The 72089-nt window shown below is 35.6% G+C and overlaps 2 protein-coding genes across 4 annotated transcripts; one reads left to right on the top strand and one right to left on the bottom strand.

Moving 5' to 3' along the window:
* Positions 1 to 25102: 25102 nt before the first annotated feature.
* THNSL1 (threonine synthase like 1) lies at positions 25103 to 36001 on the bottom strand. 3 transcript variants are annotated; one of them, XM_081297450.1, is made up of 4 exons: positions 35868 to 36001; positions 31931 to 32078; positions 31525 to 31646; positions 25103 to 30693 (listed from the first exon to the last, which is right to left on the bottom strand). In XM_081297450.1, exon 4 carries the CDS (start codon positions 30645 to 30647, stop codon positions 28401 to 28403), a length of 2247 nt encoding a protein of 748 aa, XP_081153576.1. In that variant the 5' UTR covers positions 30648 to 30693; positions 31525 to 31646; positions 31931 to 32078; positions 35868 to 36001; the 3' UTR covers positions 25103 to 28400. The 3 variants fall into 3 exon arrangements, with proteins under 3 accessions (XP_081153576.1, XP_081153577.1, XP_081153575.1); XM_081297451.1 differs by having other exon boundaries at positions 31525 to 31642; XM_081297449.1 differs by lacking the exon at positions 31525 to 31646.
* A 311-nt stretch (positions 36002 to 36312) lies between these two features.
* On the top strand, positions 36313 to 59060 carry ENKUR (enkurin, TRPC channel interacting protein). Its single transcript, XM_081300323.1, has 5 exons — positions 36313 to 36765; positions 46910 to 47055; positions 50840 to 51063; positions 55230 to 55376; positions 58295 to 59060. Exons 1-5 carry the CDS (start codon positions 36686 to 36688, stop codon positions 58466 to 58468), a joined length of 771 nt encoding a protein of 256 aa, XP_081156449.1. The 5' UTR covers positions 36313 to 36685; the 3' UTR covers positions 58469 to 59060.
* Positions 59061 to 72089: the final 13029 nt, after the last annotated feature.

Genomic DNA, 72089 nt, shown 5'->3' with positions numbered 1-72089 from the left:
CAAAAGAAAGGGATATTTGGGCTCACAGTTTAGGAGGTTTCAGTGTGTGACCAGCTGACCTCATTGTTTTGGGCCTGTGACAAGAGTGTGTGGTGGAACAAAACTGCTCAATTCATGGTCACAAAGCAAAGTAGAGGAAGAGGCAGGGGCAGGCCCACAATCCCTATCAAGGACACACCACCAATGACCTAAAGACCTTCCAGTAGGCTCCACTTCTGGAAGGTTCCACCTCCTCCCAGTAGTACCACCTTCAAACCAAGTCTTTTTTGTTGTTGTTGTTGTTCAAAAGTAATTTTTTAAAATTCTGATTTGTTATATATGACAACAGAATGCATTACAATTCATATTATATAGAGAGAGCATAATTTTTCATCTCTGGTTGTATACAAAGTATATTCATACCATTCGTGTCTTCATACATGTACTTTGGATAATAATGTCCATCTCCTTTCACCATCATTTCTAACCCCATACCCCCTCACTTCCCCTCCCACCCCTTTGCCTTATCTAGAGTTTGTCTATTCCTCCCATGTTCCCCCTCTCTCCCTCACTCTGAAACAGCTTGATGCTGTTTGTTTTAATGAATCATAATAATAGCCATTATTTATCAGGTGGTTAGTATGTGCCCAATACTACTGAAAACACTTCATGAACTAGATCTCTTTTTAAAGTCATGTTTGTTGAAATATAATTTATATATGGTACAATTTACCACATTTAGTTTTATAGTTATATGAATTTTGATAACACAAATATAAAAAATGACTATATATATATATATATATATATATATATGTACATATAGTACTACCATCAAGATACAGAATGTTACCTTGTTCTCCTTTACTTCTTTTTTTTAAAACAAATAGATAAATTAATTCTAATATATTTTCATTTAACCCAATGGATTGTCAACATAATTTGCAAAGAAAATAATTGTTAGTAATATATTTCATGTTCATTTTCTTTGTCCTAGTAATTCTTTGGAATTGAATGTCTATTTAACACATAGCACACCTCAATTCAGACTAGACACATTTCAAATACTCTATAGCCTCATGTAACCAATGGCTGCCATATTGGCTCCTTTCTTCATCTTTCACCTTTTGGTGAGACATATGCTGTAGGCTGCTGATAAGTCCCCTTGTTATGTGGTTTCTTGTTGAGTTCCATCAGAAAGGGACACCAAAGAGATGAACTTAGAATATACAAGAGTAGAGCAAGGTGTTTTATTCCTCCCTATAAGACTCTATTAGACTGTGAGCTGGATTCTAAATACCTTATTAAACAATTTTTACTCTATTGAACTTTTTCACCCTTGAATCTTGAATAATGGATTTTAAATTATAAGAGAATAAAGTATACCTCATCTCATATCACAGGCAATGTATATACACATACCAGATTAATTATATATTAAAATATAACATAAAATGATAAAACTTCTAAAGGACATATTTGTATAACTTTGTGAAGAGAAATGGAAAACAAAAAATATAAAATAAACAAAAACCTGAAAAATTAGATGATAATGTAGTTAAATTTTTTATGTGTAAAAATTTATCAAAAAGAGTTAAAGAGACATGATTGTATTATAGGTCATTTTTGTTTATTTTTGATATTTAGCTTGTCTTGGTTTCTCCTTGGTTGGCTTTTCCTTTATTGTAGTTCTTCCATTTGCAGATTTTCATTGTTGTTTTTTGTTTCTTCCTCATGAAATATTTTGCCAAGAATGTTCTGTATTGCAGGCTTTCTTGCTGTAAATTCTTTTAGCTTTTGTTTATCATGGAAGGTTTTTATTTCATCATCAAACTTGAAGTTTAATTTTCCTGGATATAAGATTCTTGGTTGGCATCCATTATCGTTTAGAGCTTGATATATGTTGTTCCAGGATCTCTTGGCTTTGAGAGTCTGGGTTGAAAAATCTGCTGAGATCTGAATTGGTCTTCCCTTATTGGTAATCTGATTTTTCTCTCTTGCAGCCTTTAAAATTCTATCCTTATTCTGTATGCTAGGCATTTTCATTATAATGTATCTTGGTGTAGATCTGTTGTAATTTTATACATTTGGTGTCCTATAGGCCTCTTGTATTTGATTTTCTAGTTCAGTCTTCATGCTTGGGAAATTTTCTGCTATTACTGCATTGAAGAGATTGTGTATTCTTTTTGTTTGAATCTCTGAACCTTCCTCTATCCTAATAAATCTTTAAATTTGGTCTTTTAATGGTCTCCCATAATTCTTGGATATTCTGCTCATGGTTTCTTACTATCTTCACTGTGGGGTCAACTTTATTTTCAAGATTGTATATTTTGTCTTCATTGTTGGAGGTCCTGACTTCCAAGTGATCTAGTCTATTGGTGATGCTATCTATTGAGTTTTTAACTGGCTTATTGTTTCTTTCATTTTGAGGATTTCTATTTGTTTGTTTGTTTGTTTGTTTTCAGTATCTCTATCTCTTTCTTGAAGTAATCTCTTGCAACTTGTATTTGCTCTCTTATCTCTTTGTTGGAGTGATCGATTTTGCCTGTATTTGCTCACTTAGGTCATTCTTTAATTCCCAAATCATTTTAGTTATGTATATTCTGAACTCCTTCTCTGACATTTCACCTACTTTGATATCTATGGGTTCTATTGTTGTAGTATCTTGGTTTGTTTGGGGCACTTTCCTCCCTTGTTTTTTCACGATGCCTATGAGTCTTTCTCTCTTGCAGTGTAGATCTGAGGTATGACAGCTTCTGCTGTCCCTATAGGTTATCAATACCTCACTTTTAAGGGAAAGATCAATATCACAGCACTCAATGTACTCAATGTGCAGCCATATATTGGTTATTTTCTATTTTTACATTTACATTTTTGTCACTATAATCAGAAATGATGAGTTTGGTTATCTTCTACCTTATAGTCAATAGGTTCGTGTAATGGTTTACAGTTACTAATGGTAGAAGGGGGGATTGGGGAGTTGGCTGAGATGTTTATGAGGTACATGGGAGAATACTGAGGTATTAGATTATATGACTAGTGAGAGGGTAATCATAAAAAGTTGGCTGTTAATAGGAGAAACAAGAGATAGGCAATCCCATGCAAGACTCCCTGTTGTCTCAGCAACAGGATAACTGTTAGCACCCCTAGTAAAAATACCTTTGGTGCACCCAGGCCTACAGGGACCTTGATGATATCTTACCAGGTCCTTATTGTTGTCCCTTGATACAAGCAGTGATATCTCAGTTTTGTGGCAGTGGTAGCCTCAAGCCTATATGTACTCTGATGTTGGGCTGTGGAACCACGCTTTGGTGAATAAGGAACCCCAGTGCAGGGTGGCTTACCGCATATCTCTGGGCCTGGACAGGCCTCTCCTCTGGATCTCGGGGCCATGGTGTCTCAAACTGAGTCTTAATGTCTTGACCTTTGTGGGAGATTCATAAACCAAACTATATCATAGAGATTACCAGATGAAAGGAAAAAGTTAAATTATGGAATTAGAGCTTCCCATACACATGAGAAAATGGAGGCAATAGTTCTAATGACTGACATATTCTCTCATCAAAAACTGAAAGGTATTATTAGTCATGAATTCTTTTTTTTTTTAAATCCATGAGTATAATTGTGATTTTGATAGAATGCAAACTTTTAATAGATGACTGTGGCTTTGCAAATACATGGTTTCTAATATAATTCTGATTATTCTACCAAAATAGATCTCTTTTTAATCTATGAAGAAGATAAAATAGCCAAACTGAATCATATTAATTAATAAGTCTCCCATAGCATTCACTAAGCAGTGCTCTACATCCTCTTGCAGTACTTTTTCTTTTAATTATTTTACAGTTGACAGAAAGAATAATGAGAAAACTTTTAACTTTAATCAATGCTAAATCAAACCAAAACTGATTCTTAAAATTTGTGGAAATAATGTTTGACTTATATAATAATGTTACCTGATTAGCATTCTATCAGTTATGTAGCCTTTATCGTAATATACTGTATTCCATAAAAATTTGCAGCTATGTATTTTTTGGAGAGTTTTTTTAAGGAAAAACTCATATTATTTTCCTCACTACTGCAACTTATATTTTTAAATTATTATGTTGATATAATATCTTAATTTCCCATAAAATGTCAAGAAATAGAAATCTTACCCTTTAAATAAAATCTCAGATCAGGGTAGGTTATATAGTAATATTAAAACATTCATAACTAATGTTATTTTAAAGTTATTTGACTAAATTTTATTATTATTTATTTCAATAGCTTTGAGAAATTCCATAGTTTTAAAAAATTTTTTATTGTTGGCAAAAATTAAAAATATCACTTTGGGGAAGGGTACTATGGATTGAACTCAGGGGCACTCAACCACTGACCCACAATACCAGCCCTATTTTGTATTTTATTTAGAAATATGGTCTCACTGAGTTGCTTAGGTGTTCACCATTGCTGAGGCTGGTTTTGAATCAATCCTCCTGTCTGAGCTTCCCAAGCCACTGGGATTACAGGTGTGTGCCACTATGCCCAGATAATCACTTTCTTTTTTTACATAAAAAAGTAAATATACAGAAAGAAAAAAAATGGTAATGGCAATTGCATTAAAGTGGTGGAATTATAAGTGATTATTCTTCTCCAATTTTTAAATTTTAATTTGGTGCCTTTTTACCCCTTAATATTACCAAAGAAACAATGTTACTCTCAGATAAAGCAGTACCATAACTTTCAATTGTTGTGGTACCACAAATTCAGGAAACTAACATTGATATGCTACTATTGTCTAATCTAAACACTCTTGTCAAATTTTGTTTATTGTCCCAATATTGTCCTTAATAGGTTCAGAATTAAGAGCGCACAATCTCTCTCTCTCTCTCTCTCTCTCTCTCTCTCTCTCTCTCTCTCTCTCTTTCTCTCTCTCTGTATTTCGCGCTTTGTTTCTCAGTGTAAAATAATATTTCCTGAAATATTTCAGAGTAAGTTGCAGATGATGCAACTTACTTTTTTTCCTATAATATAAATAGAGCTGGGGTTGTGGCTCAGTGGTAGAGCACTTGCTTAGCACAAATGAGGCACTGAGTTTGATCCTCAGAGCAACATATAAACAAAGATATTAAAAATTATATATATATATATATATATATATATATATATATATATATATATATAAACACTTCATATGAGTTTCCTAATAGCCAGGGCTTTCTCGTACAAGACCACATCACAGTTATAAAATTCAGAAAATTAACCTTGATATAATATTCTTATTTAACCTACAGTAACTCAATTTTTTTCAAACAACCTACAAAAAGAAAAATAATTTCTGATTCAAGATCACAGGTGGTTTTTTTAATTGTCATGTTTCTTTTGTCCCTTTTAATCTTGAATAGTTCCATAATTTGTGTTTCTTATGACTTTGGCTTTTTAATTTAATTTGTGTTTGTGTGTGTGTGTGTGTGTTGCTGGGGATTTAACTCAAGGCCTTGCACATGTTAGTCAAGTGCTTTACCCTTGAGCTATGTGTCCCCAGCCATGACCTTGGCATTTTTGAATAGTATAGACTAGTACCTTGTAGAATGTCCCTCAAAATAGAGGAAATCTCTGCAGAGGAAAAAAAAAAAAAGAAAGCAAGGAAAAAAAAACAAGTGGAAGGTTTAGGACTGAAAAATACATACGAAAATCGCTGGGTAGGCTCTTAAGAAGGATGGGGATAACAGGAAGAAGTCCATAAACTTTATAGTCATCAATCAAAATTATCGAGTGTGAAGAACGGAAAAAGAAGACTGAAAAGAAAAAAAAACAGCATCAACCACACACACACACACACACACACACAAAAAAAAAAAATCATCAAAACTTCAGGACCTATGTAATAACACAAAAATGTCTAATATATATATAACCGAACTTCTAAAAAGAGAAAGAAATTGGGACAGGAAAAAATATTGATCTATTAGCCAAAAGATTATCAAAATTTGGTAAAAGGCATAAATTTACATATTCAAAAAGCACAATAAACTTCAAACAGAGTAAATTCACAAAAAAAACATGGATGGACCCATAATTCAACTGCTGAAAATAAAAGATACATAAATAAACCCTGAAAACAGCTGGGGTAGGGGGGAAGACACACAAGGAAACAATTATGTGAATGACTGAAGTCTCTCTTCAAACCACGGAAACCACAAGACGGGAACAGCTGCTTTTCTGGATAGCATCAAAAATATCAAATGTGTATCTCTCTGATATGCGGACACTGACTCACAATAGGTACGGGTTAGGTGGGAAGGAGTGGAGGTCCACCAGATTGGACAGGGAGGAATGGGAGGGAGAGAGAGGGGAGGGGAATGGGAAAGACAGTAGAATGAATGGGACATAACTTTTCTAAGTCCACATATGAATACACAACCAGTGTAATTCCTCATCATGTACAACCACAAGAATGGGAAGTTACGCTCCATGTATATAAAATATGTCAAAATACACTCTACTGTCATGTATAACTAAAAAGGACAAATAATTTTTTTTTAAATTTCAAATATTTATACTACTTAGAATTCAACTTCTAAGAGTAATTCTACATACAAAAGGATGCTCATTATAGTGTTATTTTGAAATAGCAAAAACTATAAATAAATAAATATTATCAGAAGGAATTAAATATATTATTGAACATCCATATAAATTTCTATTAAGCCATTTAAAATCATTTTCATATTTTTGACATAGTAAGATATCTACAATCTTGTTAAAATTTGAAAGTTTTTACGAAAAGACATGGGATTATCTATTTTCTGAGCTTAAGCACATCAAGTTCTTACTATGGTAAGAAAGACAGTATCCCACCTTTGTCTAAGGAAGAAAGATCAAATGGTCAAACTACCGTTAGGTTAATAAATATTTTCAACATTATTTCATTTTAGTGTTAAAATTCTCAAATCATGACCAAGAAGCCATGTCTTCATGATGTAAGGGAATTCCTCTTGAAAAAATCATTCCAGGCTGGGGAGTGCTTGCCTCACATACACAAGGCCCTGGGTTCAATCCCCAGCACTACAAAAAAAAAATCATCATCATCATCATCATCATCATCATTATCATCGTCATCATCACCATCATTCCATGGTAGATGTGTTTAAATTGTTCCAATGAACCATGCCTCCCTGAGGCCACACTCCTTTGTCAGACTTTGTTTACCTGCCTTGACTGTTGAATGTACTGCAAATGATGTTCTGCAATTTTCTATACTTAAGCAGTGAAGTAACTTCTGCCTCTGCAGATTTTATCACCAAGATACTAATATAAGAAAAAACTTGAAACTTTATGATTCTAGCACTTAAAATTATAATGTAACTTGAAATTCATTTCTCAAAGATATTTTTGAAAATCTATAGTAACAGAGTAAATGATTTAAAGCAGTATTCTGCTAAAATGACTATCATAACTCATGGCAATAAAAATTTTGAGCTCATTGCAGAGAAATCTGTTTTGCAAACAAATTATCAAAGTGATCTCAGCAATTCTCGATATACACATTCTAGTTAAATAACTCATACTACCTTTGAAAACTATTGAATCTTTCCCATTCCTAGTCCTAAAAAGCAATTCCAGGTCATTCCTCATAGTTGATATTATAAGAAATAGGTACCATTCAGTAGCTACAAAAAATAATTTGAAATAAAAATGTACAGTAAAAATAATATTTACCAATTCTCTTGGTGTTCATTTCAGAAATCCTCCTTATTCGGTGTTGAAGGGATTGTTCTTGGTGACATTAAAATCATCCCCAGAAAAGGAAGCTATTAGTGCAAAAAAAATCACTACTCCCCTAAGGTAAGTTCTCAGAAAATTTAAGACAATAATAGTATCCATAATATTTCAAAAATCTTCTCATATGCATTATTTTATTATATTACTATAACAGGTATATATCAAGTTTATAAACTAAGAAACAGACGTTTGTACAGATGAGAAAAGTATTCAATGTCACTGTAATGAGTGTTTTTATACTCTTGATGACCCTTAGCGTTTAACAAAATGTCTAATGTCTAATTCATGTAATGTTAAAAATGCATATCACATATGTAGGCACAGCCAGCTCTAGAAGACCAATAGGAAAGCTAGAACTTAGCACAGTTCCATGTTACTTGAGCATAAACTGTACAAGAATTTTCTCGACAATTTTCAAACTTCTCTTATTTTTTCTAACCATCAAAAAGGTAAACAGGATTCGGTGGAACCCCGCCGGCCAAGCCCGCACTGACCCCCGGGCTGAGTACGGGATTTCAGATGGGGAAGGAAGCGATACAGTCCCGTCCCCCACAACAGAAACCCCTCCAAGGCAATCAGCGGCCACCATCTTGGAGAGCTGAAGTATCCACCGCCACTCTCCGACAGACTGCAACAATAAAACAGGTCTGTGTCTCCTAGGCTCTCCTAGGCTTTCCAGGGGAGGGAGTGTCAGAGTGAGCCCGCATAAAGACTAGGGGAAAACTAGAGACACCTGACCTTCAAATCCCCCTCCCATCAGCAGCCAAAATGAAACCTGTCTAGCCAGTGCTGGGGGAGGGGCAAGCAGAAAAAATCAAAACGATAGAGTGCCAGGGATCCCAAAAGCCAATTGTGCGACCCTGGGGATCCGGACTGACTGATTCGCCCGGCCTTCCCCACGGCTACAAAAGGCGGGGCGCCGCAGAGAAGTAATTAATTAGCAAGCAGGGAGAAAAGTGGCTGCAATTCTGTGGAATCCTGCTGGATGAGCCCGCACTGACCCCCGGGCTGAGTATGGGATTTCAGAGGGGGAAGGAAGCGGTACAGTTCTATCCCCCACAACAGGAACAAAACAATAGAGTGCCGGGGTCCCCAATAGACACCCTCCACACCCAACAAACGGCAGGTCCAGAGTACAGTTTGAACTGCCGAGAGCCATCACTCAGGGGAAATCTGGTCTAGCAGGAGAAACCAAGACTAGCAGGAGAAACTAGGGGACTAGAGGCCAGGCCCTCGCGACTGGGCGGCTGGAAACCGCAGGCCCGCCGGCGACAGTTCACCCACTGTCCGTGTAACTGGGCGGTAGGAGAACGCCCGCCCGCCGGCTACCGACCGCAGGACGGGGTGCCTAGAGATCACCCGCCCACCGGCGACAGCCGGCCCGCTGCCCACGCGACTGGGCGACTGGGCAGCTGAAGTCCACTCCCCCGCCGGTGACCGTTCACCCGCCCGCTGCCTGAGATACTGGGCGGCTGGAGACTGCCCGCCTGCCTCAACGGGGAGCTGAAACCAAACAGAGACAGTCCAGTCACACAGCCCCATTAGGACACCCCAGCAAGGAGCCTGGGGCCCATCATAGCAGAGTAGTGACGTCACTGGAGCTCGGCTGTCGGAATTCCTTCCCAGCAGAATCCACGTTAGCAGGCACAGTTTAACAACACAAAGAAGAAACAACAGAGTAATACAGAACCAAAACAAACCTATAGAAGAGAGCAGAAACACGGCAATCAAATAGAGCTGGAAAGTAACGTGGACAACATGAGAAAACAAGGGAAAAAAGGAGTACAAACAATACAGGACAACTTAATTCTATAGGAGGACATAGAAACATCAGAAGCAGGGATAGGGAATGAACTCAAGGCCTACCTAACTCGAATGGAAAGGAATATTAGGGAAGACATGAGACAGCAAGTCCAAGCAATAAAAGTATATTTTGAAAACGAATTAAACAAACAAATTCAAATGGCAAAGAACGAGCTCTACCAGGAGATAGAGATCTTAAAAAAAAATCAAACAATAATCCTAGAATTGCAGGAAAATATAAACCAAATTAAAAACTCAAACGAGAATATTACAAACAGACGTGATCAAGTAGAAGTCAGAACATCAGATAATGAAGACAAGGTTTATCAACTTGAAAAGAATATAGTCAACACAGAAAAGATGCTTAAATCCCATGAGCAATCTATTCAAGAGATATGGGATGTCATAAAAAAACCAAATTTGAGGGTCATCGGGATAGAAGAAGGCACAGAGACTCAAACCAAAGGAATGGACAGCATATTAAATGAAATAATTCTAGAAAACTTCCCAGAGGTGAAAGAAGAAATGGATTGCCAAATCCTGGAAGCCTACAGGACCCCAAATATTCAAAAACATAATAGACCAACTCCAAGACATATAATTATGAAGATAGCCAACGTACAGAACAAGGAGAGAATATTAAAAGCTACAAGAGAAAAGAGGCAGATTACATTCAGGGGTAAACCAATTAGGTTAACGACTGACTTCTCATCACAGACTTTGAAAGCGAGAAGATCCTGGAACAATGTATTTCAAACACTGAAAAATAATGGATTCCAACCAAGAATACTGTATACAGCAAAATTAAGCTTCAGATTTGACAATGAAATTAAAATCTTTCACGATAAACAAAAGCTAAAAGAATTCGCAGCAAGAAAACCAGCACTGCAAAGCATTTTGAGCAAAATACTACAAGAAGAGGAATTGAAAAATAGTGCCCAAAACTAACAGCAGGAGGTGTCTCAATAAAGGGGGAGGAAAATAACCAAAAAGTAAAACCAGCCAAACTAAAATAAATAAATAAAGAAGCATGACTGGAAGTACAAATCATATCTCAATTGTAACCTTAAATGTTAATGGCCTAAACTCATCAATCAAGAGACATAGGCTAGTAACCTGGATCAAAAAAACAAATCCAACAATATGCTGCCTTCAAGAGACTCATATGATAGGAAAAGATATACACAGGCTGAAGGTAAAAGGTTGGGAAAAATCATACCACTCACATGGCCCTCGGAAGCAAGCAGGAGTGGCCATACTCATATCGAATAAAATCAACTTTAAACCTAAGTTAATCAAGAAGGATAAAGGAGGACACTATATCCTGTTAAAAGGAACCATCCACCAACATGACATAACAATTATCAATTTCTATGCACCAAACAATGGAGCTGCAACGTTCATAAAACAAACTCTCCTCAAGTTCAAGAGTCAAATAGACCACAACACAATAATTATGGGTGACTTCAACACACCGCTCTCGCCATTAGACAGATCCTCTAGACAAAAACTGAATAAAGAAACTATAGAACTCAACAGCACAATCAATAACCTAGACTTAACCGACATATATAGAATATATCAACCATCATCAAGTGGATACACGTTCTTCTCAGCAGCACATGGATCCTACCCAAAGATAGACCATATATTATGCCATAAGGCAACGCTTAGTAAATATAAAGGCATGGAGATAATACCATGCACCATATCTGATCACAATGGAATGAAATTGGAAATCAATGATAAAAGAAGGAAGGGAAAATCCTACATCACATGGAAAATGAACAATATGTTACTGAATGATCAATGGGTTACAGAAGACATAAAGGAGGAGATGAAAAAATTCTTAGAGTCAAATGATAATACAGACACAACATACCGGAATCTATAGGACACAATGAAAGCAGTTTTAAGAGGAAAATTCATTTCTTGGAGTTCTTTCCTCAAAAAAAGAAATAACCAACAAATAAATGAACTCACACTACACCTCAAAAACCTAGAAAAGGAAGAGCAAAACAACAGCAAATGTAGTAGAAGACAAGAAATAATTAAAATTAGAGCAGAAATCAACGAAATTGAAACAAAAAAAAACCATTGAAAAAATTGATAAAACTAAAAGTTGGTTCTTTGAAAAAATAAATAAGATAGACAGGCCCTTAGCCATGCTAACGAAGAGAAGAAAAGAGAGAACTCAAATTACCAACATACGGGATGAAAAAGGCAATATCACAACAGACACTACAGAAATACAGAAGATAATTAGAAAGTATTTTGAAACCCTATATTCCAATAAAATAGAAGATAGTGAAGATATCGATAAATTTCTTAAGGCATATGATCTGCCCAGATTGAGACAGGAAGACACACACAATTTAAACAGACCAATAACGAAGGAAGAAATAGAAGAAGCCATCAAAAGACTACCAACCAAGAAAAGCCCTGGACCGGATGGGTATACAGCGGAGTTCTACAAAACCTTCAAAGAAGAATTAATACCAATACTTTTCAAGCTATTTCAAGAAATAGAAAAAGAAGGAGCTCTTCCAAATTCATTCTATGAGGCCAACATCACTCTGATCCCAAAACCAGACAAAGACACTTCAAAGAAAGAAAACTACAGACCAATATCTCTAATGAACTTGGATGCAAAAATTCTCAATAAAATTCTGGCGAATCGAATACAAAAACATATCAAAAAACTTGTGTACCATGATCAAGTAGGATTCATCCCTGGGATGCAAGTCTGGTTCAATATACGGAAATCAATAAATGCTATTCACCACATCAACAGACTTAAAGACAAGAACCATATGATCATCTCGATAGATGCAGAAAAAGCATTTGACAAAGTACAGCATCCCTTTATGTTCAAAACACTAGAAAAACTATGGATAACAGGAACTTACCTCAACATTTTAAAAGCTATATATGCTAAACCTCAGACTAGCATCATCCTAAATGGAGAAAAACTGAAGGCATTCCCTCTAAAATCTGGAACAAGACAGGGATGCCCTCTATCACCACTTCTATTCAATTTAGTTCTCGAAGTACTAGCCAGAGCAATTAGACAGACAAAAGAAATTAAAGGCATAAAAATAGGAAAAGAAGAAATTAAATTATCGCTATTTGCGGATGACATGATAATATACCTAACAGACCCAAAAGGGTCTACAAAGAAGCTGCTAGAGTTAATAAAGGAATTCAGCAAAGTAGCAGGTTATAAAATCAACACGCATAAATCAAAGGCATTCCTGTATATCAGCAACAAAACCTCTGAAATGGAAATAAGGAAAACCACTCCATTCACAATATCCTCAAAGAAAATAAGATACTTGGGAATCAACCTAACAAAAGAGGTGAAAGATCTATACAATGAAAACTACAGAACCCTAAAGAGAGAGATAGAAGAAAATCTCAGAAGATGGAAAAATGTACCCTGTTCATGGATAGGCAGAACTAACATCATCAAAATGGCAATATTACCCAAAGTTCTCTACAGGTTTAATGCGATGCCAATCAAAATCCCAACGGCATTTCTTGTTGAAATAGATAAAGCAATCATGAAATTCATATGGAAAGACAAAAGACCCAGAATAGCAAAAGCAATTCTAAGCAGGAAGAGTGAATCTGGAGGTATAGCGATACCAGAGTTCAAACTGTACTACAAAGCAATAGTAACAAAAACAGCATGGTACTGGTACCAAAACAGGCAGGTGGACCAATGGTACAGAATAGAGGACACAGAGACTAATCCACAAAGTTACAACTATCTTATATTTGATAAAGGAGCTAAAAACATGCAATGGAGGAAGGATAGCATCTTCAACAAATGGTGCAGGGAAAATTGGAAATCCATATGCAACAAAATGAAATTGAATCCCTTTCTCTCGCCATGCACAAAAGTTAACTCAAAATGGATCAAGGAGCTAGATATCAAATCAGAGACGCTGCGTCTGATAGAAGAAAAAGTTGGCTCCGATCTACATATAGTGGGGTCAGGCTCCAAATTCCTTAATAGGACGTCCATAGCCCAAGAGTTAATAACAAGAATAAACAAATGGGACTTACTTAAACTAAAAAGTTTTTTCTCAGCAAGAGAAACAATAAAAGAGGTAAATAGAGAGCCTACATCATGGGAACAAATTTTTACCCCTCACACCTCAGATAGAGCCCTAATATCCAGAATGTACAAAGAACTCAAAAAATTAAACAATAAGATAACAAACAACCCAATCAACAAATGGGCCAAGGACCTGAACAGACACTTCTCAGAGGAGGACATACAATCAATCAACAAGTACATGAAAAAATGCTCACCATCTCTAGCAGTCAGAGAAATGCAAATCAAAACCACCCTAAGATACCATCTCACTCCAGTAAGATTGGCAGTCATTATGAAGTCAAACAACAATAAGTGTTGGCAGGGATGTGGGGAAAAGGGTACACTTGTACACTGCTGGTGGGACTGCAAAATGGTGAGGCCAATTTGGAAAGCAGTATGGAGATTCCTGGGTAAGCTGGGAATGGATCCACCATTCGACCCAGCTATCGCCCTTCTCGGACTATTCCCTGAGGACCTTAAAAGAGCGCACTATAGGGATACGGCCACATCAATGATTATAGCGGCACAATTCACAATAGCTAGACTGTGGAACCAACCTAGATGCCCTTCAATAGATGAATGGATAAAAAAATGTGGCATCTATACACAATGGAGTATTATGCAGCACTAAGAAATGACAAAATCATAGAATTTTCAGGGAAATGGATGGCATTAGAGCATATTATGCTAAGTGAAGCTAGCCAAGCCCTAAAAAACAAATGCCAAATGTCTTCTTTCATATAAAGAGAGCAACTAAGAACAGAACAGGAAGGAAGAGCATGAGGAAAAGACTAATAGTAAACAAAGACGAATGGGGGGAGAGAAAGGGAGAGAGAAGGGAAAGCATATGGAAATGGTAGGAGACCTTCAATGATACACAAAATTATAAGAGGTTATGAGAGGCAAGGGGGAGGGGGGGGGAAGGGGAGAGAATTGAACAACAGCAGAGGAGGTAGAGAGGGAAGATGGGAGGTGAGGGGAGGGCAGGGGGGATAGTAGGGGATAGGAAAGGTAGCAGAATACAACAGTCACTAATATGCCATTATGTAATAATGTGAGTATGTAACAGTTGTGATTCTGCAATCTGTATCTGGGGGTAAAAATGGGAGTTCAAAACCCAGTTGAGTCTAATGTATGAAAGATGATATATCATGAGCTCTGTAATGTTTTGAACAATCAATAAAAAAAAATCAAAAAAAGGTAAACAGCATCTTTTAAAACAAAACTATCATTTTATATGATATCGTAGCCTATCAAAAACAACACACACATTTTTTTTTTACAAATTGGGAATATATACTAGAGAAAAATGGTACCCAGAGACAATTTGAAATATTCTATTCTTTTATGAACTTTAGAAAATGCCCAGAAGTTAAAAGTTTTATAAATTCTACCCATCAAGCTTGGAATTCAATGATCTACTGTGGGATCTATTTTACTGCCATTTAACAGTATGAAATATACCAAAAATCAAGTAACTTGGAATTACCTTTAGGCATTACTATACAGACACTGTTGCAGGCACCAAGAAATTTGAACTTCTAAAATAAATTTATAATTAAATTGTGAAAATAACTATTTTTAAGATAGAAACCCAGGCTTTGAGTAAGTTAACCATAGAAGGGTTAGAAATCACACATAAATGCTAAGGCTGAAATGAACAGTTATGTTGTTCCTCAGGGAACAATAATGTGAAGTAAATTCTGAATTATAAATGTGAAAATACTGGGATTTAGGAAGTCACTTTTAGTAAAACGTGATAAGGAAAGGCAAAAGGAAAGAAGAGCAAACAGGTTTAGAAGTTAGAGGAAGAAATAGAAATTCTTCGGAGGTAAAAATTCTCCAAATTCCCTGATGTTTTCATTAGTAATTGAGTCATTTTTCTTTCTCTTCCTTAAAGAGGCTTTGAAAACCATCTATTTTAAGATCTGATGGAAAAAATACAAATTGAATGTTCAATTAGTTAGACATACAAAATAATCAAAATCTCCTCCCCACTCCATTCCTCACCAAATCTGCATCTCCTCCTATATTTTCCATCTTTGTGAATGGTGAGACCCTCCATTCACAGGTACTTTTCGGGATGGCATCTCTCTTGATGCCCTTTTCATCTGTCACTAAATCTGTCACTAAATCTTATAACACTGCTTCCTAAATATTTCTTGAAACTGTCTACTCCTTTTGGCCTCCTAATTGCTCTCAGGCTCAAAAATCAAATTCCTCTACCTCTACCCAGTTGCCAACATGATCTTTCTAATATAAAGTGGATTGTCAGGTGTGGTGGCTGATGCCTATAATCCCAGCAGTTTAGGAAGCTGAGAGAGGAGGATCATGAGTTCAAAGCCAGCCTTAACAATTTATCAAGATTCTAAGCAACTCAGTGAGAACCTGTCTCTAAATAAAATACAAAATAGGGCTCAGAAGTGGCTCAGTGATCGAGTGCCCCTGAGTTCAATCCCTACTACCCATGAATAAATGAATAAAATAAAGAGGATTGTGATGTTTTATAGAAAATTCTTCAGTGACACTTTATGGCTTTTAGAAAGATGACAACTCTTGGATCCTGCCTGATTTCTTAGGTACATTTTCACAACTCTTTAGAATTCTGTTTCAGGCAAACTGAACAATGGGTACCATACTCTAAGCCATATTTTACCCTCTGGCCAGTAATTTGCATATGACAGTATCACCTGAACTTTAAACTTTGACTCCCATGTATGTGATCATTTCCTCCAGAATGCGTTCTTTAATCCCTGGACCTGATTTTTGTGTCTCTCTTCTTGGCTCCCATCCCACAGCTTCCGTGTAAAAGATCCTCATAGCCAAAAGTGGATTAGGGAAGAGTCAGCCAGCAAGTATCCAGGGCACCAGTCTTCAAGCCGACTTGAACACCATTAGGAACATCATAGCTACAGAAAACTTCTTTATCAACACTGTACGTGGTTGGGAGGGCTACACTATCAAACTTCAAGGAATGAGAAGGCTAAGATGACCTGGGAATACTCTTGAATAGCAATATATAAACTCTAAACTTCCTTTCAAAAGAGGTGAGTTTGGGCCTGGGATTGTGGTTCAACGGTAAGGCGCTCACTTAGTACATGCGAGGCCCTGGGTTTGATCCTCAGCACCACATATAAATAAATAAAATAAAGGTATTGTGTCCATCCACAGATAAAAAATAGATATTTAAAAAAAAGAGGTGAGTCTGATTACTTTCCATACTTTTGTTTTGCTGGTTGGCCTATACAAGTTTGCTTAGAGTGCTCCACCAGCAGACATCTTGCCCATCCTTCTCTTCACTGTGTGTGTGAGGCAGAGGTCTGTGGTCTCACCCAAAGAAAAGTCAAACAAATATTTAAATAACATCACTTTGGAAGGAACCAAATCTGTAATTAGCTTTCTTTGGGCAGCCATGCTTCTGTCTGGTTCCGATTATAGTATGCAATGCGCTGGATTGTAATAAAAATTACTTGTCTGACTTCCCCATAAGCTTCCCAAAGACCAAAGCTATGATTTCTGTTTGTTTGCTTGTTTTGTAACATATCAGAAAAATTTCAACCAAAGTATGTGTGATCTGAAGTATAATGAACCGACACCGAAACATGATTTAGCAGTGTGTAACTGGCACTGTCCAAAGAAGAATGACCTTGAGTCAAACAAGTAAGAATATTTTGTTCACTAAAGAGGTGTTCTTTATTATGGGATAGGTACAGACGATTGTGAATGACATATCTTCTAGATCAATCCTTCTCTGTTTGGTGTGACTTCGCATTTATCAGAAAACAACTGACTTTGTTCTATTTCTTAGACATTTTTATATAAAGGACAAAAAGTCCTAGGTGAAGAAGGTGAAATCTATAGTCACTTGGCAAAAAATATCAACCACTATAAGTAAGTAAGCTTATATTCTTGTTTGTACAATATTCTCTCATGACTAAAAGGAGATAGGATCTCTAAATCTGATCGACTCTGTGTACAAGGACAAAATGTAATTTCTCACTTGGAACTACTGCCCTTTCTAAGGTCTTGGGAAAATTATGTAAACTATGTTAAAATTTTCAAAATCATAAAGATTCTATGGAATTTTTCCCTCTTTGATAAGAATGACATGCACATTTCAAAGATAATTTGAACTTTGTTTTCTTCCTAAAATAAAATTTCATCTTGGTACAGCTTTTGGCCAGTAGAAGGAATTTCATGCTCTTGACCTGATTTAAACTAATATTTTCCTTCTCTCTATTGCCAGTAAAATATTGTTACAGTCAACTTTTCTCAAGAGAAAAGTTTGTGTTTCTTCATAGCAGGCTATAATATTTAAGAAAAAAAAGGGATTATCTCTTAAACTAATGAAGTTTTTTTCTGGAACATGCACAAAAAACAATGAAAAAAAATAAGCTATTAGGATCTTTCAGGATTAAACCTCATTACTAGAGAAGTGCTCTACCCATACGTGGATTTTGCAAGAAATGGTGAATTTTCTGATAATGACCTATGTTGATTTTGGAAGTTGCTTAAATATATGTCTCAATTATATTTAAAATATCAAGCACATTGCAAAGATAGTTCCAGAGAAAAGGTAATACCAAGGGCAAATAAAATCATTTCCTGAAAACTTCTGTAACTTGACTTGAATCTTATAAAATTCAGAATATTAATTTCTTAAATTTTGCCAAATTGAAAAGTTCAATTATTTTTATAAGGCCATTCTACCCAGTAGAAATGTTATTTTATTCCACATTTTTTTCTACCACATTATGCCAAAATGAACAGGCTTACAATCCCTTACCTAAATCTATAGGGTAAATGCATTTTGGAATTCAAAAATCTCCAGATTTTAGAAAGAAAATAGTATGTTCTTGACATATATTTAGTACAGTGGAAGTTGGTGGCTCTTTTGAAAAAAAGACTGTATGTGGGTATACATAGTTTATTATCAGTTTTACTGATACTAATAAAGTGTGACATGAGGGGCTGGGGTTGTGGCTTAGCGATAGAGCACTCATCTAGCATGTGCGAGGCCCTGGGTTCGATCCTCAGCACCACATATAAATACACAAATTAAATAAAGATATTGTATCCAACTACATCTAAAATATAAGTATTTTTTAAAAATAAAGTGTGACATGAACTACAAATAATAAAATAAATATAGTCTTTGCTATAAATTCTATATATTTGACTGATTGTCACAAAAGGCTTTCTTTGATTTGTGCCTAACTTTTTATATCCACAGCCCATCTGCAATTGTGATTGATGAAGAAATGCACTTCAATTGTGTTACCTGGTATTTTGCTTTATTCTTAAATCTTTATGTGGATTTACTTATTTTTTTTCTAGCATATTTACATGAAGACTTGTTCATTTACTTTATATGTATAAATGCCTATGTATAGATATTGATATACATTTATATCAGATAAGTAGATAGGTAGACAGATACACAAGTATGAATATTAAATAAATGAATTCAGACCATACATTTTAAGTTCTACTGTACATAGAAGTTTTATATGGTATAGTCTGCCTTAAATAGGATAGAAAGCTACAAGAAGGAAATCTTCAATGAAAAAATAATATTGTTTAGATTTTCTAATTAAATTAGAATTATTAACATTGTGCAAAAAGTTTGAGACAAATTTGCTAAACAAATGGAATAAATAGCATAACTATTAACTCCAAAATGAAATAATATTCTATATAATTCAAATGAAGGTAATATTCATAATTTCTAATGATGCAAACACTAATTTTAATCTAATCCAAATTATATCTATTATTAGGAAGATTGTATATAAGAAAATGAGAGAGTAGTGATACAGGACAGTAGAGCAGAACTAAATGTTAATCTTTCAATAGAATATCAATAGCTTATATCTAAAGCTAAAATTTAAAATAGCAGTATAGCATATTATCCAGAAATATGGAGGAAAAATGCCAGAGGCACCAGCTGATTTAGAAGTCATTACATCTGTGGAGTGGATATGGGAAGGAGTACCTACTTTTTAGATGTATGTATAACTTTGTATTTTAAGACACAACTTAAAAATAATACAAATTTGCACTACTGGGAATATACATGATATAGCTGCTGTGTAAATGACAGTGTGACCGTTATTCAATAGAAAAATGATATGATCCAGCAATTCCACTTCAGGATATATATATCCAAAAAAAAAACATTGAAAGCACGATCTTGAAAGCATCAGTGTATTTGTATATATGTGCCTATGTTCATTGCAGTATTATTCACAATAAGCCAAAGTGAGGAGGCAATCCACATGTCCAGAGACAGATAGATAGATGAACAAAATTTTGTGCAACATACATGAACTTGAAGGATATTATGCTAAGTTAAAGTCAGTCACAAAAAGGCAAACACTGTGATTCACAGGTACAGAAAGTAGAATGTGGCTGTCTGGGGCTGAGAATGACAGGAAATAGGGAGCTGTTTAATGGGTATAGTTTCAGGTTTGCAAGATGAAGAGCAAAATGGAACTTGGTTGCTCAGCAACAGGAATAAAATTAACACTACTGGACTATATTCTTAAAAATGGCTAAAATGGTAAATATCATGTTATGAAACCTGAGTATTTGTCCATAATTAATAATAATTTTTTAAAAATGCAAGTTTCCAGGCCCCATTTCTGACTTAATAAGCCAGAACTTCTTATGATTAGCCTGGGGAATCAGTATTTCTAATAAGCACCCAAATTGATTCTGACGTACTATATGTTCTGAAATCTACTTCCCCAGGATAAACCATCTGCCTTCTGAAAGAATTAGGCCAATGAGTCAGTTTTGCATCGCTGTGACCAAAATACCTCACAAAAACAACTTAAAGGAGGAAAAGTCTGTTTTCACTCATGGTTTCAGAGTTTTAGTCTGTGGTGGCCCAATTCCATTGCTTTGGACCCTAGGTAAGGCAGGACATTATGGTGGAAATGCATGGTGTAGAAGTACTGTTCCATTTTGATGGTCAGGAAACAGAGAGAGAAAGGAGAAGGGGCCAGAAAGAAAATGAACCCGTCTAGGGATGCCCCCAGTGACCTACCTCCTCCAGCCATACTCAGCTGCCTAAAGTTATCACCCAGTTAGTCCATTCAAACTAAAACAGACTGATTTCCAATCATTTTTCTTCTGAATATTCCTGCATTAATACAGAAGTTTTGGGGAGACACCTCATATCTGGTCCCCCAAAAGCTCAGATCCATCTCACAGTGAAAAAATGTACTTAGTCCATCTCCAAGAGTCCCATAGTCTTAACAGTTCAGCATGGCCCAAATGTCCAAGTCTAAAGTCTTATTTGAAACTCAAGGCAATCTCTTAGCTATGAACCCTGTAAAAATTTAAAAAATTAAAAAAGCAAGTTACATATAACCAATATACAATGGCACAGAGTAAACATTCCCATTCCAAAAGGGAAGACTAGGGGCATAGGAAAAAAAAGGGGATGGAGCCAAAGAAAGACCAAAAATCCAGCCATTTCCACAATTTCCACAGCTCCATCTCTGGTATCTGGGGCACATGATGGTGAGATGTTCTCTCCAAAGATGTTGAGCTGAATATTCCTGCACTAACACAGGAGCTTTTGGGGGAAACCTCACATCTAAACCATAACAAACACCATTTGCATCAAGCCGGTGCAGTATAACATTTCTGATCAAGGGCATATATTACCAACTGAGGAATGAATTCCCAATTCACTATAAAATAGTTCAGTTTACAAGGCAATAATTTACATAGCAACATTACTTCCAAGAGGGTTTATATATTTATTGATCTCAGTGTAAGAGTGGTCCACTTTATGCTTTGAATATAGCCCTTGTTGCTCTGCCACTGCAACTTATTTTTAAAATAGACATTTTTTTTCCTCTCTCCCTACTCCTCCATGATCTCTCCCCCTCCCCAATCTCAGGGGAAACAGGATTATCTTTCTTCCCCATCTTAGTCAGATTTATCTTTCCTTGAGTACACGCCCATCATAGGAAGGAAATAATCCAGACTTTGGAGATGGTACCAGAAGATTTCAGAAATAACTTTCTCCCAAATTAACAAGTGAATTATAGCTTCAACAGAGAACATGTGGAATGTAGCCTTTGAATCATCTCTTTAAAAGACCCTGTTCCTGTTGATAGGCAGAATCACAGCCTCTGGAACAGGAGTTCCCTATGTTTCTCCTTTGCTAACAAACAATAAACCTTTTTCCTTTTCCTCAAAACCGTGTCCTCATTATTAGATTGGCATTGGGGACAAGAACCAAGGTTTTGGCAACATCAATAGTCGTTGTTCTCCACAGAATGGGGCAAATGATAAATATCACTCATCTAGTATACACAGAAAAGCTGAGGTACAGGAGATTAATTATCTAGAAAAGACCAAATTAATGTCTGGAATATAATCTTTTGATAAATATTTAGCAATCACTACACTATTTCCTGCAGTAAAAATTCAAAAATAAATTTTTCTTTCTCAAAAACTCTCATTTCGTTCTGATACCAACGTAGCTTATAGAGATCAAAGACCCCCTTGCCAGCTCATCTCACCCCACACCCACCTCTACTACTTAGCCCAAGACGAGCTTATTTGCCCCTTTCTTTCTATAATTCCTAATTCTGTGAATACTGCTTTTTAATATTATTAAATTTATCAATGTTGGGAAAATATTTGACAATTATAATCAGTGTTATTTTCACAGATGTTGGCTGGCACTAACTAAAATTAGATCAGAGAAATAAAAGACATCCAATTTTGAGATCAATGAAGCAGAAAAGATGTCCTTGACAAATAATCTTTGTTTTTTCTGAACCAAAATAAAAATAAAACCTTAATTTTAGGTCCTACTGTAACTGTGGTTGACTTTATGCTCGAATGTAGGTCTTGCTGCTCTGCCACTGTGACTTATTTTTAAAAGGGACTTTTCTTTCTCTTCCCCTTTCCCCTCACTAGTCTCCAGGGAAACAGAATTACTCTTCTTCTCCATCCTAGGCAGAATTATCTGTCCTTGAGCACACACCCATCACAGGAACAAAGTAATTGGGGATCACACCAGAAGATCTCAGAAATGATTATCTCCTAAATTAACCAGTGAATCACAATTCCAGACAGAGAACAAGGATTACAGCCTACCAATCACCTCTTTAAAAGCCTCCTATTCCCCCTGATGGGCAGAATCACAGCCTCTGGAACAGGAGTTTCTTGTTTCTCCTCTGCTAGCAAAGCAATAAAACTTCCTTTTCCTTTTTCTCAAAATCATGTCCTTGTTATTGGATTGGCATCAGGATTAAGGACTGAATTTTTAGTAACACAACTAGATGATTCCCCATTTTATTTAACCAAAAAGCAGGTACTATCTTAGGTACTAACTGAAAATATTCAAATTCTTTCCTCAAAGAATGGTAAATCTTACACAAAAAGTTTTTCTTTCCTCAAAGGTACTTTCCATCCAATGAGAATACGAGATAATGAGTGCTACAAACAAAACATTTAAAATTTTTTCTTTAGTTTTAAAGAAACTGATATGCATGGATTGCAACCTTGAGACATGTGCTGCCAAGCAAGCTGTGAAGTTATTCTTATACTGTTATGCTGAAGTTCGGGACTCCCAAAAGACCACCAGAGACCAAGATCAATGTAAGCAGCAAAGAGGTGTTTATTGCGAGCTAGCTTGGCCCTCCACGCACACAGCAACTGGTGACGCTGAGAAGCCCGAGCCCAGGGTTTGCAGCAGTTTTACACACTTTTGGGGGAAGGCAGGGACCCCACATACATCATAGCATCTCTTAGCAAATCATCACACACCGCGGGAAAATCATAAAACAACTCTAAAACATGATTAGCACATTCACTAGCGGGAACAAGTTGGTTAAAGGTGATTGGTTAGTACAAGAGGGGGATTCGTTTGAACTGATTGGCTTAAGCCACAAGGGGTGTACGTGCTAAACTACATGGTCTCCCAACATGTTATCAACCACCATAAACTACTGGGTCATCAGGTATCCCAGGCATTTTCCTTGTCTCATGCTGATTGGTGGTTGCTAGGAGGTTGCTATGGGTCCTCACCTAGCCTGACCGAGTCAGGGACACCTGGCGCCTCAGACCTCTCCTGTTATTTGTAGATAAACAACTCAGCAGGGTGAGTATGTGCCTAGGAGTGCTCTGTGGGTTTTTCCAAGGACAAGGGTCATGCCCCCTTCCTTGGACAGGCTTTGCTCTGAGGTAGAGGCTGGTTTCTCAGAAATGGAGTCACATCAGTTTCTCAATACATGGCTTCAAAAAATCTCTATGGGTGGGCATATAGTAATAAACTAAATTTTAATAACATCATGAATATAAGTAGGCCTCTATTAGTGTGAAATTACATTAGTCATTTAAAATTAGCACATATCTTAGAGATTACTAAGAAGACAGTTTGTTTTTCAAGATATTTTTACTTCTTGTCATTGTTCAATATGGTTTCTAGAGACTGTATTCTAATTTTGGCAACTCTCATGAGCTCGGAGTATCTACTTTAAAGTGCCCACTTTGAAATATGGTAATAAAGCATTTGCTTAAAAAAATCTCACAGGATACCATTAAGTTTAGTATTAGATGGTATTGAATCATTACTATTAGATGGTATTTATTACTCATTTTTAGGATCATCCTCCAAATTCAATTTGTTCATTAAAAATAATACATTCTGAAGCTGGGCAACAGGGCACATGCCTGTGATCCCAGTGGCTGAGGCAGGACGATTGCCAATTCAAAGCCAGCCTCAGCAAAATCAAGGTGCTAAGCAACTTAGTGAGACCCTGTCACTAAATAAAATACAAAATAGGGCTGGGGATGTGGCTCAGTGGTTGAGTGGCCCTGGATTCAGCCCCCGATTACCACCCCCCCCCAAATAATAATACATTGTGAGCCAGGCGCAGTGGTGCACACCTGTAATACCAGCTACTCAGGAGGCTGAGGCAGGAGTGTCACAAGTTCAAGGCCAATCTGGGAACTTGGTGAGGCCCTGTCTCAAAATTTTAAAAAAGGCTGGGGATGTAGCTCAGTGGTATTGCATACCTAGGTTCAATTCTCAATACAATAAAAAGTTTGAAAAAAGGAAAAAAAATGATACATTGTGGGTTATTTAAAATATTTGTAAATTAAATTTACCTGCCGCTCACAGCTCTGAATTTAAAAGGAAAAACAGTTAACTTAAATAAAGCATTCTTCTATAGGAAGCAATCCCAACTTTTGATGTAAGAACTTGGATCAAAATATTGCTTGGTTTGACTTCGACCATGACATTGGCAACTTTCTTGGCTTTGCTTCCTTGAGTTGAAAAAGTCTGTTTTTGAAGGAATCTATTTGTTTTTCAAGTTTTAAAGAGACAAAATTAATGATTTTAGTGGTTGGAGTGCACAGAAGGGGACCACACAAATAACTATTTCATATGTAGATTTTATTTATTTTCCTGGATGGAGACAAAAACAATATAATATTTTCATGTTCACATGAAAAGTTACTTTTTTAAAACTTACATTAAGTAGTCTGAATTATAAAATGTTTATAAATGATTTAATGGATTGAGAGAATCAATGTCATCCATGATTATTTCTGAAAATGAATTGCAATTAAACTCCGAAATCTTGTACAATTTATTGTCTTAACTCTATTTTGATTGAAATATTTTGATTTCGAAAATACGTAATTAAAATTTTCATGTTTCTCAAAAATCTTACAAATTCACTGCATTTGATACTGTAAAATAATTTCAAAGATAGTAAAAGTTACAATTATAACCACAGACTGAAAATTGATGACTCATTTCATAAATAACCCATATTTTTAATAATGTCAAGATCTGAAAACTAGTTTTACCTGTTATTAAAAGAATTGCAAATGATTGAAAGTCCATACTCACTAACCTTCAACACAAATTTTACGAAAGTTCATCTTTAAAAGATACAAATTAGACAAAATGCCCACTAACTGGGAAATAGGTAGTGACATTCACACAACAGATTATTATTTAAAAACAAAAATCAATGAACCATGGCATGATTCATCTTATCGAATGAAAATTTCTGAGTAAAAATAAAGGTCCCAAAATCATGCATACAGTATGATTCCATTTAGATAAAATTCAGAGAGTCAAAACTAAAACAAAATAAAACTACTTTTTAAAAAATGAATGATTCAATTTAGATAGTGGTTAACTCTGGAGGAGGAAAGTGAATGTAATCAAAGAGAAACCACAGCAGGAACCAAATGTCTGAGTGATGTTCTATTCTTCATTGCTCAGGAGGTGGTGAGTACTTAGGTATTTATTATTCATCTTTAAACTGTTCACATTTTATGCACTGTGGAAGAAATAAGAAGAAAATGGAAACCCTGTATGTAGACAACTCTTTGAAGAGCTTAATTTTGGTTGGGGCATAAAGAAAAATAGATGGAAGAAATGTGGGTGTTGAGAAGTTTTGCTCTTAATGTAGAGAGCATCTAAAAGCCACAGGAAGGTTCCACTTGATGGGAGACGTTGAAGAGAAGATAACTGCTGAAGCAAATAATCTGAGTTGAAGGGAACAAGTTACAAGGCACATCTGAGAGACTGCTCTTTAAAAGGAGGAGGATTGCTACCAAATTCATTGAAGGGAAGGAGGAAAGGATGCTAATGAGTATAGCAGATTTATACACTTGATGTGGGGAGGCTAAGAGATGTTATGCACGATAACTTTTTCCTCTGAAATGAAGAAAGGTTATTGGCTGAAAGTGGAAGGACAGAGTTTCAAGAAAAAGTGGAGACATGAAATGACCATTTTGAAGAGTGAAAAAGCAAACTAACCACAAATAAATGCTGGTGGGCTTTACCATTTCACCTTCCCTGCTAACATGGCCTTCGTCTAGAATGTTTCCCTCTTTCTTCACCTAGAAAATCTTCCCATTTCAAGCCTCATCTCAGAATGTCCTCCATGAAACCTTTTCTGATCATTCCTTAACAATCCTTTCCTTTAAATTTTGTTAACAATTGGCAGTACTACTCAATTTTCACTTATTCAGGTATCATCTTGCAGTAAGTCTAGTGTCGCACATGACTCCATGTTTGTGGTCTCTTGTTAACTACAGTTCTTCACAGCAAAAAATCATGCTTTTTTTCACTGTCATTCCCACTTCCAGAAAAATAGAGCATTCTCACACACACACAGTGAACATTCAAATTCATATTCTAAACATATCATCTACTGAAACAAATATCCTTAAATTATAAAGTAATGAATACACATAGAAGTGGTGGTGCAAATCCCAGCTACTGAGAAGTTTGAAGTAGAAGGATCACAAATGCAAAGTCGGTCTTGGCAACTTGGTGAGAGCTTGTCTAAAAAAGCTGGGGATAGAGCTCTGTGGTAGAGTGCTTACCTAGTGTGTGCCAGGTTCTGGGTTTCAATTCTCAGTACCACCAGAAAAAAAATAAAAAAATAAAAGGTGTGGGGGGGAAAACACTAACATGAATATGTGCAGAACTTTGAAACTTCCATTATTTTGCTGGTTTTCTATTTTTGGCTTTATAATTTCCATTTCAGAAGTAAAGTCAGAGATCTGATGTTAACATAATTTAACACTTTCTAAAAACTGCTCCTGGTGAACTTCTTCATCATTACAACTTTTAAATATCATTTCCTCATGGAGGTGGTTCTCCCAGAAAATGAGGCAGAATTGTTATCACAAAGACAAATTATGTTAGGCATGCCATCTTGTGGTTGAGAGTAGCCCATACACAAATGGATCCTTTCAGTGACAATATTTAATTCAGAAATAAAATATCCAGTAAATTTGCAAATATAAATCTTAGTTAAAATCTATTGTCACTACATAGTAATGCAAATTAAATGTGTGTTAGTGTTTTGTGTAGCTGCCACAAAACAAGAAAAACACAGAAAACAAAACACTTTATTGAAGAGTTAATAGATCAATTATATAGAAATGGATTCCAATAATATGGGAAAGCTGCTGTCTATAACAATACCTATACCTTTATTAACAATTTTGGAGAACTGACCTCTTGAAATAGGTAATTTTATTTCTATATCCACTTCTAAGTTCTTCTGTTGACTGTTACATCCTGGATTTAAATACTGTCTTGCTTTCAAATTTCATCCTCCTTCTGCCCTTCACTCCCCTTTGACTGTTTATAGTTAAACAGTCAAAGGGGAGTGAAGGGCAGAGCACTTATCTAATATAATTAGATAATTGTAGGAAACACACAATTAATTCTAGTTCAAAATTGAGTTTAAAAATGATTTAAAATACTGGCCTTAACCTTTATAGATGAATTTACTAATTCCTCCAAACAAGTTAGCTATTTTGAGCAATAAAAACTTTCTAGCCAAAAGAGAAATAGTAAATTGTTACAAGCATAGTACTTAACAATTGTGCTTAAATATTTTTAATTGCAAAACTGAATACACTTTGGTCCATTTAAAAAGTGGAGATGAGGGAGCAGAAACTGACACAGCCCTCAAGAGCACAAAGCAAAGCATATGATAGCAGAAGGTTCCATGTACTTTGCCACCATTTGTCACTTCTAGATTAAGGACTGAAGGAGGTATATGTAGGTATAATGATCTGTCCTGGAAATTAGGCTACTGAAGTTCCAAAAATTAAGATAAATATATACACATATATACGTATACATTTACATAGAAACAAATGCTGTTGTACTCCAAATCAACTTTTGAGATTTATTATTGCATACTTATCACCCGGAAAAAAAAATATTCTACTCAGAAAACCTTCCTATGAGTTGATTTTGGATTAGTTTTTCCACATGACTCTTCAGGGCATTTATATCAGCTGAACAAACGTGATATTCCATCTTCTCTTGCTGTTTTGTTCTCTCTAGTAAAGCTTCATGTAGTGGAGGTAATGCATTGTATGAACCCAATAAATAAAGCTGACTTGATGAAGTTTGGTTGATTTCTTTTATCTTTAAAGCCTGCATAATAGCAGGTGCAAACTTTGAGTAATGAGCTGTAGATGAGACAATCACTGGGCAAGTTTTGTCTTGCATTCTGTCTGCAACCACTTTTGCAACAGCAGTGTGTGGATCCAAAATATATCCTGAAGCATTATAGGTAGAATTAATAGCTGCTAGGCACTCTCCTTCAGAGCACCAGTCAGCTACAAAATCCTGCTGAAGTTTCTCAACTAGAATCTTTTCAATTTGGAAGTGATGGTGATTTTCTAACTGATTAAATAATTTTGTCATTAATTGCCCATCTTTATTAGCCATCAAGTGTAAATGTCGCTCCAGGTTTGAGGATTTGAGAATATCTATTGATGGTGAAAAAGTTTGAGCTAATTTTCTTTCCCTTAGATCATAATGTCCTGTTTTTATAAAATCGGTCAAAACATGGTTCTGATTGGAGGCACAGATAAATTTTCGAATAGGGATTCCCATCATCTTGGCATACACTGCTGCTAATATGTTTCCAAAGTTTCCTGTGGGAATACAGACATCTACTGGGCTTCCAAAAGAAATAAATCCTTGGCTAACGAGATCAAGATAGGCAGAAGCATGGTAAACTACCTGAGGAAGCAGTCGGCCCCAGTTTATGGAATTAGCTGAACTTAATATTGTTCCATATTCCACAGTAAGAAAGCCAGTGAAATCAGAATCTTTAAAAATTCTTTTTATAGCTGTCTGGCAAAAATCAAAATCTGACTTGACACCCACTGCCCATGCATTTTCTCTCTGACTGCCAACTATTTGTGCTTTCTGAAAATCACTTACTCCATTCTCAGGAAAAAATGTGATCACAGCTATTCTTTGCTTCTCATTCTTACTAAGATGACTAAAACCATTTAAGACTGCACTCCCTGTGTCTCCTGAAGTAGCTACAAGTATCATATAATTGCAACTTGGTGGAATGCAGTGTGCAAAAATATGAGGCATAAGCTGTAAAGATAAATCCTTAAATGATCCTGTTGGCCCATGAAACAACTCCAGGATGAACTGGTTGCCTGAAAGGTGCCTGACAGGAGCAATTTTTGAGCAGGCAAAGTTTTCCCCATAAGCAGTTTCAATCATTTCTCCCAATCTGGCAGCAGGTATGTCTGCAGGATGTATACACCTTTCCAACAGTATCTGTGCTCTTTCTACATAAGTTGCTCCTACTAGGTTTTTCCACTCCCCACAGCTTAATTTTGGGAACTCCTTCTCAGGAACAAACAGTCCACCATCAGAAGCTAAGCCCTCAGTCACAGCTTCGCTAAAGAATTTTGTTGAAAGCTTCTGTTCACAGTCTTTAGGACAAACATGCCTTGTTGAAATGAATGTTTCTGAGTCCACATCTTGGTACCTTTTAACTTCATTCAGCACTTTGTCAGCTATCACCTCTGGGGAAGCCCCACTTTCACAAAGAACTCGAGCATCATACCACTTCTTATAATACTGTTTCCTAAACTTAAGTAACTCTTTCATAGATGTTCCAGAATTCTGACCTACAATTCTATTTATCTTCATTAATTTTAGACGGCTAATTATATCCATTAGGGGTACATCCAGGTATACAATTATGCCATTTTTCTTTAGATGCCACATGCTAGCATCATGCATGGGATTGGACCCAGTGAGGGAAATCACACTTCCAGATGCAGAGAAGTTTAACACAGCTTTTCCTTCCTCTTCTAAAAATTGCTCATTGCCAACATCCTGTAATTTTTCAGACACACTCATATTCCAAGTTTTTTCAAGAATATCATTATCCACATCTATGACACAACGACCTAGTTTCTGCCCTATTATTTTGCCTACTGTTGTTTTTCCAGCACCAGGAGGTCCCATTAGGATAATATTTTTGTCTCCCAAAAGAGAGTGGGTTGAACACCATGACTTCCTTAATTCTGTGAGTGCAAAGGTTCTTGAAGGAAATAGTGGTGTACATTTATCTGTTTTAACATGTATATTAGAAACACATTTTTGTGTTATCTGTTTCAGATGCTGATATCGGTTAAAACGGAGCATTCTCTTCGCTTTTCTGTCTGAGCCAATTTAATAATTGAGTTTAGCCCTTTTAAAGACATAAAAATAAAAGAGACAATTGGTTACAAGATCAACAAACTATTAAAATACTGATAGGTTTGAATATAACCATGCCCACTATACATAAACTGTTTAAAAGTCTTCCAAGTGTATGGGACACTTAAAAAAAAATAGCCCATATATTATATATTACTCTTTTTAACAGTATCTTTTCCAATCTCAAAACGCTTGGGAAAAAAACTCAAAAAATAAGTATGATTCCCAGAACCACAAAAAGTAACTATAAACAGAAAACTCAGTCAGAAATGTCACATCAGATGTTTTAAAAATATATACTAAATCAAATCAGTGTGTACTTTTATGGAATACTGTAATAAAAACTGCTTTATGGTTTATTGGTTTATATATTTTATAACAGATGCAAAGAGAATTTGGGGTTGGAGTACTAATAACTTTTAATCACAAAGATGAACAATATTCTTTATATTCAATTTCTCTAGTTATATGAACAGGTTGATGGATTATCATGTTACTTATCAAGTTCTTATTATAGAATTCACAGCAGAAAACTAGAATAAAAGAACATATTTGCTTATAAAATGCTTAAGTAATTTTCTAAACTACAGACAAATGTATGACATTTTCTTTCCTGTGTGCTTTTTACATGCATATTAAGAATAATACCTACATATTATTCATATGAAGGCCTTAAAAAAGCCAAAGTGAAAGGTATAATATGCAAATAGCTAAGAAAAAGTAATAATCATCATAAAGTCAAAGATTATGTCTATAACCTTATCTATATGGGCCCATTGTTTTTATTTCTATTCCTATAACATCATTAGTGGCAAGACTTAACTCAAATTCCAGACTCCAGAGAAGACAGCCAAGAAATTCAGGGAGGTTTCCAATGATGAAAGGAAAAAATTATTCTGGCCTCTAAAGATCCTCTACAATTCTCCATACTGATCAAGTTCCTGTCTTTGGAAATATACTCAGTGGTGAGTAGGCTAGATAAGTCAATTTTTTTTTGACATGCAAAATGCAATTTAATAATTATTGCAATAGTCACTCAAATTGAAGTAACTTTATAGTGAGGGCTTTTCACATGTTCTCTAATTATAACTAATATGTGACTAAGTCACGCCAAATATTAAAGGGTATGTTTAAATATGTTCTGAAAACTTTTAATCATGTACTACTGATTAAGCTAAATTGGTGATTTAATGTTTAAACAATTTAAGCTAATTTTGAATTTAACTTACAAGTAAACTGTCAAAAGAAAGAATTCATTCCCTTATTTGATTTTTCAGCTTGTGTGTTTAGGGCTTGACTCCACTGACTTATAAACATGGGATACACAGGAACCAATCTTAGACGACAAGTTTGTTGATTCTGGAGCAAAGGTGATTTCTGCAAAAAAAAAAAAAAAAATGAAATCTATAAGAGAAAAAATTTCAAGTTAAACATAACTGCATTCAGTATCATAAAATTCTACAACTATTTTGCTATGCGGAGTCTGATCCTTTCCCTTGAATAATCCAGAGAGAACTGTACACTTTAGTACTACATGCTATAAGGGCACTGTGTTAAACAGCCTGATTAACCTCCCATTCAAGAAGTTTCTGCTTAAAACATTGCAGAGTGTCTGCCTTTGTGTTTGCAATTCATAACTTTCTTTTTGATCTCTGTATCAGGAATTATTGTGCATTACCTGAGTAACTTGAATCTTTTATCTTCCACTTTATGCTGGTTGCTACAATGCTTAACATCAACTTCATTATGAGAAGATTATAAGGCAAACATTACATGTGTTAACTTTACCTTTTGCAATCTGCCTTTTTCTTACTTCCCCTATACCCTCTCATTTTTTATTTTATCTCATTTCCCTTTTTCAAAAGAGTCTGGGGGAGCAAAATGGATATGAATTAAAGAGAGAAAATGATTACAGTTCAATTTATAAATTCTGTATCAATATTCTTTTACTACAAATCTTCCTTAGATTAGCTGAAGGCAGTTAAGTGCTACAACATAGGACGAACATTACCATTTCTAAAGAAAAATAAAGATGAATTGTATTTTAAGTTACACACCAAATTTGATTTTGTAACATCTAGCCATAAATTAATTTTAGAACCTTTATACTCAAGTCTATTTTAAGCTAACCAAGACAAAAGAATATGGAATAATGCCCCCACATATAACATTCTGTAAACTGGATTTTTACTTAAGAGGTAATACTATTGATTCTCATTATCCATGGTAATTATGTCCAATAAAGTCTTTACTGTTGTTGACTACTGAACCATTATTCCCAGAGGAAATACAGGGTTAGGTTCCTTTGAGCCTCTGGGTACAAGATTCTTGCTAACCCATTAACATGTAACCTTTATGTGTGTTTCCACTTAAAGACATTTATACTGTTCATCTCTTACTGTGAACTCAGTCAATAGCACTGTAACTCAAGCCTGAATGAAGCTAATCACACAAAACTGTTTTCTCTGTAAGGCACATCACAACAGCCTTCTTGCACCTAGGAACACTACACAGCACTTCAGCTTAGGGACCATTTAATCAGCAAAGTCACTCACTAACACACAAAAACGTGGAAAATGTGGCACTAAATAGAATGTGAAAAAGATATTTGTTTATAACACAAGAACTAAAACAAGAAGGCAGCATCACCTTGTTTGACCTCAGCTAGGAACACGCATGTGACACTACTCAAAATTTTCATTGCTTTGCATTTGTCCAGGAATGTCTATAAAAGTGGTACTCAAGTGTCAATGTGGCAGTTACAAATATATTTCAGCTAGCAGATCAAAAATATAGAATTTGTGAATAGTGAGGATCAACAGTAGATCATTTTTCTTTTATTCAAAATGATTTTATTAAATCTTTTCACTTATTAATATTTTAATATGTTCTTCATTATAGTGATCATGAATAAGCAATTTTTCTTCAAAGGGCAAAACTACCTGAACTGAAATGGAAGGCAATCATATAAGAGTCAAAATCAAAAACTAGTGAAAAGCAAATATCTTAGCTATTCAGAAGGCTGAAGCAGGAGTATCACAAACTCAAGGCCAGCCTGGGAACTAAGTAAGACCCTAAGTTTATTTTAATAAAATCAAAAGGACTGGGGATGTAGCTCAGTGGTAGTGTTTGCCTAGCATGTATTGAGACCATGGGTTCAAACCTCAGTATTGCAAAATACAAAACAAAACAAATACTTTGGACATCAATAATCAGGTTTCACTGTATTGCTAATTCTGAATATTTTTTGGTCAAGCAAGTGCTCCACAAAAATACTTTACATTCCTTATTCCACAGATTTCCACACAACTCCATTACATGTTAGTTTTTTTCTTTTCTTTTCTTTTTTTAGTGCCAGGGATCCAACCCAGGGCCTCATAGATGGTAGGCAAGATATGTACCACTGAGCTACAAACCTAGCTCCTCAAGTTAGCAATTTTTAAATGAGTTTCTCTATTAATCACATTTTATAGAGGAACTTTTTTGAACCACTAATTCCAGTGGATCCTTCATAAATATAAAAGACATTTTATATTCAAATAGGTAAACAAAAAGGGTGTGTCAGCATGATAGCTTTAAGAAATAAATCCAGAATGTCCACCTGTACATATGAATTCAAGTACTGTATGACCTCAGGCACAAGATATAACAATTTTACTGTCAAAAGCTGACCAAAATTAAAGATTTCAAAAGGAAAAATTATAGAAAACACTAAAATTTTTCCTATGAATGCTAATATGCTTACGTATTTAAACAAGTACATACTAGTTTTCAGCAACCTTTTAACAGTATCTTAAGTTTATCATTATATGTTAATCAACTAAAATTATATTCTAACGTATCAATTTGTACTTCCAAATCATAAAAATTTTTTAATTTACTATAGAATTATCTAGTTTTCAAATCTGTGGACTCTTAAAACCCTGTTTAACCAAAACTATGTATTATTTGCTATAAATTTAAAAGATTTGCTTGCTATTATATGCCTTTCCAAAACACAAGACAGACCACTTCAAAAATTATTTCATGAGAACTGGCTGTAATCCAAGAATCTTCTAAAAGAAAGTCTATGCCATGAGTATGCTCATCATTCTAAATTAATATTAATACAATTTCTTTTTAAAATTTCTCAGAAAAGTGACTCTCTATATCTAGCTCATTATCTTATAAAGAAGAGTGTTCTGATGTTTTCAAAAATTCTTTAAATTTACTGCACTTTTATGGCAACCGTAAGATGGAAATGTACTAGGGATATACCAGCCAAGGGGAAGAAAAGGTCTGCTGTTTCTGACTACAGACCCCAAAACCTAAGAGGCCTTCAGTTAGTCCCCTACCTCCCAGGAAACAGACAAGGAGAGCTGGTGGAAGGAGCACATAGTGTAAGTCCACAGTGTAATCACAAAGATCTTACAGCCATTTTACAAGTTCATCACTTATCTTTGTTTTTAAATTGCTATCAAATCCGACTAAGCTTTTCCTGTTGTTAGATTGTTAGTCCTGTTGTTAATGGTTCATACCAAATAGCCTCAAGTATTTGATTGAAAAGATTTTCAAGTACTCTTTCAATACTATAAAAATGTTACTTTTATGAAGGGCTTATTGTCCTTTCAAACTGTCTTATTTATATCACTATCGATAGCCATTTTTATTTAAATATATTAAAATAATCATTAGCAAAAAACGCCTAATTTGCTAATGTACATTATAGTACAATTTACACTAGATATCTGCACAAACACTTAATCTAGCCCATCACTGTTTTTTATAAATTGCTTCACTGAAATACAACTTTGCTCGCTGGTCCAGGCGACGCTGCTCACGCACAGGTCTGCAGAAAGCAACAGGAGAGGGAAGGGCCCCCCCAGAGGGTAATGGGGGCGGAGAGCTCACCAGGTAGCGCAGGAAAGAGCAGAGGGCCAAGGGGGAGGGTAAGGGCGTCACAGGTGGAAGGAGCAGGTGAACGCGGGAGGGCGGGCGTGCACTTGCACAGGTGGTGGGCAGGGTTCCGCAGGGAGGGAGGGGTCTGAGAAGACTCAGACGGAAACAGCAGGTAGAATAGCGCAGAGATTACAATTGAGTAGCGGAAAGAAGGATCGATGGGAGAAACGCATGCGATGGAAACAGATTGGTCTCTACTTTTCCTTTCTTTCTCCTCCAGTAACTCACCAAGAAAATCACACTGAGAAGACGGGGAAAAGGAAAGGAAATGGAAAGAGTCCATAAACCGCCAGTACCGCCTCAGTAGACAGCCCCGTAACCCCGGCTCTCAGCAGGCCCGCCCCGCCCCGCGCTGCGGCCTCAGCGCCTGCGCCGACCTACGCGGCCACGCCCCACGCCCGAGCGCCGAGCACTGGGCACGTGACTCTCTCCCGCGCTCCGCCCTCCAAGCTCCTAGGCTCCTCCCCGCCCTCATGTCCCGCTTGCCACGTGGGCCTGTGCGTCAGCTCGGCTGTAGAAGGTTTCCTAGCCCCGGCCAGGATTGGGGCCTGCGCACTAGAGCTTTAATGTTTGACGTTTGCGCACCGCTGAGTTTCGGCTGTAGTAGAATTTTTTTCTCCAAACGTAAAAAGTGAGAAAAAACCCAAAATGTTCTAGAGGACACTGTTTTCATCCCTTTTTTCCCAAAGGCACAGGGGCTTCCATATGAATTTGTCAGACAGGAAAAAAGCCTTGCAGAAAGACAAGAGGAAACCTGGTTTGCAATGCGGCCTTCCATCTCCCCGTCGCCTAGTAACTGTTTCCACAGCAACCGCAAGGCCAACAACGCTAAGCATTCCTGGGAGGAATAGACAGGGTATTTTCTTTTCTTCTCCAGAGAGAACTGCTAAGAAGGGGTCAAAGGGGGGATTATGTGAAAGAGAAACCTGAGTTCCTTGAGAAAGCAAGGAAGCAAGAAAAAGAAAGGGGAAGCTGTGAAGAAAGAGACTGAGTTACGGGTATAGTGAGAAAAAAGTTGAGAACAGTAGTGAAGAAGTCATTTGGTGATGATGGATTCATCGTGCTTTACTGAGAGCATTTATAACCTCATACCCAGTGACTTGAAGGAGCCGCCTCAGCCTCCTAGGTATGTGGGTTAGCAAAGGTTGTAAACAAGAATAAGAAATAATGATTCCATGTCCAGATTAACTAAGTATACATAATACAGGACTTTCTTCTTTCTTTCTTTTTTTTTAACCAATACCAATATGATTTTATTGGAATATTTATGGACTCTTAAAAGTAAAATATATTTTTGTCTCAATGACGATTTCTTAGAGGTCGAAAAATCTAGGTGTTTAGCTTTTCACAATTCAGATGACAGTCCCATGCTATAAGATGGTAATTTTATTATGTTACACTTAGCCTCCTATTAATACATTATGTCATTTTTGTAACTTATCTAATTATATGTGATGTGTTATACAAAATAGCATAATATGTCATGATGTTATTCAAAAGAAAAAAAATCAGTTTTATTATTCTGTATAAGGACATTTGATGTTTGATTTCAGGAGCCAAGTGTTGTATTTCTAACTGCACTACTACTCCCTCTCTAAAGGCAGAATATTTTCCCCCAAGATTATTGTAAAATAAAAATTCCCATTTGTTTCTGAGCCTCGGTCTTTTGATTGGCTAAACAAAGTAGATAGAATATATTTTAAGGTCTTTTTTCAGGTTTAATGGAATAGTGGAGTGAATAATGGTTGGCTAGCGACCCAGAAATATGTAATTTAGTTAAAATTTTAACAAAATTGTTAGTACCCACTAATTTCACCCAAATCTCACAAAGGGAACCACAAATAAACAGTCCAGTTACTTGCCTGTGTAAGTACTTCTTAGAACTTAATTAAATCTGTGGGGAGAAAAGTTAACTGGTAGAGAAAATCTTTTTCCTCATAGGTCTTGAAATATTTTCTTTCATTTATCTTTATCCTTTTCCTATATATGTCAATATTACCTTTAAAAGAGCACTAGGCTAAAAAAATAGACTCTAAAACTAAATTTTTGTTTTTCAATCTGGAAAACAAGTGGATTAGATAGTCTCAAAGGTCTCTTTTGAGTATGATGTCAATAATTTTTACTTATCATTTACTTGGGGTGTGTAGCAAAACAAATGGGCAAGTCATTCAGTTTTAAACCTGAGCATCTGGTTTTAATTGGAGCAATACCTGTATTGTACTTCCATTAGTTTCTTAAAATCTAGTAGAAATTGAAAACAGGAGTATAAACTAAACTAGGATACAGTTTTCAGAGTTTATGAAAGTTCAAATCATGTACTGCTGACCCAACTTTTGGTCCAAAATTCCTGTATACTATACAAGATAAAGTTCCTCCTCTCTGAAACACCTTGGTAGGTTGTACTTTCTATAGAATACTAAATTTGAATGTTAAGATATTTTCTTAGATAGGTATTATGTTCATTAGTAAATTTAAAAGCTTTACTGTATCTAGACTTTTTTCCCAAAAAAAAAAAAAAAGAATTTGATCACTTAAAAGAATAATCACTATTCATTTGGAATGCATTAATTGAACTCCTATTAAGTGTATAACAGTGCTAGTATATCAGTTCTTGGAGATGTTGGAGTGGCAGCAAAAACTCCTTGCCTTGCTTTTATTCTGAAGAAATACATAGAAAAAGGACTAAGTGAGAGGAAATGAAAAGCATCCAAAAGTGGTGCCAAAAGAACATTCTGTTAGGGTGAATTCAATTTTCACCATCAGTAACAATCTGTACTATTATACCTATAAACTCTGAAGTCTTTCTAACATTTACTTTCTTAAAGTCTCATTATGTATTTGACTTTGCTGAACAATCTGTTTCTTGACTATTATGAATTCTTAGATGACATAGTCATTTTTTTAGAGAGAGAATAGAGAATTTTTTAATATTTATTTTTCAGTTTTCGGTGGACCCAACATCTTTATTTTATTTTTATGTGGTGCTGAGGATCGAACCCAGCGCACATAGTCATTTTTATCCTGAGGATCTTTCCTATTTAGTTTGCTGAATTTAATTGCATGAATTTAATTGAGGAAAGCAGCAAACTTTTTGATGAACTTATATTCAAAGAAAGAAAAAAATTCCAAAATCTTTTGTTTTCGGCATAATGAAATTTTATACTAAAATTACCATTGCTGCAATCTATGGTCTCAGTCTTATGATAATTTCAGAATCTACTATTCATATTTCTCATCTAGCTAGGCAATCCCTGAAGATTTCCACAATAATAAAACACTATCTTATCTCTTTTTTTTTTTAAAGAGAGAGTGAAAGAGGAGAGAGAGAGAGAGAGAGAGAGAGAGAGAGAGAGAGAGAGAGAGAGAGAGATAATTTTTTTAATATTTATTATTTTTTAGTTCTCGGCGGACACAACATCTTTGTTGGTATGTGGTGCTGAGGATCGAACCCGGGCTGCACGCTTGCAAGGCGAGCGCGCTACCGCTTGAGCCACATCCCCAGCCCGCTATCTTATCTCTTATATTACTTTTATCCAAATGCTCTTTTCATGTTTATACAACACACACACACACACACACACACACACACACAGAGTTAGACCTTACTTTTTATCTAAAAGGTTCAAAATCATCAGGAAAAACAGTTAAACAAATGAAGATATGGTACAATTAATAGAATCACGTAAGTAATGTAGAAGAATTTAAAAATCTGGGAAACTATGTAATGGAAGGGATAATTCAAAAAAGACTATTTTCCCCTTTAAACATACAGATGAGGGGAAGGACAAATCAGATTTTTGTTAGCAAGGGAAATCACAGCTACCATATGCAGTTATTGGCTTGCTATTTATTCATTTTGAGTTGTTACCTCTCACTTAGATTTCTACAGATAAAATAACACATAGTAAGAAGTATTAGTGCACCTCTCTGGCATTTTATATATACCTTAAGATGTTGAGAGATAAAATATGCTAACACCATTCTTTAGAATTTGTTGCCAGGGAAATTTGTAGGTAAGTGAACTTTTTTTAAGAAGATTATTCAATTAAAAAGTAAGGATTAATATCTTAAGCAGTATATATAATATATTGTGGTATAAGAAGTTGTTTCTAGCCAGGTGTGGCAGGTGTGGGGGTGTACACCTGTATTCCCAGTGGGGAGGCACAAGTTCAAAGCAAGCCGCAGCAACAGAGAGGCGCTAAGCAACTCAGTGAGACCCTGTCTCTAAATAAAATACAAAATAGGGCTGGGGATGTGGCTCAGTGGTTGAGTGCCTCTGAGTTCAATCCCTGGTAACTACCCCGCAAAAGAGGTTGTTTTTAGAAGAAAAGTGTGTTAGTCTGTGTGTATCTGTTTATTATCTTAACCAGACACCATGACTCAAATTCTTAAGAATAAGACTGTCCTCAAGGACACAGGTAAGATAAAGGGGTATGTAGTTTTAGTTTTTAAAAATTTAATCATGATGGATATCCAATAATAAAAAAAATAATGCTATTTCTATTAATGTGTTCGGTGTATTAGTACTATCATCATTTCCCATTTTCTTTGATATCTTTGCCCCAATACATTAGAACAAAGGAGTATTATAAATAACAAAACTATATACTACATAGTAAATCATTAGAAGACTAAAATATGCACACTATTGAAGCAAAAAGTGCTTATTAGTTTTGTTTCATTTATTCAGGCAGTGTGCAGATGATTAAAGATCTGGGCCTTAATATCAAATTTGTGTCTCAGTCTCAGCTCCTGTTCTTCCTCCCCACGTCAACTTCACAGGCCTGTTTTTTCTTCCATAAAACTAAAATAATATTACTTATCTCTTAGGGTTGTTTTGAGAATTAAATTATTATTGTGAAAATCATAGAATAGTGACAAATATTAAGCAGCAATAAAATAATAATTATACTCAATGGCATACAGTGTTGTAACCAATTAAGTGTAGAGCCTACCTTAGACAAACAACTAGGCTAGAGATAGAATTGGTGTCTGTTTTTGAAAACTTAATTACTAGATATAGTCATGAGACTGAATTAAAGACTCTCACTTCAATGCCGATAGGTGAACTTACGGAGTATTGATTTACCTGTAAAAATTCTCCACAAGAAATAATGTGAAGAACTTTCTAATAGAGTCTAATCTCCAGAGTTTGTTGTTCCACAAAGGAGTGTAACATTGCAATAATATTGGCCTAAAATTTAAAGATAGACACACACACACACACACACACACACACACACACACACCGTTGTTACTCAGTTGCCCATCTTCATTCATTAGGGGGGAAAAAATCCCTATTAAGTTTTTTCAAACTATCCCAACTTTTGAGCACTATCATTTTTTGTGTGCCTTATAAAAAATATTACAAAATGTGTTCCTCATGTTAATGATCTGACTTATTATGTGGTGATGGTTGACAATATGATGTAGTTGTGTCACATTTATTAAAGATGACAATAATGAATTATTCTAGCCTGTCAAATAATAAGTAAAAAATAGAGCCAGTTATAACATTATAGATAAGTAGGCTCACAAAAAAAAATTTGAATCACAAAATTGCAATTTAAAAAGAGGTAGGAGTAGATGTACATTGTTTCATTGTTATTGATTATGACACCATTTCTTCCAATCCCAACTTCCATGGGAATTTTAAGACAAGAATATTATTATTTTAAGACATGAATATTATTATTTTAAGACCTGAATATTATTTCCTGAAGATGTCTAATGAACTCATTTAATTTAGACCATAATGGGTTCCCAATGTTGAAGAAAGACCCCAAAATCAAAAAAATCAATCAATCAATCAGTGGTTTTCCAAATAAATTATCTGCACAAGGGAGAAGAGACTACAAATTGTTCAAGTAGTATAGATAACCTTCTTCCAATTAGGGATGGAATTTAACCTCTCACCTTAAGCAACGGGAACAACCAAAAAAAAAAAAAGATATGAAATAATGAATTTCAAGCACTAGACAACAAGCAGCACAAAGCATCCTTCCCTAAAAGAAAGAAATGAATGAGGCAAATCCTATAATTGCCCTAACGTTCTCCATACAGAGAATTTCAACAGTGCCTAGGAATTTCCCAGAGTTAAGAGGACAGAATACAGAGTTTGGGAAGGCAAAAGTCACTGGAATTCAGTGTAGTGTACCAAAGAGGAGAGTAGGAGTGTGTGTGTGTGTGTGTGTAATGAAACTACCAAAGCAGGGAAATCATCGCCAAAAAGCTGCAGTGCCAGGTAAAATTCACATCCTCACCAGTCAGTAGAGACACCTCCTACTACACAAGACATTGGAGCTCTCAAAGCATATTACCTCAGTTGAGGGTTCAAATCTAAAGTAGTCCTACTGTAAAACTTAAAAGCAAGCTTTAAAATGGTCACATTGTTTCCAACTATCATAACTGTATCCCAGCATAAAGCTTAAGAACAATTTTCAAAAATGCCAAAAGAAGGAAAGAGAACAATTGAGCAATCAATATTGTAAAATTCACAGTGTTTGGCATCCAATCAAAAATTACTAGGCATACAAAAAACCATGAAAATACAAAGCATAACATGTAAAATCAGTCAATGTGAAACAGACATACAAATGACATCAATGAGAGAATTAATAGACAAGGACATTAAAACAGTTATTTTACATATTCATGATGTGTTCAGAAAGATAGAGGAAAGCAGAATCAAGATATGGAGAGAAATGGAAGAGGAACCAACAATAACCCAAAGATCCAAATCTAACTTCTAGAAATAAAGAATACTATGTCCAAAATGAAAATAGTATACCAGAATGGATTAACAGCAGCTAAGACACTAAAGAAGAAAATATACATGAATTTGAAGACAATGGAACAATACAAAATTAAACACAGAGAAAAAAAGTCTGAAAAAGAGAACAGAGTATTGGTGAGCAAGGGACAATATCAAGCAGCCTAATATAGGTCTAAATGTAATCACAGAAAAGGAGGGGAAAGCTAGATAAATAGGAAATATTTGCATAAAAGTAAAAAAAAATTGTCAAGTTTGGTGAAATCTCTAAATCCATAGATTCAAGAATTACAATGAATACCAAGCAGAGACTAAAAGAAGAAGAGGAGAAGGAGAAGAAGAAAACCAGACCAAGGGACATTATAATCAAATGTATTAAAACTCTTAATATAAAAGAGAAAAATCTTAAAATGCAGTCAGAGAAGAAAAAAGAAACATTGCATAGAGGGGAGAAAAAGGACAGCAAATTTCTTGTGCTGAAGGAATGGTACCATTTGGCAACTTAGATTTACACAACAGAATGAAGACTACTGGAAATGATAAATATATGAGTAAATATGAACTTTTTTTCAAATCTCTTTAAGACATATTTGGCTATATTTAAAAAAAGCTATCTCAATGAATTATGAGGTTTTTTGACAGAGAAGTAAAATATGTGACAATACTAGGACATAAGTAAGAGTGGAGTGAATGCAATATTGTTTTGTAAGTTTCTGTTGTTGTTTGGGTTGTTTTGTTTTGTTTTGGAAGTGCAGGGCCTCCTGCTTGCTAGAGCAACATCCCTGCCCCAAATCTTACAGCATATATGAAGTGGCATAATATTATCTGAAGGTAGGCTATGAAATGTTAAACATGTGTACTGTAAAGCACCAAAATAAAACAAAACCAAGGCAGAATAGAGACAGAAGCAATAATCAATGGGATATGTTGCTGGAAAATCCAGCAACATGGAAGATTTAACAACAAACATACTTGTAAATTATATTAAACGTGAATGGTCTAAATATGCCAAATATAAGTGATTGTTGGTTGGATAAAAAAATTCTATATACTTTTTAATTTTTTTCTAGTTATACATGAGAGTAGAATGAACTTTAACATATTATACACAAATGGAACACAACTTCTCATTCCTACGGCTATACATGGTGCAGTCACTCCAGTAGTGTAATCATACATGTATATAGGATAATAATGTCTATCTCATTCTACTGTCCTTCCCATCCCCACAGCCCCACCCCTCCCATCATTGCCCTCTACAAAAATCAAAGTTCCTTCATTCTTCCCTACTCCCCACCCCACTATGGATCAGCATCCCCTTATCAGAGAAAACATTTGGCTTTTGTTTTTTGGGGATTGGCTTATTTCGCTTATCATGATCTTCTCTAGTTCCATTTCCCTGCAAATGCCACAATTTCATTCTTCTTTAAGGCTGAGTAATATTCCATTGTGTATATGTACCACATTTTCTTTATCCATTCATCTGTTGAAGGGCATCTAGGTTGGTTCCATAGTTTAGCTATTGTGAATTAAGCTGCTATAAACATTGATGTGGCTGCATAACTGTAATATGCTGATTTTAAGTCCTTTGGGTATGACACCACCCCAGGAGTGGGACAGCTAGGTCAAATGGTGGATCAATTCCAAGTTTTCTAAGGTTTTGCTTTCCAGAATGGTTGCACCAATTTGTAGTCCCACCAGCAATGTATCAGTGTGCCTTTTCCCCTACATCCTCGCCGACACTTATTATTGCTTGTATTTTTTATAATTGCCATTCTGACTGGAATGAGATGAAATCTTAAAGTAGTTTTGGTTTGAATTTCTCTAATTGCTAGAGATGATGAACATTTTTTCATGTTTGTTGATCAATTGTATTTCTTATTCTGTGGAGTGTGTGTTCAGTTCCTTAGCCCATTTATTGATTGGTTTATTTATTTATTTTAATTTTTTTGGTGTTAAGTCTTTTGAGTTCTTTATATATCCTGAAGATTAGTGCTCTGAGGTGCATGTGGTAAAGATTTTTTTCCCATTCTTCAGGCACTCTCATCATATTATTGATTATTTCCTTTGCTGAGAAGAAGCTTCTTAGTTTGAATCCATCCCATTTATTGGTTCTTGATTTTACTTCTTACACTTTAGGGGTCTTGTAAAGGAAGTCAGGTCCTAAGACAACACGATGAAGAATTGGGCCTACCTTTTTTCCTAGTAGGCACTGGGTCTCTGTTCTAGTGTCTAAGTCTTTCATTCACCTTGAGTTGATTTTTTGTGCAGGATAAGAGAGATTTAATTTCATTTTGCTACATATGGGTTTCCAGTTTTCCAATACCATTTGTTGAATAGGCTACTTTTCTCCACCTTTATCTAGTATGAGGTAACCATATTTATGTGGGTTTGTGTCTGTGTCTTCTATTTTTATCATTGGTCTACATGTTGACTTTGGTATCATGACATTTTGGTTACTATTGCTGTGAAGTACAGTTTAACATCTGGTATTGTGATGCCTCCTGCTTCACTCTTTTTGCTTTGGCTTGCTTTGGCTATTCTGGGTTTCTTATTTTTCCAAATGAATTTCATAATTGCTTTTTATAGTTCTATGAAGAATGTCTTTGGGATTTTAGTAAGAATTGCATTAAATCTGTAAAACAGTTTTGGTAGTATGGCCATTTTGACTATATTAATTTTGCCTATCCAAGAGCATGGGAGATATTTTCATCTTCTAAGATCTTCTTCAATTTATTTCTTTAGAGTTTTGTAGTTTTCATTGTAGAGGTTTTTCACCTCTTGTTAGATTGATTCCTGACTATTTTGGGTTTTTTGAGGCTATTATGAATGGGGTAGTTTTCCTAATTTCTCTTGCAGTGGATTCATTGCTTATGTATAGAAGTTCATTTAATTTATGGGTATTGATTTTATATCCTGCTACTTTGCTGAATTCATTTATTAGTTCTAGAAGTTTTCTGGTGGAATTTTTCATATCTTCTAAATATAGAATCATGTCATCAGCAAATAGTGATAGTTTTGAGTTATTATTTTCCTGTGTGTATCTCTTTACTTTTTTTCATCCGTCTGATTGCTCTAGCTAGAGTTTCAAGGACTGTGTTGAATAGAAGTGGTGAAAGAGGGCATCTCTGTCTTTTTCCAGTTTTTAGAGGGAGCGCTTTTAATTTTTCTTCATTTAGAATGATGTTGAAAATTCTATATTTTTAGGAAATATCTCTTAAAAATTAAGACACTGACAAGTAAAAACTCTATGGATGGAAAAATATATACTATATCATAAAGGAATGCTGGAATGTCTATAATAGTATCAGACAGTAGATTTTAGAGTACAGAATTTTAAAGGAATGAAGAGTGTATTTTATAATGATGAAGTGGTGGCCAGTTTTTAAAGATGATAAAGCAACACTAACAGTGCCTCAAAATATATGAAGCAAAAGCTGTTTGAGTTAAAAGAGTTAACCAAATCCATAATTATAGTCAGAGATGTCAGCATCTCTCTTTCAGGAAATAGAAAAGGTACAAAATCAGTAAGTACAAGAAAACAGAAAGTTCACCTGAAGACATCCTCAACCAGTTTGATCTAATTGTCATTTAAAAAACACTTTATCCATGATTAGCATAATATGCTTTTTTTCAAGTATATACAGAACACTTGCCAGACTGGACCATATTTTGTGTCATCAAGTGAGTATCACAAATTTTGAAAGGATTGAAGTTATATAAAGTATATTCTCCAGATATCAAGGAAATAAATTAGAAATCATTTAGAGAGGTTCCTGGAAAGCCCAAATATATGAAACTGAACAAACATATCTAAACAAACTTCTCAAAGATATAAAAATGTAATTTTAAAGGTATTTTGGGTTACATGAAATTAGGCATAATGAATCAAAATGTATGGATGTTGCTAAAGCAGTGCTGAAGGAATTTTATAGCTTTAAAAACTTAATTAGATAAAGCATAAAGGTTTAAAATCTAATACTTAAACTTGTACCTTAAGAAACTACAGAAAAAAGAAAGAAAATTAAACCTAAAGAAAAGAAATAATAATGATCAGTGCAGTAATCATTAAAATGGAGAACATATCTCCATCAGTGAAAATCAATAAAATTCTGGTTCTTTGAGAGCAATAAAATTAATAAATTCCTGCAAGATTAATAAGGATTGGGGAAAAAGAAAGGGAGGGAAGAAGGGAGGAGACACAAATTACTAATATCAGGAATAACAGAGGGGTCATCACAGCCTACGGTACTGATGTTCAGAAGACAATAAGAAAATGCAATACCTTTGTCCTGGCACCTATTTCTTAGGCCAGTGCTTCCATCTAGGTTTCACAAGGCTCATTCTCAGGGCTCATATCAAGTTGCTTTATTGCTATTGTTCTCCATATGAATATAGTCGTATGTAAATTAGAAATGTGTGCCTATTTTTAAACTTGAAATATTATTGCTAGAAAAACAAACACTATGACTTTATGACTTTATAAATTCAATTTCAGGTACAAATCAATTTTTAAGACAACTATAAAAAATGACATGAAAAAAATTAAAACTGCAATGAAAACTATGGGACCAGCTAAAGTTGAAGTACCTACTCCAAAGGATTTCCTAAAGAAACATTCAAAGGAAAAAACTCTACCGCCCAGTAGGTTTTATCACTCTTTCTTTTTAATATTGAAAATATTAGCTAATTTAGGGCTGGGGTCATAGCTCAGTGAGTAGAGCGCTTGCCTTGCATGGGTAAGGCAGTAGGTTTGATCCTCAGCACCACATAAAAATAAATTAAATAAAGGTATTGTGTCCATCTACAACTAAAAAAAATTAACAAAATATTAGCTAATTTAGCTAAAAATTATTTTATTGTCAATAAATATTGAATATGAATAGGTAATAGCAACTTTGCCTGATATTAAGCAGAACTTGGGTGACTAGAAGAAAGTAGAAGTAGAGAATATAGTAGAAAAAGAGAGTGGGAAGGGATAAGTTGCCCCCAAAATGGACTGCTGATGGGGCAAGCATCTTGAACTCCATCTTGGTTTGTCCAGTAAAGCCCCACTCCTAGCATTAAGTGCCTCCTCATTTCAATTCCTACTTATGTGGCTTCAATTAAAAACAACAATTATTTTCAGAAGCCCAAAACCCCAGATAGTTTCTGATTAATGAGCAAGATCTCTCAAGCATTTAAACTTTGTTGATTTTTTTTTCTTGGTGCAGAAATCCAACCCAGGTCTTTGCATATACTAGGCAAGTGCTCTACCACCAAGCTACACCCCAAGCTCTTTCTCTGATCTTTTTTCTAAGAGATGAAAATTGCAGTTACTACTAGTTGTTAAAGCAATACCAGGCTCATTTTTGAGTACAGGCTTTCACTTTCTCAGAATCTATGACCACAAAGCACACCCATGAAGTGTGGAAGAGGCTTCATGAATGAGTGCCAGCTTCATGAATGTGCTACCCATGCAGTTGCATAGCACCTGGATTTAGAAGGGTCCCACATTTGATTTAATGCTCTGCTCTAGCAATATTGAAACTCTGAATAGTTTTTGATTGTGTAGCCCTATGTTTTTGTTTTATAGTGGACCTCAAAAATTATGTAGTTGAGTCAATTCATAGAGTATATTGATATCAGGAAAGAAGGCTATTAGGAACATGAGAGTGTAGGGAAGTAGATGTGTGTCAAAGTCTCCATGAAATCACACTCTTCCTATCCTAGGTATGTCTTGCTTGATGTCTTAGGGCAGGAAAGAAAAGAGCCAAATGAGTATTTCTCTTTAAAATGTTGTCCTTTTTATGTCTGCTGGCATCAAGGAAATAGTGTAACATCTCAAGCCCAACTTGGGGTGTACATTTTGGCACAAGTGAAAGTATATCACATTGTGGCAGTGTTTTATGTCCTATAATCCTCTTAAATAAACCATACCCTATGACAAAGGGTAAGGTAATTATCAGGAAATATGGAAAAAGCAAGTTGAAAATAAAAAATTCATGCTTAATTCATGACTTCCAAAGTCTCTTTTCTATTTTCTTCTATTGGAGTCTTGGTATTTTGTGACCAACAACACCTTTTGAGAATACTGGAAAATCTTAAAATAGAACTCAATATTTTCAATGCCTTGAGACCAGCAATATCCCTTGGGTCCTCATGTATCTGCCCTAAGGCTAAGCATATTATATAATACAACTACCAAACTACATGAATCCTATGTATCAAATAAATGAAAAAATAAGTCTTCTTATAGATAAAATAAAGCTTCTTCCTGAAATCCATCTCTTCTCTCATAAATATTGTAAGGCAAAAGCGAATGCAAATTTTAACTTGCCTAAAGAATAACTAAGAAATTCAGGATTAAAGCTGAAGATGTAACTCAGTGATAGTGTCCATATTCAGCATGTGTGAGGCCCTGGGTTCATTCCCAAGTGCCACACATACACACTCATAATCAGGGTGTTGCAGGAGCTTTAAAACTGTCCAAAACTGTCCAGTGAGAGACAGCAGTTCTGGAAGTAAGAAAAGTCCATCATTGGGATGTCAAACAGGATTGGTTTCTTCTAAGGCATTTCTCCTTGGCTTATAGATAGATGGTTTTCTTTTCTGTGTCTTCACATGGTCTTCCCTCTTTGTATGTCTGTTCAAATTTCTTTTTATGAGGACACCACTCAGATTAAGGGCTACTGTACAAGATTAATCCAGTCCATGACTTATTTGTTTATTTACATATCACAGTGGAATGCATTACAATTCTTAATACACATATAGAGCACAGTTTTTCATATCTCTGGTTGTATACATAGTATATTCACATGAATTCATGTCTTCATATCTGTACTTTGGATAATAATGATCATCACATTCCACCATCATTAATAACCCCATGCCCCCTCCCTTCCTCTCCTACCCCTCTGCCCTATCTAGAGTTTGTCTATTTCTCCCATGTTCCCTCTCCCTATCCCACTATGAATCAGCCTCCTTATATCAAAGAAAACATTTGGCATTTAGCTTTTTGGGATTGGCTAACTTCACTTAGCATTATCTTCTCTAACTCCACCCATTTACCTGCAAATGCCATGATTTTATTCTCTTTGATTGATGAGTAATATTCCATTGTGTGTATACGCCACATTTTTTTATCCATTCATCTATTGAAGGGCATCTAGGTTGGTTCCACAGTTTAGCTGTTGTGAATTGTGCTGCTATAAACATTGATGTGGCTGTGTTATGGAAAGGAGTATGGAGATTTCTTGGAAAATTGACCATTTGACCCAGCTATCCCTCTCCTCGGTCTATACCCAGTCCATAACTTTTAACAATAAGTATTGTTTTTCAGATAATAGAAGTTATATAAACCCATAAACAAACAATGTAGAAATGCATAAAGTCAAAGTCCCTAGAAATAGTGACGAACTTAAGATTGAAGTAAGACCTTTCGAAGATAGTTGTTGCATTCAGTTCTTGGAAATAAATTATGATTATTTACATTTTGGCATTTTGACACACCATGTTGTTATGAGTATATCAAAGTAGATTGGTTGTGGGCTGGGGATATAGCTCAGTTGGTAGAGTGCTTGTCTTGCAGGCACAAGGCCCTGGGTTTGATTCCCCACGACCAAAAAAAAAAAAAAAAAAAATAGATTGGTCGGAATAGCTGAGCTGAAGAGATTGTGTAAAAATAATGAATTTCATCTGTGTTTAATGAACAGCATGTTTTATAGAGAAATAAAATACATTCTGGAAAGTAGTTACTTTAGGAAATGAGGGGCAGTCAGGTAAGAATGGATATGAAATTTCAACTACATTGGTGATATTTTATTTGTTAAGCTGTGTTTTGGCTATATGGCTATTCCAAGATTTTTATACATAATAACAATAATAATAATAATTTAAGTGAAAAAAAAATCCATAGATTCATAGGCTTTCAATATATCAAGCTCAATTTATTTATTTGATGATTTTACAGTAATTTTCCTCTGAAGAAACAATTATTGGTAATATTGATAGTCCCCATAAGTTTTTAGTGTTCCTTATATAAGCATTTTAAACAGAGCTGACCATTTATTATTGTAGTCTTTATAAAATATATCTCATAGTAGATAGTAAAAGTCTATTAGTGAGCTAGCATATAATTTAGGATGCTTATCCTTCTCCCTAAGATTTTTATACTCTTTTTCAACATATTATTTGATTATGTTGTACTTAATATTTTTGTATTTTGATTCCTTATATTCTTAACTATTTTATTGAGGTATGATTGACATATAAAAAGCCCTACATAATTAATGTACCCAACTCAATAAGTTTGGGGATAGTAAGAACTTTTTACTATAGGTATTTGAATTTATTATTAATAGAATCCCAATATCTGGATATCATAAATAGTATTGAGTAGCAATGTTGATACTTAATATTAACAAGGAAATGTTATATTTAACAGAAAAAAAATTTGATTGGAATCAGCCCAGGAAGCCTACTGTGCCACTGAGGACTGATCATCCAGTCATGGGAATACAGAGTGGAAAAAATTTTATAAATACAAATGCAGCCGATGTCATCATGGGAGTGGCTAAAAAGCCTAAGCCAGTTTATGTTGACAAAAGAACTGGGGACAAGCATGATCTTGAAACTTCAGGACTAATTCCAAAGTACATCAATAAAAAGGTAGCCTTGTCATGTTTAAAGTGAGAACTGAGATTTAAATAACTCAAATGTGGTATTCCTAACAACTGTCTATGTTATCATTAATAGTGCTTTCTCTGAACAAATTATCTAGATTGCCAGTTCCCATTCCCTAGCAATCTGTGTTTGGTCCAAATCTAATGTGATGATAACAGAGAAATTGTAATGAACAATCCCACAGAGTTCAGTAGGTGAAATTTACAATTACGTTCCTTAATTTCAGTTATTAATATATTTCATAATTATAACAATTTTTTCTGAAATATTTTAATTTGGGGTGAGGTGAAAATGTCACTAAAAGCACATTTACTATATATTTATCCATTTCTAGTTTGATGCAAAGCCTTGAAACACTGTCAAATAATCTAGTTCTTTCGGGTCCTTCATTTCTATCTGAAAACATGTTTATAAGCTAGGCATATAATTTCATTGGTGGATTTTAGAGAAGCTTGGGTTTACTGGTGTAGATATAGATCTTTAAAATTAAAAACCCTACAAAGAAAAGCATACAAATCCTGTTGTATTTTGTATACTTAATATACTTATAGAGGATAAAAGTGCTTGAAACACATATTAAATGAGTACAAAACCCTAAAGAAAAATAATAGTAAGTTGTGGCAAGAAATGGGAAAAGAAAGGAAGGGACTGACTAAGTGAAGGGAAGGGAAGAAAACAGGAGGGAGGGAGGAAGGAAGGAAAAAGGAAAATTTCCAGTGGTGATTGTAGTGCAGTGAGCTGCCCTGGTAAATCCAGTGCCTGTGGCAAATCAGAACAGAAACCTCAGGTCTACCACGCGGCCTGCGCAGTGGTTTCATTAATGAGGTTCTGGCATTAAGTTAGTTAGAAGAGATCAAAATAAAACACACAGACAGTACCTTATTTTATATTGCTAGGTCCGAAACAGCTCGCCTCCCTGGTTCCCCGCCTCCAGCCGCCCAGCAGGGCAGCGAGGATTACTCTGGGCTAGCAGGAGAGAGAGAGAGCGAACACGCCGGGGAGTAGCCTTTTATTTGGGGGACAAGAGATTCAGGGGAGAATTCCATCCAATGAAGGTTGAGGGGGGGCTGCACTCCAAGGTCAGGGCCAGTGATTGGGTCTCCGGGGTCAGTGGTCAGGCACACCCCCACACGGATGGGCTCTCTCATCAGGAAAGGGTTGGGATAGCTCCGACACAGCCAGAGTGCCTCTGGCCCTTAACGGGAGTCACCCAATCATGTGTCAGAATGGCTCCCCACACTCAGGCTATTCTCAGAGAGCACAACTTATTTTCCCTGCAACTCTTCTTACTCAGTATTCCAAGATCACCTCTGGAAGAGTTGTAGCAGGAATCTAGAAGTCAGTTGCACATGCTGACAAAGTTTCTTAAGGCTCTTTGTGATACTTCCTCCTTCTTGGCCTCAAGAAGGTGCTCATAGTCCTTGTCTCATGGTTAGGAAAAAGTGAAAATTTTCTCTCCTGGCTTATTTATTTATTTATTTTTGTTGTTGTTGTTGTCAGTGAACCTTTATTTCATTTATGTATGTGCTGAGAATCCAATCCAGGGCCTCACACATGCTAGGCAAGCGCTTGACCACTGAGCCACAAACCCAGCCCCTATCCAGGCTTCTTAAAGTCATTCCAATCCATAATTTCTGCCCTATCACATAGAAACTCTTCTTCTTTGATTGTTATGCCACCAACTGCCACACACTTTGCCCTTCATCTTGGATGCTCTCTGCCTCAGTTTCCCACTTCAAAGTATATTCTATATTGAACAAAAAATTTGGAGAATCCATCATGGAAACAGAAAAACACCAGGTTAATCTATCTGTGTTTGTTTACCAAACCATGACAAGACTGGCACCTACTGTCCTCTTGGTGTCACTGATTAAACAATGATGAAAAATTTATTCCACTAAATTTCTGATGAAAGATTTATTCCACTTAATTTATCAGGGTTAAATTTTAAAAGTATATTATTAATAAATTAGAAAATAAATGTTTTTAAAGACAAAGCATTTTTTTAACTGAGTAATCCTCATGTTTTAGTTTTCAGTAAATTAGGTGTCATTTGTATTTTGAGAAACAATTTGTGAAAACAAATTGAAGGTGGATGATTACACGAGGTCTATAGCAATAGTAGTGAGACATCATTTCAAATCCTAGTTCTGCCACTTTCTACTCCTGTGATCTCTAATAAGTCATTGGGTTGTTCTGAGGATTAAATGTTATAAAGAACTTAACACAATGCCTAGGCACCTCTAAAAGTACAATGAAGAATGAATATTATATGCAGTTTAATATTAATAGTATACACTTACCTTCAGTGATTCAGCACCTAGAAATATTTCAGATCCCTGAAGCTTTTGCCCATTTATGAGATTATTTTTTCCTAAAATGTATCTCGCTATTCCTTTTCTTCAACGGAGTCTGCTGACTATAATTTAGTCTTGTGTGTAAAGCTACAGAATTATCATCATTATGAATATCAGTTGTGCTGAGTTATAATGAACTGTTGCCCTCTGTATTTCCTGAAGTGCATTAATCTGTTTATCACTGCACTAACTGACCAAAACACTGTGCCTTTAGAGTTTATCTGTATAGGGCAGTGTACTTTCCAGAACACACTTATATCTAAGATTTCTATCCCTTTTTTAGTCGGGATGGGTTAGGTTACACTGAAGTGACAACCCCAAAATTCCAGTAAATCAAAGCAACAAAGTTTTATTATTTGTTAATAAATAAAGTTTTATTATTTTGCTCACAGAGGATTATTAGAGGCTCTGCTTCTTGTCCTTTTTGGACCCAGAAAACTCAAAACATTGCTTGTCACTAGGCCCAACAGAAGAAGAATGAGATTATCCACTGATACCTCTACACACACTGGACAAGTCAGGTTACCTAAATTTTACTTCAAGGGGAGCAGGACAGTGTTGTTCTACCAAATACCTAGGAAGAGAAGAACCAGAACACTGTGAATAACTTCAGTGACTATCATACTTCTCAGTTGCTGCTCCCGCAGAGGGTCTCCCCTGACAACCTTATTTATCTATAGTAGCCTCTGTTATTTTCTTTACCCTTTTTAGCCTTCATTTTACTTTATTTTATTTCATACAGTCTTTTCTCTGGATATCCACCAGAGACCCCGTGGATACCAAAATCTGCAGGTTCTCAAGCTGCTTACATAAACAGTGTAGTGTTTGCATACAAACTATGTACATCCTTCTGTGCTTTAAATCATCTCTCAATTACTTTTAAATCCAAAACAGATGTAAATGCTATTTAAATAGTTGTTTCACTGTATTGTTTGGGGAATGACATGAAAAGAGTCTGTACACGCTTTTTCAAAAATATTTTCCATCCATGGTTGAATCTATGGATGCAGAACCTTCAGATATGGAGGACTAACTGCAGTCTGTTTAGGGTGAATCTCTCTCACCACAGAGTGCAAATGCCATGAGAGCAGAAACTTTGCCTTTCTTATTCACTATTATACCTTTTACCAAGTACTTTTCTCAAATACTTTTTGAAGAATGAATGTGGAATAGTTCTGTTTCTGTAGACAACGAAATCAATACATGCATTAATCTGAAAGAATCACAGCTGATGTCTTCGATATCAATCCTTCCAAATAGCCCAGGAGCCTAAAAATGTATTTTGCCTTTCCAAAAACAACTTGAGGGTTCCCAAGTCAATTTTCTCTTTGAGAGGCTTCATATGATGCAAGGACTTTGCTTTTCTAATGTCTTGGGCACATTAATCTTCTTTTATTTAACAAGATCATGAAAAAGAGACCTCAAAGGTACTCAAGAGATTTCAAGGTAAAAGCTTTTACAGTAGATTAGATGTTATTTATATTTTGAGAAACATATACAAATAGAAGCACATAACATATAGAAAAGAAAAGCCAGCTCTTAGGGGTAAAGGATGGAGTCATGAGAACAGGCACTGGGAACATTCAGAAGAGGGAAAACAAATAAAACTCAGTTTTAGAAGACTAGAATCAACTAGTTCTCTATGGGAAGTCACTGAATTTTGTCATGTGGAGCAAAGTCTTTTAAGTCTGTAAAATTTCTTTTTTTTTTTTTCTCTAGTCCTGGTTGCTTTATAAACATATGTAAGATTGCATTCAGAATTTTAGTAATTTTTTTCTTGAAAAATCCTTACAGGATTATGGGATCACACCTGAATACATATGTAAACGAAATGAGGAAGTAAAGAAAGCCCAAGAAGAATATGACAATTATATCCAGGAAAACCTTAAGAAAGCAGCTATGAAAAGGCTCTCTGATGAAGAGAGGGAAGCTGTTCTCCAGGTCAGTGTTCTGTGATTTATACTGGTGTGTCACTCTTTGGAACATCTCTGAAAGGCCTTCCAGTCTGCCCTCTACTTGGTTATTGAAGCCAGCACTCTGACTTTCATGTCAGAACAATCTCTTTTAGTTATAGTGACAAACTCCATGCAGCAAAGCTGACTCTCTGGCAGAGCAAAAAGTTTTAATGTAGGAACCCATGGAATAATATTTTGTTACCAACTTGGTGAGCTTGCATAGTAAGGAAGCCTACCTTCTAATACAACAAACATGTATAAATAAGGTAAAAAAGTATTTTTATTTTCATTCTTATGTCCCTGAATTTATATTTAAAAAATGCCCATAAATCAGATATTTTTCACTAGATGGAGCTCTAGAATAATTGAAACTATACCTAAACCAATTATTTTATCTTTCCTATTAACTCATGGATGCAGAACCCTCATTATTGTGGGCTGACTGCATTTGGTGTCTTTGTCTCACCACAGATGACAAATTCCATGAGAGGTATAGGAGGTACCCAAGGGTAGCTTTATCAGTCAGGGCTCCAGCAGGAAATAGAAAGCATGTTCAGCTGAGTTCTAAGAGAATTTAAGAAGGAACTTCTTACAGAAATGAAGTAGGATTAAAGAAGCCAACAAGGGACACTGAGGGTGCCCATGACTAAGAACAAAGGGAGTTACCACCACCTGTGCTTGAAGGGCAGGGACAGGTAATAGGGTTATCAGGGCCTAGTGAAATCTGGAGCCTGAAGAGGGGCCGCCTGTCACAGTCACAGTGCAGCTAGAACTAACATCCAGGCAGTGCTGAGGGAGAGGGGTAAGAATACCCAGCCTCTCTCCCTTTCCACCAGTGCTTGCTTTGGCTGAACTCAGTCAAAACCCAAAGGGCACAAGAACCAGGAGACAGCCCATAGGAATCAACTCCTGCCCTCAACCCCTAGTCAGTGAGCAGGCTCGAATATTTGAGGGTATAGTAGATACAAAAGGAATGTGAAACAGTAGGTACTCCTTATGATATGACCAATTGTCCTATTTTTTTTCAAAATTAACAATGTTATTTTAGCTTTAAAATAGAAAAGGGAAAAATTAAGAAGTAAAAATAATGGAAAAGGCTGGGACTGTGGCTCAGTGGTAGAGTGCTTGCCCAGCATGCAGTGGGCCCTGGGTTTGATCCCCAAGGGGAGTAGAGGGGGCACTATTGTTGCAATGGATAAAAGACTTTTTTAAGATAAAATAACAACAACAAAAAAAAGTGGGGGCATCTTAAAATCAGCAAGGAGGCTACTGCAACATAATATGACATGTTAGTTCTATTTAGTTTTCATCTCTATATGTTGACTTTGATCCAAACAGTGTTGTATACATTAGAAGATAAAAGCAAACTGTCCTCTAAAAGAAAATCCAGAGAAAAAGTATAGCTACTGTGACCACAAGTAATATGGAAATATCACCAACTGGCTATGAAAAACCTTTGATATTTGAAAGTGCATACATATATAGATTTCTCTCTGCAATAGGTACTCCTGTGGAGCACTGTGGGAACATATTTCACATTTCATTATGAAAGACCATGAAGACATAGAGTTCTTTTGAAGACTTCTTTTTGGAATATGTCTTATGCCCTATTGAGAACTATGACAACCTATTTCCCTCTTTTTAGAATTTAACCTGGGTATTTTCCTCTCTCTTTCCTTTGCCCAGGTCTATAATATAATCTTACTTAAGGGCAAAAGACTGTTATTGTGCTTTTCCCCAACAAATCTATCCCATACAGTGTACCCTATTCTGTTACCATTTTTACCTAAGCAGGGGACTATATATCTGAACTTTTATCATCCCCAAAAACTTTCCATAAGTATGAATTTGTACTATGAAGGCTTATTATGAAGCTTTATTATATGATACCTCTAATCCTCTTTTAAATCTAAGATATGACCATTTTTTTTCAAGGATCATGTTTTCCAGGCAATATTTTAAATAACATTGTCTGTTTTAGAGTTTTTCTCTCATGTCAATAAAACGATCTGTGCCCATAATGAATGATGAAGAGTTAATTCATTGAATTAAACTCAGAAGTTTAAGATCATTTTGTCAGTGGAGCCCCCTAGTGCACTGTGATAAGAAATGATAACCAGGCAGAGATGGAAAAAACCTTTATCACTCCTAAGAGACCCCTAATTTTGAATTTGTTGATTTCTGAGACAATAAAACATTAACTACATTATTGAATTAGCATATGGGATACATTTAATGACATTCCAATCATTTCTAGAATACATTAATGGGAAGTATAGATCCCTTGGCTATGGGGAGGACAATTTGTTCTTTCTAATATATTGAAAGGATATATAAATGATCATCTTTTGCAAAATTGATTTTTGGCATTTTTACAATCCCATTTTGTCAAATATAAGAAAATATAGCTGTGCAAGTCAGACTCAAGACTTTTGGTATGATTTTTCTGTTGAAGAGAAATAAAAAGAGAATTAAAAAAGGAAAAAAATATGAAGAAAAAAGTAAAAATTTCATAAGAAATAATTTCCTGTTCAAAAATGTCCTCTACTTGGCAGTATCAATTCTCAGTTGTTGGTTTTTACCAAAACATTTGCTGTTAGCTTAGTACCATAGCACTCATAACCCTGCATATGCATATGATGTTAAAAATGAGTACAGTAACATTAAAAACAGCACAAATAAATACTCCCAATGGGGATTGAGCAGACAATCAAGGACAGAATTTGGCCTCTGTACAGGATTTTTCATTACTGTGGCCAAGTCCCTGGTAAATATGTATCATTTTAAAAGTTATTTTCATCAGTATCTTTTATCTGTTTACAATTTTGTTATCAGTACAGTTTCTTTACCATTTACTTACTTTTGCAATTTGCTTCAGTCTTCAGTTCTGTGTATCATTTTCAGGGGCTGAAAAAGAACTGGGAAGAGGTGCACAAAGAGTTCCAGTCCCTCTCAGTCTTCATAGACTCCATACCAAAGAAGATTCGCAAACAGAAGCTGGAAAAAGAAATGAAACAGCTAGAACATGACATTGGTGTAATCGAAAAGCACAAAACTATTTATATTGCTAATAAGTAATAATGGATTTTTAAAGCATATAGAAAAAACATGGAAGATATAAAAATGAAACCATAAGTTTTTCAAAGAGGAAAATACTATGAAGGAAATAATAGTCAATTAAAATGCTTAAGCAATGTTTAAAGAACAATTGAATTACTCATTAAATAAAAGAAAATGTTGTTTTTATTAGTTTCACATTTTCCACATATCAACAAACCATTAAAGTTTGAGGTTATGTTCCAGTTCTATAATGTAATTCATTATTATGATGTACTTGTTTCACATAAACATTAATTTTCAGACCCTGAAAAATAGCCAACATTCATAACTTCAATATTTTTTCTGCACTGCACAATACAAAAAGCCTAACTTTGAAAATTATATTTTGAATTGAAAATATAAGCATATGCTTTTTTCGTACTCTAGTGTGTTTCTATATATTGTTTCTGAGCTCCACAATTTAAAAGATAGATTCTAAGGTAATCTTTGTCATTTGCATTTATTCCCAACTGCAAATATTTTCAGTATTCAGAACAGTATATATGATGAAAGACTTATATTTGGAGGAAAAAATTTAAGATGACTTACAAAATCAAGAAGATAACCTATAAAAGGCATCATGAGGGATGATTGAAGAGAATAGTCTTTTACACTTATTTGTGAAACATTGATATTCTGCTTTATTCCCTAATTCACTATGCATATTTCACTAAATTGTGTTATATTTTTCATTTGGGTCCTTTCTGTTAACTATTTTGTGAATTCTAAAATTACTTTTTATAAGATTATATAATCTGTTTAGCAATAAGTTTATGTAAATGGAACTGTCATCACTGAAAATAAAAATCTATACATACCTAAGAAGGAAACGATTTTATGAAATGTTAAATTAAGAAAAGTTAGTGAAACAGGAAACTATAACATATCAGTGAAATATGACAATTTCTATCACTTACACTGATTTTTATCCTATAGACAATCCTTCAAGCTTTTTTATAAACAGAATTTGAAAGCATTGGTGAAAACTTTGTTAATTACATGTTTATATATAAATATTTTGAAAATTCATTTTAAACTTTTTTTACATCCCTTGTGAGATTTAAAATACATCTTTTTCATTCCTTTGTTAATCCTAGGACAGACATAAAATAAAAGATAATGTTTAATAAATATAAAAGACAGTATATGATAGATTTTCACTAGCCAGATGCTTTTGAAGATAGGCTAACAGTTTCACAGTGAACCCAAAATGTATTGTTACATAACTGTAACAGAAACTCAATTCTTGCTTATGTAATACCACTATGCTGTAAACAAGTCAATAAGACCCCTTTTTCCACACTGTTGCATAGAAACCCAGACTTTCAGACTGGATAGATTCTATCCTGTGCAGAGCTGGGGAGTGCCATGTTGAGGCCTGAGTAAGCAATCGCAGTTGCTTTAGCAAAGTAACTCCAGCTCTTAGCTATCTTATAAGGTTAAATTTCCCATTTCCAGCACTGTCCATGTGAACTAGAGTGGGGTGTCCGGTGTTTCGTGGTCACTCGGAGACTCAATCTCCTTGGTCTAGTGGTTCCCCTGATACAGTCGGCCTTCCCTGCCAGAGTTAAGGATAAGATTTCGAGTATTTTATTTGTAAAATTATTGCTATACATACTTTTTAAAAAAGTAATTCAAAATCATTAACAATGCAAAAATATTCTGATTATTTCAGCCTTATAAATGTTATGCTTTGGAGTCATGAGTGGGAGCTGCCTTAAATGTTAAAATAATAACTGTGACTTTAATAACAGATTTTTTTCTTGCTTTCTGTAAATGCTCACTAAGAAGTCCAGCTGTTTTTCCATGACCCACAGTGTTGTGCTAGATGGACTTCATCCCTTTTGTCTCTCACAGCCTTCCTAGGGAAAGCTGCATGTCCATTGTTCCCGGGAGAACATTCCATACCATGGGACCCCAGCCTTGGAGAAATCCAGTGCAGTCTCTTTCCATTCTCTCTCTCTCTGTCTCCCTGCCTTGTTTTCCTGGGTCATCCTATCAATCAGAAGAGGCATAGACACCTGACTCAGAGGGTCAGCCAGTCACTGATCAGATTCTCTTGAGATCATGAAAGATAGACTGCAGTCTTAAGGTAGTAGACACCTGAGCCTAAAAGGTCAAATGTCATTACTGTAGTTAGTTTGACTTGGTTTCTGTTCCTGCTCCAAAGAACTCTTGAGTAGAATAAAGATTGGATGTAACCTGATCCTTTGCTATAATCTCTTCTGCTTGAGTTCTTGAAATGCAGCCTTTTTCCTACCCTTTGTAACCAATGTACTCAAAACACTGAGGTTCTAGAGGCTTCCCAGACCTACACATATGATCTCCTCTGCCCAGAAAACTAGCCTTTTCTACCTCTCTTCCTATGAGTCTACTTAGCAAATCCCTGGCCCTCAAGGGTCAGTTCACATCACATTTCTGTAGCACCCCTCTTTGATTCCTTAGAATCCAGATTTATGTTACAGCATTAATCATATTGTATTAAATGTGTCTGGATATTTTTCTGTTTCCCGTGAGACTGCAAGTTTCCTGAGGGAAAAGGTTATGTATCCTTTATCTGCATTCCTTAGATACTATAAAATAGCTGGTGGAGAGAATATAATAAAGAAATCTTTTATTGAATAAATTCATCAACAATATCCAAACATGAATTTTAATGACCCAGTAGTATTTTTTCTCATGACATAAATCAAAGGATAGGAATTTTTTGTTTCCAAATAAACCAGTTGATATCATACCAAATAGTTGGTACCTGATGAAGTCAGGAAGAGGCAATTTCATGTAGTGGTGAAGCGTTGGGAAATGGAGTGAAGCAGACTCAGGTTCATGTCTCAGTTCAGACACTGACTGTGCTAAATCTTTCTCCGCTATGCTTTCCTTTTCTGTAAGATAACTCATAACTGTGCTTTGTAGCATTATGATGTGAATGATGGAAACAATATTTTTGTAACAGCACAGTCAGAAAGATGGCATGTGGAAAGACTATAAGTTTTTTGCTAACACTTCGTAGTAAGAATTCTTTCAGTTCTGTAGTAGTTTTATCCAGTTGGTACTAGGCCCATTATCATACTGTCAATAGAATTTGCCAAACTAATAAAATCTGGTTGCAGGAAAGGACCTGATTGAAAGGCTTACAAATCTAACCTAAGATTAGCGTAGCCTGGTTAAACTCCTGAGTGGCACACACAGATGATAACAACTCTATATTCAGTAACTTCTATCATTAGTAACTGGCCAAATTTTGGCAATACTTTCTAAGTACCTCAGAACAGACATTCCAAAATGAAAGATAAACTTTAAGTAATTGTTCCAGAGTCACTGAGGGGAAATATCTGCAAGACTGTTTCCAATAAAGCCTCATGGGTAATATTTACTAGTGAATTAATGGAGCTCAAGACCTGATCTCAAGTCTGGGAGTACAGTTCATTATTCTCAGGACCTTAGAGAAAAACTGCATATGAAATAAAATGCACTTGAACTTGAGCAACATCTTGAAGAAACATCTCTCATCTAAATAAGTCCAATCAGTGCATTCATCCCCAGTGATCAAGATATAAGGAAGTCAAACCATAATCGAAAGGTAATTAGGCTAGAATAGAGTAGAAAGAAAAAAGAAATATAGATTATTCTATAATAATCTCTTCAGCTAACATAGCTCATTCATTGTCATTCAACAAATATTGGTTGTGTCTATTACATGCTAGAAACTTCTAGTAGCTGGGCACATAGGAGTGAACAAAATAGTTATGCTAGGAAGATATAAAGCATCACACAAATGTGTTTATAATTATAAATTTGGTGTTTTGGGAAAAAAATAGTATATTATACAAGAGACTATCAAGGGAGTCCTAAATCAGATTCTGTAGGAGCTTACATCTAAAATTAGACTAGGGAATTTTAGTAGAAATTTGGAGACGTGGGAAAGAGAAGAGCTGCAGAAGGGAAAGAATTCAAAGCAGAATAACGTGCAAAGGATCTGAGGTACCCATAGGAGGGAGGCAGCCATTGGGAGGAAGGTACTAACTAAAGATGAAAAAGAAGCTGGGCCATTCATGTGTTTTAGGCAGAGAGGTGGCACCATGCAAACTACACTTATTATTTATTTATGGAAGTACTGGGGATCCAACTCAGGATCTTGTACATGCTAGACAAGCTTTCCACCTCTGAGCAAAATGCCCAACCCTGTAATCTATTTTTAAGTAGTCCCTTACTACATGGATTGAAGATGGTATAGACCAAGGTTACATAAGGAAGTTGAAGCTCAGTTGTTGACCTCAAGACATATTTAGGCGGTAAAAATATTTAGGACAGGAAGAGGAAAGTTTCAAGGATGACAACAAAATTCTGAGTTGAGCAACCAGGAAGTTGGGGTGCCACTTTCTGAGTTGAGGAAATCTAGGGGAGACTATAAAGAAGAAATCAAGAATACAATTTTAGATATGCTTACAACAATTTTGTGACATTCAGTTGGAAATTTAGATTGAGCAAGAGATAGATTGAGACGGGGAGAGATTCGAATCAGAAAACGGATCTGGGGTAGGATGATAAATCTGGGAACTCATTAGAGTGGATAAGATTGTAACCTGGGACAAAGCAATGTCCCAGGAAACCTGATGGGAGACTTGGAATAAGTAGATAAAACATCAGAGAAGTCAGAATAGGTTCTTAACACCTTTCCAAGACTTCTTCTTCCCTGCCCATATCTACACTGTTGTTCCTGCCTCTGTTTTGTTTTTGTTGTCCAAAGTCTCCCATCAAAATCCTTTTCCCTCTCTAGATAGGGTAATGTCACTGGCCAATGCTATAGCATGAGCATATGACTCCATGTGCCTATTAATACAGATTGTAACATCAATATCTCAAGAATGCTTTAAAGCAATGAAGGAGGCTACTCCTTGCTAATATCCCAACTCTCGTGAGGACCATCTAATTCTCCCATTTCCAAGTTTTTAGCAAATCAGGCAAGGTGATTTGTTCATGTTTTAATCATTTTTTTTTCTGCTGCTCTGCCCAAAAGACCTGACAAGAACAATTTTACAGGAGAAAAAGTTTATTCTGGGGCTCACAGTTTCAGAGGTCTCAGTCCATAGATGGCTAACTCCACTGCTCTGGGCCCTAAGTGAGGCAGATCATCATGACAGAAGAGTGTGTTGGAGGAAAAGTGGCTCAGGACATGAAACCAGGAAGCAGAGAGAGAGACACTCCAAATGACCCACCTCCTCCAGTCACACCCTACCTGCCTGTAGTTACCACCCAGTTAATCTATATTAGAGGATTAATGCAACAACTAGGTTAATGCTCTCATAACCCAATCTTTTCACATCTAAGCTTTCTTGCATTGTCTCACACAATGAGCTTTTGGAGTACACCTCATAACTACACCTAACAGTTTATAAACACCGATTAAGAAACAAACATGGATAAGGGACAAAAAGAGCAAGATGATTTTTTGGAGGGTTACTTTCTTATGAGAGATGTCATATATATATTTAAATCAACAAGTTTTATTCTAATATAAAGTTGTATGGCTTGGAGAATCACTGTTTCCTCATTTGTAAAAGAAATTGAACTTGATTTTATCCAACCCTCCTTTGAGTTCTGTCTATAACTATAAAGCTAAACTATACAATACTATTTTCAACTTAGCTCCAACAAAAGTTTGTCTTCAAACTGATCAGAGTGCTAGAAAACACTCAGGGATCCAGAGCCCATGAGTTGCCTCAACACTTACCAACCCTAAACCATCAACTGCCACACTAGAAAGAATGTTAAGCAAAGTGAAAATGTCACTAATTTTTAGATCTTTAGAGGATGAAAACTCCTTTAATAATTCAAGGTTGTCAACCACAGGGTGTTGCTCACTCTAAAGATTTTAAAATACAAAATCTAAGAAACTAATGCTAAAAGGAAGTATATAGGAACAACAAGAGAACAGAGGAGGGGAGAGGGATGGGAGGAGAAAAGTAAAATAAAGAAATGAGATATGCCCTCTTGTCTAGAAAGAGTGATCCCACTCTCGATGATCATGCCATATTCTCCATATTCTTAGGATGATATTAGCCTACCCAGGACAGGGTCTCATATCTTCATAGTAAAAAAAAAAAGTGTTGAGTGAGGTCAGAGGTGGTAGCATGTTTTCCCCCCAACACACATTATATACCTGATGAAATGGAAGTAAAACTAGCACCTGAGTAAGTGAATGCCAATTATACCTGCAAACTGAAAAATATTGTTCCACCAGATTGGTGTAAAAGGGTCATGCACATATTATTTTTAAAAACTTCACATGGAGATATGGCCTTTAGATGCAAAATGCTTATTCTAAAGAGTGCTGCTTGTATAGGTAATAAGACTGGATAGGTGATATATATGTACATTTGTTAAAAAGTGTCATAACTTAGGCACTTGAGTGTGGTCTATGAAGCAAGAAAACATTTATTTAATTGACATTGCTAATGAAGAAAATATGTGTGGAATTCTTTTGGAATAAAAAGTATTCATCCCACCCCTAAACCTCTGCCACCAGGTTCTCCTTCCCTGAAACAACCAATGTTATAATTTTAATTACTTTTCAGAAATACTTTATAAAAGCAAGGGCACATACACACACAAATATACATATATAGTTATATGACAGGCATATCTAGATCGCTTTCACTTTTTTTTTTTTTTTAGAGAGAGTGAGAGAGGGAGAGACAGAGAGAATTTTAATATTTATTTTTTAGTTTTCGGCGGACACAACATCTTTGTTTGTATGTGGTGCTGAGGATCGAACCCGGGCCACACGCATGCCAGGCGAGCGCGCTACTGCTTGAGCCACATCCCCAGCCCTCACTTTTGTTTTAATTCAAAGGAAAGCATGCAATAATATTTGCCTTTTTCAGTGAGTAATATTGTAGAACTCTTTTGTCAATACAGAATGTTCTATATTTCTTCTAATGAGTGTATAGTCTTGAATTGTATAGATAAATATACTTCACCAGTGCCCTGTTGATAGGTATTTAAGTTGTTTCATTCTTTTAATATTTGCTTTTAAAAGAAATGAACTTGAAAATACATCATGTTGTATATTTTGGATATATTTGTAGGATATTATTCCCAGGAATTAAAAAACTGAGTTAAAAGTTACAAGGTGCACTTGTAATATTATAAGGAACTAGTTTTATTTTGCTCCCCCACCCCAAAGGTTATGATTAGGTGGTATATACACATGGTCCAAAATTTTAACCTAATCAGAGATAAATAAGGAGAATAAATAAGTTATCCCTCATGTCCTTTTCCTATAGTCACTTTATTCTTCTCAGAAGCAACCATAAGGACTAATTTTTGTGTATCTTTCCAAATAATAGTCCATAAATATGTATGTGCATAATATAAAAATACCCATGTATTTATATAGAGGAGAATTACACCTATTTGACAGGTACTTGGTTGTCTTTTTTTCAGTCTCTAGGGAATCAGAAGACTCCTGCCAAAAAAGACATCCTGTATCAATATAAGCATTCATGTTAGAAATAGATTTTTTTGTTGTCTCATTCTTTATCAGCCACACAATATCAATAGTGTGGATCTCATTAAGGAAGGAATGGTTTATTGGCTTTCAAAGTGCCTATGTTTTCATTCTGGATAGAAGAGAGGCAATGGATATGAGATCCTGCCCTGCTCTGGGCCACACTGTGTTGAATTTGCCTGTCTAGATTTCTTGGAACCATCTGAGATCTGCTTTCAACCCCCTGGTGGTGAGGTCTTCATTGGGTCTACTTCTTCCAGTATTTTATGTTTTTCTGTTTCTTGATTTCCTTATCCAATACTGGGCAGCTATTCACTTATTTAGATTGCAAGCTACATACAGAGAAACCTCGGTTGGCACACAATAGAATCTCCTCTATTCACTTTCATCTCTCCTTGAGAACAGCACACTTGGTTCTTCTCTTTCACACTATCTTGCTAAAGCAGTCAACTTGCCACAGTATTCGAACTTTTTCCAACTAGTTTCCTGGAAGAGATAGATAGGCATGTGGCTTTTCTTCCATGACAGTCCAAGTGACAATTTACCAAATGGTTTGCCAAGGAATAACAAGGGTCAACAGCTTTCCCATCACCTACATACCACCTTATTCAATGACTATTATGAGGACTTGAACTTTTCTAAGATCCGAAATCAAAGTCTTACCTTTTATAGGACTCTATTCCAATGATATGATAATGACTGTAGTATCACCTAAGGGGATATAACTGGTTCAGAGTTTGCTATTACATGCTCATAGCCCCTTAGTCACGAAAAGAGTTAAGGTGAAGTTAAGTGTCCAATTAAAGTTTCTTGTAAGCAAGGAAAACAAAAAACAGAGGGACTGAGCAGCTGTCGACATTTTTTTTTTTTTTTTATTTCCTATTCCCTGGTTTTTCTGGGCCAACACAGAGGACAAATCTTAATCTTGTGCAATTCCCACCCATGAGCTGTGCTGTTTTGGACTAAAGCAAGTTTCTTTCATCTTTATTGGCTTTGAGGAGACAGTCCATTTTTTTTTTTTTTTTTTTTTCCTGGATAAGCTTGGTGGTTGTACATAGCCAGCAGGCTTCGGCTTTAGGCCCAGAGCACCCTGGAGGCCACATGTGGTTTAATCTGGACAAACGCTTTGAAACAAATTCCCTGGCTTTCCTTTAGCACTATTGAGATGACAGGCAGCTGCCACCCACATGGTTAGATGATGTCCAGCCCTGGCTAACATGAGTGTCCTATGTGAATAGATGGTATAAACAGTGAGATGGGTGAGTTGGGCCTGAAATTATAACAGAATTTGGACTACCACCTTACTGTACCATGAAATTGTTTTGCTCTTTTGTAAATGTGCCTAAAGCTTTTTGAAAAATTGCTTTGACACACCCTTTGGGGAATTAAAATATAGTAGTAAATCCTAAAAGACTCTGTTTTCTCTAGGTACATTTTATAACATAAAAAAATAAAATGAAAAATGTGCCAAAATTCTAAGTCCTCAAAGTTTCTACTTATTTTCAGTATTAGCCAAGCAAGTTAATGGTAATTGACCATTATACCTTTTTAAAAGTTAAAAAAGGAAAAGTTCTCCAAAGTAAAAATGTAAGCCAAATGCCTTAACTTAATCAGAATAATCCCCTTCACAAAAGATATATTGTTCTATTGTTATTCAGTTTTATGTTCCTATTATTATCTCATGAGATATAAATATACTTTAAGTATTATCTGGCATTGATTTATTATATGGTGTTTTTAATAGCTAAATTACTTGTCATGTAAATAGAATTAAATTATAGTGAATCTTTAGATATTTTATTACTACAGTCCTCTAAATACACACATCAAGGCCGAATTTCTCAAAATAGATTATTAAACTATTATTAAATTATTAGATTCTTTTAAAATTTGCATTAGAACTCAAATACTCTAGATAGCTTATTCAATTTTTTAATATAAAAGGAATTCCAAAAGTAATTTGCTGATATTTTATAGGGATCTTATGGAGTTTGATTTGTACCCCACCCCTATTCTACATATTAAACTTCTACTTTTCTATTATAAGAGATAATACTTTACTTATTCATCTTTTTGCATACTTGTATATTATTAAATCTAAAATTTCCTTATAATAAGATTTATCATTTTCTTATATACCACTGAGGGAAAAAAGTCTCTAACAAACACATTTTCTTATCTCTTGAGATTTTTATTTTATACGAGTTGAAACAGCTTTTTTTAAATTAAGACAATTTTTCTTCATGTACTCTTTAAAAAAAATTTTTAGAGTTTATTTGAGAGGGGAAAAAAAATTCACAAATTGGGCGATGTCTAGAATCAGAGCAGGTTCTGAGAATTCTACCCAACAGAGGATCAGATACCTTTTTAGAAAAATCAAAGTGAAGCATAGAAACCAGTGAAGTAGATTAAACACTAAATAGCTTATGGGCTACAGGGCCTCCGTGATCAACCAGATTTCAGTTATTGTGATTAAACTCTACTGGTTTGGTCTGTTGATCCTAGTCTAGTATAAAAGCCCAGTCCAAATTAATGGCCTCTTACAGTTTTATTTAACAGTATACAACTTAGAAAAATGAGCTGGTAATGTGTTTTTTTCAAACATCATCTTCATGTTCTCTAATATAATATAAAAAGATGAAGGTTAAGGCAATCTTTAAAAATCTTTACATTACTCAGTTGTATCACTTTTTCACTCAAAAGTGTCCGGGTCCATATTTTGCTACATTTTCTGTGCCATGGGGGAGAGAGGTGATACAACTTGTCATGTAAAAGGGCTCTACAGTTGTCTCTGGGATTTTATTCCAAACTGCTGACTCTTCTTCTGTTCTTTGATGACATTGGTCATTCCCCCCATGACAACCACTTCCTTCCATTAGTATCAAACTTTGCCACTCAGCTGTTTCCCCGTCTAGCTGTATACACAGGAACTTTCCATTTCATGAATGAATAGTAGTGTAATATTTTGGGGGTTTTTTTGGTTCTAATTAGTAATACAAGTAGTGTAATATTTTGTAAGATAGTTTAAATGTCAGTTATGTATATGGAGTCAATCATAGACGGAAGTGACAATTGTGACCAAGTTGGCTCGTGTGTATCTAATGCCGCTTACATCATAGCTGCCATCTGGTTGAGAGTGACTATGAGACACCATCAATTCTAAAGTAGCATGAATTCAAAGATATACAAATATGAAAAGTATAGTTCATCTCAGGAGAAAAGGAGTATAACACTGGCTCTGCTACCTAAACATGCTGCTCTTCCTAGAGACCACCCCATCTTTTAAGACCTAGCACAGAGCCAGCTTGTTCTAAAAGGCTTCCGTAGTTATAACCCTGTTTGATACTCAGTTTTGCTCACAGAACCCTCATATCCATTTATGAGGTCATATGTCAGATTTGCTCTCTTCTTCAGAAAAAATCATTGGGATCCAGGATGAGAATTCTGTGATACTGCTTAGCAGTCCTCTCAGCTGAGACCTGGCAAGATGCCCTCCTGGGAAGTTGAGGCTGAGTGCAAAAGCAGTGGGCATCAAAGTGCTCGCTTTGATGGATTGTTTAGTAAACTCATAGTTTGATTATTGGATGTTGTCAATGTTGTAAAAGAAACAGTTTCTCTTACCTCTTCCTCATCTAACACCTTTCAAATATTCAATCCATTGGCTTCAAATATGCAAAGAGTTGGGCTCAAATCCCAAATGGTGTTTAATTTGTGTAACTTAGACATTTGAGTGGAAATTTTCCACAGCAATTATCCTTCCATTTAATGGGGGGAAAGTTTTGTTCCTATGGTAACCATTAGAATAGTGCATACTTACTATACTTCTAAAATATGCAGTCCATCCTTGTGGGAGTACACATCATCTTAAAAGGATTTTTCCCCTTTCAATAAACATTGATTTTTTTTCCTTCTTTTCACCTGATTTCAGAATAAAATAAAACTTTGTTTGGAAGAATTGCTAAGGAAGAGCTTCAGGAAATGAGAACCATGAATGGGCTGGGCCCCTTACAGCTGTCATGGGAGAGCAGCTCCACAGTCCTCAAGTGGTTTCTGGGAACACTTGCCCAGTCCCTCCATAACTGTATTTCTCCCAGACTCTTTGTATTTTCCATGCATCATCATGTTTGCTGTGTTTGGGATGTTGCTATGCAAAATGATATAAAAGAGTAAGTTTTTTTTTTTTTCCTAAGGCAATCAAGCTGAGCAGATGCAAGTTTAGGATGATGCAAAAGTTTCTTAGAACAGTTTTAGAATTCCTTGGGGAATGGTTAAGAATGTTCATGATAAGAAAGGATAAAGGCCTAAGACATAATTCTACTTGACAAACTTCATTGGTTCCAGGGGTTTTGTAACTATTGACAGCACTTAAGTAGCAGTTTTGAAAAGTGTTTTTATTTGTACTTTTGCAAACAAGAGGCCCTCTCCAGCTTTTTTCTTCAAATTCACTGGTCTCTGTATTTTTCTTTTAAAAAGTATATGCTACAAAAATATATGCTACAATATGATTAAAGCAAAGAAAAAATATAGCAAAACCCCAATTTGTACTTGTGTTAGAAAAGTTAACATGGTGGCCTCCTTTTCCATTTTCTTTATTTTTTGTATGAAATTTTTTTTACAAGCTCACTTATAGGAAGAGATTTGTGGATTCTGTAGTTCTGTGACAGACATGTAGAAGAGGAGTGATGAAACATGTTCCGCATGCCTTAAGTATGTAACCCTTCATCCTCATCAACCATGACTTATTGAGTAATGAGTTCTGAGCCTTCTGAGCTAAAGGAGTAACCTGGAGCCAGATGTGGTGACACATGCCAGTAATCCCAGGTACTTGGGAGATGGAGGCAGGAGAATTGCAAGTTTGAGACCAGCCTGGACAACTTAATGAAACCCTGTCAATAAATGAATAAATAAATAGGCTGTGGATGTAGCTCAGTGGTACAGCTGCACTAGATTCAATCCCTGCTCTCTCTCTCTCTCTCTCTCTCTCTCTCTCTTTCTCTCTCTCTCTCTCTCTCTCTCTCTCACACACACACACACACACACACATAAAAAACATTTAAGAACTGAAACCATTTGTCTTGCTACTTACAAAAAAAGCCAAATACAAGGGTTGAGAAAGTAGAGATAGTGAGTCACCATATATAACTTCTGTGCCTCCAAAGATATCCGAATATGGGATACGTAGGTGACACGGGTTTTCAAACATCCTACCTGCCTTCATCACCTTGGTACAGTGTCTGAAATTTCACCACCAAGTCTTATCAAGGACTATTGAATTAGCTTCCGGAGGTAGAGGGGCCCCAGCAGAAGGAGCCAGAGCCAAATAGAGCAGGTAGGAGACTGGTAAGTTATATGTGCCTAAAAGTGGGCAAGGCAGGTCTAGGTATAACACTACCAGGTTATACTAGACAATATATACCAGGTTATATTAGACAACTTAATATGGAAGATGCTGGCTACTTGATGAGCAGGGCTGTGGGCATGCATGAGAAGGAGATTGGCTGAGAGCATGGAAAGCTCTTCCTACTTTCTAAGTCTACTGTGTTGGCTCCACAAGACATCCCATTTGTGCCTTCTCAGACCTCACAGGCAGGAGCACCACAGAATGGTTAGGTTTATGATCTGCTTCCTTTGTACATCAGCCCTGGAAAAGGATTATTAATGTAAAAGACAAAGCAAAAGGGACACAGAGGAGGTCCTCCCTCTTGGGCTTGGGAAAAACTGTTCCTGATAACAAAATCAGGGAGAGCCCAAGAACTTATTTATAGATAGGTTTTTTGGAGGGGGTACTAGAGATTGAACTCAGGGGAACTCAATCACTGAGCCACACTCCCAGCCCTATTTTGTATTATATTTAGAGACAAGGTCTCACTGAGTTGCTTAACGCCTCGTTTTTTGCTGAGGCTGGCTTTGAACTTTCCATCCTCCTGTCTCAGCCTCCCAAGCCACTGGGATAACAGGCGAGCACCATCACACCCAGCATAGATAGGCTTTTAAAAGTCTAGCTGTTGACAATTTCCATAAATACTTTCTACTATTTGCAGTGTCCCAGTGATGATCAGAACTACCACAAGTTTCATCTATGGGAATATG

The sequence above is a fragment of the Spermophilus citellus genome, assembly GCF_964194105.1.
Source record: "Spermophilus citellus genome assembly, chromosome: 6".
NCBI classification, from domain to species: Eukaryota; Metazoa; Chordata; class Mammalia; order Rodentia; family Sciuridae; genus Spermophilus; species Spermophilus citellus.
Note: the sequence above shows the minus strand (reverse complement) of the source record. Positions and strands in the feature narration are given on the sequence as shown.

Excerpts from the sequence above, each read along its gene's own strand:
- THNSL1 (XM_081297450.1), bottom strand. The coding sequence starts at position 30,647 with ATGCTCCGTTTTAACCGATATCAGCATCTGAAACAGATAACACAAAAA.
- ENKUR (XM_081300323.1), top strand. The coding sequence starts at position 36,686 with ATGATGGATTCATCGTGCTTTACTGAGAGCATTTATAACCTCATACCC. Across the intron at positions 47,056-50,839 it reads GGAAAAAACTCTACCGCCCA|AAAAAAAATTTGATTGGAAT; the intron begins GTAGGTTTTATC and ends TATATTTAACAG. Across the intron at positions 51,064-55,229 it reads CAAAGTACATCAATAAAAAG|GATTATGGGATCACACCTGA; the intron begins GTAGCCTTGTCA and ends AAATCCTTACAG.